Source organism: Podarcis raffonei, chromosome 1 (assembly GCF_027172205.1).
Source record: "Podarcis raffonei isolate rPodRaf1 chromosome 1, rPodRaf1.pri, whole genome shotgun sequence".
NCBI classification, from domain to species: domain Eukaryota; kingdom Metazoa; phylum Chordata; class Lepidosauria; order Squamata; family Lacertidae; genus Podarcis; species Podarcis raffonei.
In genome coordinates, this window is record NC_070602.1 from 120378090 (window position 1) to 120449113 (window position 71024).

The 71024-nt window shown below is 45.8% G+C and overlaps 2 protein-coding genes across 5 annotated transcripts; one reads left to right on the forward strand and one right to left on the reverse strand.

The window, feature by feature from the left end:
* The first annotated feature begins 555 nt into the window (after positions 1-555).
* MFSD6 (major facilitator superfamily domain containing 6) lies at positions 556-41503 on the forward strand. Of its 3 annotated transcripts, XM_053360405.1 has the most exons (8): positions 556-674; positions 12715-14287; positions 23153-23250; positions 30994-31155; positions 32924-33022; positions 35096-35376; positions 38156-38177; positions 38410-38535. In XM_053360405.1, exons 2-8 carry the CDS (start codon positions 12771-12773, stop codon positions 38421-38423), a joined length of 2193 nt encoding a protein of 730 aa, XP_053216380.1. In that variant the 5' UTR covers positions 556-674; positions 12715-12770; the 3' UTR covers positions 38424-38535. The 3 variants fall into 3 exon arrangements, with proteins under 3 accessions (XP_053216380.1, XP_053216373.1, XP_053216365.1); XM_053360398.1 differs by lacking the exons at positions 38156-38177; positions 38410-38535 and adding an exon at positions 40397-41503; XM_053360390.1 differs by lacking the exon at positions 38156-38177 and having other exon boundaries at positions 560-674; positions 38410-41503.
* A 3573-nt stretch (positions 41504-45076) lies between these two features.
* On the reverse strand, positions 45077-66112 carry NEMP2 (nuclear envelope integral membrane protein 2). Of its 2 annotated transcripts, XM_053360430.1 has the most exons (9): positions 65767-66112; positions 62205-62320; positions 58822-59050; positions 58617-58689; positions 57074-57167; positions 53159-53273; positions 50214-50439; positions 48872-49048; positions 45077-45457 (listed from the first exon to the last, which is right to left on the reverse strand). In XM_053360430.1, the coding sequence occupies exons 1-9, from the start codon at positions 65888-65890 to the stop codon at positions 45241-45243; spliced, it is 1371 nt and encodes a 456-aa protein (XP_053216405.1). In that variant the 5' UTR covers positions 65891-66112; the 3' UTR covers positions 45077-45240. The 2 variants fall into 2 exon arrangements, with proteins under 2 accessions (XP_053216405.1, XP_053216397.1); XM_053360422.1 differs by lacking the exons at positions 62205-62320; positions 65767-66112 and adding an exon at positions 60799-60874.
* Between the last annotated feature and the right edge of the window lie 4912 nt (positions 66113-71024).

A 71024-nucleotide genomic window follows, 5' to 3' on the forward strand; every position in this document is an offset into this window, starting at 1 on the left:
GTGCGGCCGGCCCCCCCTGCACCCCCCATGCTACGCCACTGCTTAACAAAGTTAATAACTGTAATTTTCAATAAGGCTATGATTTATGTTTGTTTGTTTATAATATTGTGAAAACTAATAAAAAAAATTTGGGGAAAAAGAAGGCCTTGTGCATGAAATTGGATGGATGAAAAATATTATAAACACCCGGAAAAGGCGAAGAAGAAGAAGGAGCCGCTAGACTCTAGACTAGAGGAAGGTAAGGAAGAGCGGCAGGAGGAGGAAAAACTGCGCAAGGAAGAGGCGCGGCGCGGCGAAGGCGGAGCGCTGCTGGGCTGCACCTGGCGCGCCTGGGTCCTGCCTTTTCCTCCCCGGCGGGTCCCCCGAGAGACGGGCGGACGAGGCGGTGCTCCGGCAGCCGGCGAAGCCTCCTCCTCCTCCAGCATCAGCGTGCAGCAGCCCGGGGAGGCGGGCCCTGCAGGGCGCCGGTGTTCTGGGGCGCGACCGGGGTCAGCCAGCCAGCCAGACGCGCCGAGGCGAGCAGGAGATGGTGCGCCACGCTCGCCATCCGCCGCCGCCGTCCAGCAACAGCAGCACTCGAGGCACCGACGCCACGGCTGCCAGGGCCGTCGCCGCCGCCCCAACCCCCAGCTGCAGTCGCCGAGCGAGCCTAGCGCCCCCCTCGCGGAGCCGAGGTGAGTCTCTGCCTCCGCGCGCCCCTCCCCGCCTCTCCGCCTCCTCTTCCCCGGCGCCTTGCGGAGAAGGAACAAAAGGCTGAGGGAAGGGCTGGCGGGTGGAGCTGCTCCCCAGCTGCCGCTGCTGCTGCTATTATTATTATTATTATTATTATTATTATTATTATTATTATTATTATTATTATTGGAATGGCAGAGGCGTGGCGTGGAGGAACCCGAATGTGTGTGTGTCTCTCTCCGTGTGAAAGAGAAATAGTAATATGGGGAGGCCATACCTTCCAATAAGGGACCCCTGGCAAACTCTAGGACGGGCTCCTTTTTGTTTTGCTTTGATATTTTGACAAAGTAATAACAATATAAAAATAAAAATGTACACCCCCACCCCTAAGAGACCATTCCATTGGAGCTATCCAACCTCCCAAAATTTCAACACCTTTTGATGGTTTGACCCCTTTCCCTTTTAACAGTACAAAATTCTACAAACACCTTCCATATCTCCTCAAAATTGTTACTCCTGAATAGTAAGGGTGGGCTCCTTCTGTGGATTTGGAACATAGGTGCCACCCCATGCTGAAGATTGTGGATGCCTGCAACTTTTCCCATTGTCTTTTTTTTTGGGGGGGGGGTCCCATTCCCCACAAATATATTATTGTGGTGAAGCACCCACAGCCCCCTGGAGTTTGCTCCTGTGGTTTGAAAGGAAGATGGGTGCATAGGAGCCAGCCCCTAAGCCTGAGAGGTCTTTGTCCCCCCCCTAAAATATTTGAGGGGGCCAGCCTCCCCAAAGTTAATGGGCATTCCCGTTCAAATAGGGTGTGCGCGCCGTGTCATGTGATTATGTGGGGCATGGCTTACCTGGCCACCCCCAATATTTCATTAAAGTTGGCACCCCTGGTGTGTCTGTGATGGGTGTTTGTGACATTATTTAAGTTCCTTAGAAAATAATTTGACATGCGTTGAAAGCCTCACTATATGTCCTGGAAACGCAGCACAGGGCAGAGTGGTTGAATTCACACGCACAGACGTACACGGGAGTTAATAAGCTCCTGTCAATGGATCAAGCCTGCCCACTGTCTCTTCAGAAGGAAAACTCATTTGAGTGCTGTGGGACTTGCCTCCAGGTCAAGTGTGTACAGTCCTGGCGTTACGCTCTACGTACAATTTGTGTTCTCGTTTTGTCTTTTTCCGTTGTGAACCGCTCAATGATCTTTGGATGAAGGACGATATGCAAATATAATAAATAATAATAATAATGACAATGCAAGCTCTATGTGCCTGAATTCTGGCTTATTGCTCCTGCTGCTGTTATCCTTGGCCCTCTGCTTCTGTGTTAAGTGCTTAAGTTTTAAGTGCAGAGGGAGAATTGAAAAAACAAAACATTCAATGAGTACCAAAATTAAATTATTTAAGAAGAAGAGGATCAGACGGGCATCATTTTCCACTGCTCCACCAGGTCCTCTGGATGTTTGAGGGACAGCGGGGCTGTTAATAAACCCGACTCCTGTTTGTTTTTGTGATGTGCCAGGGAGCCGGCGTTTTCCTGCCGGGGACTTCCGCAAGTGTAATTGCCAGTGCAAAGAGAAAACGTTGCAAAAGCAACTGGGCGGTTGTTAACATGGGAAGAGAGTGCTAATTAGAGAAAGGCAGCCAATCGTGCGCTTGCGTTTACTAAAAGGAAACAACATCTCTCTGTGTGTCATCCTTGCTGCTACCGGTGTCATTTGCAAAAGTGGTGCTGTTGCTTGTAAAAGCAGCTAAAATATCGGAGGGCTTTTGTGCACAAAGGTAAAACACTTTCATGGGACTTTGCCTGCATTCTCACTATCGCACTCACCCACCTTAGTTTTATTTTAGCTGCATAATAGCCACTGTAGCGTTTTTTATTGCCGCAACGTTCAAATAGGTCGGCCCTAATGAGTTTTATTTTTAACAAGCTGAATGGCTTCCTCCGTGCCCCTCAGCAGGGCATCAGAAGTCAAGAGGTTAGAGTCATTTGTGTTTTGAAAACAAGCACATGAGGCTGAAAGGAGGTTGTATCTCTTTTAATTAACATAATATTTTTTTAAAAAATGATTAGGAAGACTGACCAAACTGGCCGTGTTAGTTCCCATTTGTGAGTGTTGTGGTTCCAACTTCACTGAATTAGCATTACAGTCCGGATGTTTGCCGAATGGTGTTTTTTCTTGAAGGAGAGAGGCTGGAGACTGAGAATCTCTTTGTCATTACCTGTTGTATTGCAATTATGCGTTTGGGGTAGAGGACCAAGCAAGCGCCGGGAACAGACAACACTAGGAAATTGGAATCCTAGCTATACCTAGAGAGTCACAGGTCCCCCACTTGTAGCGTAAAGTTTTGAAGAGGAACGATGGACAGTTTTTCCGCCAAATATTATTCCTGAAGTAGCTACCACTCATCCTAGATTGCTGAAGGCTAAGGCCACATCTGCACCCAGTGTTCGAAACTCCCATTGTTCTGGGTGCATTTTGCAACAGGGTATTTCATTAGTGCGAGCAGTTTCTGAGCTCTGGGCGCAGTGCTGCGCCTAAGATTTCAGATTAAAACTTCAGTGTGGAAGGAAAAGAGGACCTTTTCCTGCCTCCCCACTTCTAGCTACTCTCTGCTGACTGGAGAAGAGACCCTCTTAAGAATATGGGGGCAGGGGAAGGACTAGACCATTTGAAAAATGAACATAATATTTTAGCTGCAGTTCATTCATTTTCAGCTTTGTATTTTTGTTATTTAAAAAAGCACGCCTAGGCATTCTGCTGTTGCCCCTGTAAAATAGGTTTATGCTGGGATTATGCTCTGGGATTATGTTCTATGTTGTTGTTTAGGGTGGAAAATTTCCCTCAAGCTTTCTCTTCAACCCTTGGCAGTTTTGCATGCATAATTGTTCCATCCAGTCATGCTAGAGGCAGCGCCATTGGCTGTGTTGTAACGTCTAGGTATTTCCTAATGTGCAGGGAAGATCTTTTCTTATCTTGATTTAGCTCGAAGCATTTCCTTAGGATGAAAACTGGTGGTTAAGAAAATAACCTAGTCCCACCTGCGAGTTCCCAGAAGTTTCTCACTTTAATTTCACACCAATGCTGTAAAATGCCGTGCGAAGCCTAGGTGGGCTGCGAAAACAATCTAGCAGCAATATCGTAAAATATATCCAACCTGGTGTGACATATGTTGCATTTGTCACCAGGGATATTTCCTATATTCCAGTTCCTGTCTGGTTAAAATATTATTTTGTGCCACTTATAAACCCTTGTTTCCCCCCCTTTTGAATAAAACAGAGAACCTTTTTTTAGAGAGAGATGCTTTTCCGAAATCTAGTTAGTAAAGCTGCAACATTTATTCAGGCTGCAATCCTATGCCCAGTTACCTGAAAGTAGACATGTTAATTGGAGACTGATATTTAATTTTAATTTTTTTTTTTTAAAGTCATGACGTGAGTGCTGCTGATCATCTCATTTGTGGTTCATGTAGTTGGAGGTCAAGCTTGCCTAAGGGACTGTTGACTTCATACCCTTGCCTTCAACCTGACAAGTCACCAGTACCCACTGACCAGAGGCAAATGGGGGAATGAGATGGTGGGCTGTGAGGTAATAATAGATGTCACAGTACTGGCCGATGGGCAAATCACTAAATTTCAGACACTGGTGGCTTGAAGAAGTCAAAGCCAAGGTAGGCTTTCATGAATCACTTAACTTGTGGATTTGTATGTGTTGCTAGAGAGACCCACATGGTTGCGCTAATGAATAGCAGTGCTTTTATAACGCAGACCGTTCGTAATGGCAGTTCAGAGGGGAAATTAATTTTCTGGAAGGCTGAAAGCCGAACGGCCCATAAACCTGTCTTTTAAATTCTTTTTTATTTGTTAGGAATTAAGCCCCAGAGTGGAGGTCGGGTTCTTTAAGAATGATAATTTGTGCTGATGTGATCGTGCTGACTTTCAGCGAGGCTACACTACCATTGTAAGCGGCAAGGGTATAATTATTTCCATTGAGCGAGGCTTCAGTCTGAAGCACGTATATTAGGAAGAAAAACCCCACAGAGCTCGAAGGGACTTCCTTTTGAGTCAACGAGGTTGTGCTTCCAAGTCCCTTGAAGGATCGTCTAAAACTGACATGTGAATAATAGGTTCTGCTGTTAAGTGTCAGTGGTGCTCAGTCACAGATTTATGTATAAGCTAAACAAGCTATAGCTTAGGGCCACACTCTCTTGGGGGCCCCCCAAAAATTTAAAGGAAAAAAACCAATGATGTACATTTCCGAAATATAAGATAAAAACAAACAAACCTACATACAGCAACAGTGTTTTGTGTTGTGTTGTGTGTTGTGTAGGCTCCTATGATGCAAGTAATGGGCCCCGCCTGCTAGCCTGCTCCCTAAAATATCACTGGTTTGCTCATTTCTATATATAGGGTGCCTACATTCTGCATGGACTGGTTGCCTGGCAACATGTGCAAATGGCTTTAGGTACCTATTGCAGTAATACAGCTGTACCTCGGGTTACATACGCTTCAGGTTACATACGCTTCAGGTTACAGACTCCGCTAACCCAGAAATAGTACCTTGGGTTAAGAACTTTGCTTCAGGATGAGAACAGAAATCGTGTTCTGGTGGCGCAGCGGCTTCAGGTTAAGAACAGTTTCAGGTTAAGAACGGACCTCCAGAACGAATTAAGTACTTAACCTGAGGTACCACTGTACCTCCGCAAACGTCCTCCTCATCTAGCGTCCATTCTGGCGAACGTCCACAGCAAACCTGGAAGTACCAGAATGGGTTACTTCCGGGTTTGCCACTCGCGTATGTGCAGAAGTGCAAACCACTCTGCGCACGTGCGCAAACGCGGCGCTTTGCCCTTCATCCTTTTCAGCTAGCGGCTGAAACGGATCCCGGTCGCAAAACAAGGTACGACTGTAGGACCATAAATTACCATATAGCATATATTCAACACACACAAGAACAGCGACAATTTGTTGTTGACAAAGGACAGCTGGACATATAAAGGGCCCCATTACCTTCAGTAGCTTAAAAAGTAAAGGTAAAGGTACCCCTGCCCGTACAGGCCAGTCTTGACAGACTCTGGGGTTGTGCGCCATCTCACTCAAGAGGCCGGGGGCCAGCACTGTCCGCAGACACTTCCGGGTCACGTGGCCAGCGTGACATCGCTGCTCTGGCGAGCCAGAGCCGCACACGGAAACGCCGTTTACCTTCCCGCTGGTAAGCGGTCCCTATTTATCTACTTGCACCCGGGGGTGCTTTCGAACTGCTAGGTTGGCAGGCGCTGGGACCGAGCAGCGGGAGCGTACCCTGCCGTGGGGATTTGAACCGCCGACCTTTCGATCGACAAGCCCTAGGCGCTGAGGCTTTTACCCACAGCGCCACCCGCGTCCCAGTAGCTTAGGGCCTCTTCAAACCTAAATCCGGCCCTGGTGGTGCTGGTCCCAATTTTTGCTCCTTCAATACGGATATTTACACATACTGCAACACGTGCTCCCTTTTATTAAGTAGATGTCAGTGCCCGGTTGACATTTAGTAATGCACACTGGTTTCATTTGCTCGGCATAGTTCTTCCTTCACTGCTTACTCTTGCAGAAGAATTTGCGGGTGAGCTTATGGCCAGGTGTGCTGGCTAAACAGCACCATTTCTGGGGGTTTTCCCCATAGTTGCTGTTCACCAGGCTTCCTCGGTTTCTGTGACCTCAGCAGCTCTGAAAGGTGCAAGGGACAGTTTCGCATGTTGTGTGTGTGGGGGGGTAAGTTCTCTGTTGGAGCTCATCTGCATGCAACCAGTAAGCCTGAAAGGCACCTGGAAATCGATAAGTTCAAAAGGCAAATTTTACTTTTGTTGACTGTGTATTTTAAGTTGCTGGGTTCAACCTGACCTAAACTTCAGGGCGATCGGGGTAGATAAGAGATATTGCTGCTTTAGTATCTTGAGCATGGGTAGGCAAATTAAGGCCTGGGGGCCGGATCCGGCCCAATTGCCTTCTAAATCCGGCCCTAGGAATCAGTGTGTTTTTACATGACTAGAATGAGTCCTTCTATTTAAAATGCATTTCTGGGTTATTTATGGGACCTGCCTGTTGTTTTTACATGAGTAGAATGTGTCCTTTTATTTAAAATGCATCTCTGGGTTATTTGTAGGGCATAGGAATTCATTCATTCCCCCCCCCCCAAAAAAAATATAGTCCGGCCCCCCACAAGGTCTGAGGGACAGTGGACCGGCCCCCTGCTGAAAAAGTTTGCTGGCCCCTGATCTAGAGGATGAAGATCAGTGATGGTGGGCATTCCCGGCCCCCACCCATTGCCTGTGGTGAAAATGACTGCAAGGTTTGGTTTTACCTAGAATGTAAGAAAAAGCACCTTATGGTAAAGTGCAATAAAATAAATAAATAAATACAACTATATATAATCAGAAACTTCAGTATCACCGTATTTGCAGTTAATAAGATTGTTCCTGCGATTAAACTTGCCTCATCCTTACAAATCCTGAATTTGCATTAAAAAACAACAACAAAACCCACACAGTTATGCAAATGCATGCATTGCAAAGAGAAGCTTGCACCGCAAGTATTAAGACAACTTAGGCAGCCTAACTCTGTATCTGACATTCATCTTAGGTTTAGGGAAGTTTTTTATGTTTGATGTTTGATCGTGTTTTTAATATTCTGTTGGGAGCCACCCAGAGTGGCTGGGGAAACCCAGCCAGATGGGCAGGGTATAAATAAATTATTATTATTATTATTATTATTATTATTATTATTATTATTAAACTAGTGACTTAGGTTTAGCAGGAAGAGGTCATTCACAAATGTATAATGGCTTTAAAATAAGGCAGGGGTCTCTACTCAAGGCTTCTAATGGTTTTTCGATCATCCAGTACCAGCAGTACAGTCATACCTCGGCTTGCGAACGCTGCGGGTTGCGCGTTTTCGGGTTGCGGACCATGCCAAACCCGGAAGTACCAGAACGGGTTACTTCCGGGTTTTGGCGCATGCGCAGAAGTGCCGAATCGCGTCACATGCGCAGACACGGCACTGCGGGTTGCGAACGCTGCGGGTTGGGAACGTGCCTCCCACACGGATCACGTTTGCAATCCGAGGTATGACTGTATTCCCCTAATTTTTTCAGTTCCTTTGCAGAAACTTCTGAGAAATCGTAATTTTCTTCAGAGGTTTAGGGAGTTGTATTTCAGCGCATGTAGAAAACCACACTGTCATCAGTAACCGGGTAGATGTTACGAAATAGAAACCGTATGGTTTCCTGAAAGAGTTGAGCAAAACTCTCAGTAGTTCTAGCTTTCTAAGAGAATCTATAGAAGGAATTTCATTTGGTCAATTGACCAGTCAAATATTGGCGGTTGACCAGTTAGTTAACTACTTAATATTTGATTGCAGTCAACACTTCGCAAATATTCTACAAAGCCAAGAATACCGTGCTGTAGCTTTTTTCAGCTTCCTTTAAAATGGTTGCTGTATTTTGCATTATTTCTGTTCTTTTTTAATTTCATTTTTTAAAACAACAACAACATGCAATTATAGGCCAGGCTTCTGTGCAACATGCAATTATAGGCCAGAGTGCAACCTGGCACACTGAAGTTTTTCTGTACTTAACAACTCTGATCAGTCCAAACATGACATGGCTGTGCAAAAATGGATTTAAAGGGAATTGTAGTCTCTGGAGAGCACGAGGTTGGGAAACGATAGATTGACCTGGTGTTCCTGTATAAAATAAAAATGTTCGGTAAATGGTTAGCATTTATAGAAATCTTCCTAGCACTGTTGAAAGTAAAAAGAATTCATTATAATATTTAATTTTATTTAATCGAAACATATCATTCTGTAACACATAACATTAACTTATAGCATATACGAAATAAGGAAACAAAGCAGAAAACATACAATGGAATTAAAATTAAACATACCCAAACAATACAAATTGGGGTTGTTGCATTTACAGTCCCTGGGGAGAAGGATAATTATTGCTATTGGAGGGTAGTAGTATGCCCTTTCTAAAAATAAAAATAAAATGTTTTATTTGTAATATCAGGATATTGTCCTCAGAGTTTTATGATATTCTCACTTGAAGCTGAAGTGTTATTAAGAATTCCAAATAGTGCTATTTTTCCCTAGAGGCATTTAAACATTGTTGTCATAAAATAATTTTTTTGCCTAGTTTTTGAAAATGAATATTATATATTTTTTTCTACTCTACTATATCTTAATTTTTGAGTTAATTTGTCATCAGTAGCCATGGGCCAGATTTTACCATCCTTATTTAGCTCTTCTAAATATGTCTTGCGAAAAACATCCAGGCAGCTAGCAAAAAATAATAGAATCAATACTTTATCCAATCCGCCTTCATTTTACCCATCCCATAATAATACTCATTGGTTCTTGTTTTGTTATTAAACTAATTTATACATCTCCAGAAAGCTTGCCAGTTGGATGACATTCCCACATTATGATGTTATAAAAGCTAATTTGATTGTTTCAAATTACTATTAAGGAGTTGGCAGAAATACCAAGGCCCTTGAAGACTTAAGCACTAATTCTTTTTTGTTGTTGCTGTTCTAATAAAGTTAATGCTTTTTTTAAAAAAAAAACCTGACTCAGTATTTGAGTCCTATTTGACTGATCTGTTAGCCTAATCTTTATTGACTAATCTTGTGAAGAACTGAGGCTCTAGTGCCTAAAACACATAGATCTAATCTAAAAGGAAGCGGTATAGGCTTCATGGTTTTGCCACGGATTTTGGATAGTACAGCAAAATCTATTCGGATTTTGGATCTGGACTTCTTAATAATGTGTCATTCATCTCATCATGGTACCAAGTCCTGCATCATAATTGCAACTGATTTTAACCTGCCCATGTTCATAAGGGGCTTTGGGATACTGTGGGTTCTGGCCCTGAAAACTTATTCTGAATTTTTTATTTTTATGGAGTTTGTGGAAGGCTGTAGGATTCCTTTCATGGGATTGTGGTTGTGAGGAGGGCAAAGTCAGGCTTTGAAGGAAATAAACCACCATCTGACTTTTAGAAGACATCTGAAGGCAGCCCTGTTTAGGGGAGGTTTTTAATGTCAGATGTTTCGTCGTGTTCTTAAATATTCTGTTGGGAGCTGCCCAGGGTGCCTGGGGAAACCCAGCCAGATGGGCAGGGTATAAATAAATTATTATTATTATTATTATTATTATTATTATTATTATTATTATTATTATTTGAGTGTGATGTAACAGGAAGTTTGTCCCTATGGGCAGACTCCCCTATTTTTGCAATGGTTCCTCAGAAAATAAATGCGACAACAACAAAAGAGTGGCATTTGAACCCAGACCATCTCCCATTTGGATTTTTCTGATGTGCCCAAAAGTCTAAAAAGTACGGATCCAGTCATTTTGTATAGGAATGTGGAAAGGACTGAAAAAGCTCACGAAAGCTGCATGCTTAATGACTTGGGCTCTTTTGCTCCCTTCTCCTGAGGTGAAAAGCTCTCCCAGGTTTCTAGGAACCAGGGTGGATTTGATTTAAATCAAATTGATTTAAATCACAATTTAAATCATTTGTCAGTAAGACTTGATTTAAATCTCTCTCTTTTTTTTAACAAAAAGACCATTCCTGCTGGTATTATCTTAATATTTACAACCAGATGAAGGTTTCATTTCTGGAATAATAACTTTTCAGAGTTATTTTTTACATTTGTATATCAAAAATTACTGATTTGGTTATCCTATTAGAAATACTTATTTAATTATTGTGAGGTTTAACAAGTTAGTTGTTTATATTTGGACAACTTTTCCTCCGTGCTTTATTGGAAGGAGAAAAATAATCATTTCCTTAATAACAATTTAAACAATTTATTTAACTAAAACAAAAACATTACAGCATATGTATCCATGTTTGTTAACTGATGTGGTTTAACCCTTTTAAAAAACCCTAAAAAACTTAGAGTGAGTTTCAGCACACAGGAAAAACTCAAAACAAATCCTTATTTCCTGATGAATAGCCTTTGGACTATAATGTAACTTAAGTAGAAAACTGTCTTTAGAAAGATTTTTTTCCCTCCAAAAGCATTTAATTTTAAAAATCTAATTTAAATTTAAAAAATTGATTTAAATAAAAAAAATCCATTTAAATAAAAAAATCCATTTTTAAAAAAAAAATCATTGATTTTTATCCACCCTGCTAGGAACTGTTCCCTCACTTTTTAGCACGATTCATTTCTTCCCTTTATAGTATGAATTCTGTGACCTGTTCCCATTCCCTCCCACCCCCTCAGATACTGAACACCTGTGGGTTTTGTAGAAGCAGAGCCAACACTGTTAACTGTCACTAAAAATAAATAAATCAGGCCCCAACCTGAGACTCACTGATATTATTAAAGGCCTTACTTCTGTGGTATCAACCAGAACAACCTTCAATGTGGCACAAAAGGTTGTAGCCAGAAGAGGTACCGTATTTTTCACCCTATAGGACGCACTTTTTCCCCTCCAAAAATGAAGGGGAAATGTGTGTGCGTCCTATGGGGCGAATGCAGGCTTTCGCTGAAGCCTGGAGAGCGAGAGGGGTCAATGTGCACCGACCCCTCTTGCTCTCCAGGCTTCAGGAGAGCCCCAGTGCCAGCCCCACAAGGTCGGGGGACAGAGGGAGGCGGAACGCCGCCATCCCGCTGTCTCCCGAAGTGGTTTGGAGGCTGACGGCGGGGAGACCCCGCTGCCTGCCCCACAAGCTCCGGGGACAGCTGGGAGGCGCAGCGCGTCTTCCCGCTGTCCCCGGCCCTGGTCTGAAGGCGGGCGGCGGGGAGAAGAGCGCTTCTCCCCACTGCCTGCCCCACAAGCTCCGGGGACAGCTGGGAGGCGCAGCGCGTCTTCCCGCTGTCCCCGGACCTGGTCTGAAGGCGGGCTGTGGGGAGAAGAGCGCTTCTCGCCGCTCCCGGCCCCACAAGCGCCTGGGGGGGAAATAATTTTTTCCCCCTTTATTTTCCCCAAAAAAAACTTGGTGCGTCCTATGGGCCGGTGCGTCCTATGGGGCGAAAAATACGGTAATGCCATCCCTCCAAAAGAATTAGAGCAAGTTTTCTTTGCAGTCGATCCATAATATTCTTCCTGACTGATAATACCTGAAAGATCATATCATCCCTTCATTGTACTCTGCACAGTATGGCTTCCTGTGAATAACAACTTAACAGTAGGTCTATTCTGCAAAATGTAAGAACAGGGCCTTTAGAGTGGTAGCACCTACCCTGTTGTTGATTATTATTATTATTATTATTTGAATTTATATAGTAGACTGGTGCCATCTCTGTTGTCTTTTTGTCACCTGCTGAAAACCTTTCTCTTTCAACAAGCCTTCTAGGCTGAGATGTTTCCCAGACTGCATCTGTATTGAAATTGTTTAAAAGACATTTTTTTATGGTGATTTTAATGTTTTATCCCTTGTTGGTTGCTGTGCTGGGCTCCTTTGAAAGGAAGGTGGGCAAACAGAAATTTAATAAGTAATTAATGATACATAAATAAACTTTGGCATTAATTTCTCATAGCGACACTTCAGGTACCTATCTTTAATAATCCTTTGTCCTTATTGGAGTACCTCTCATTCATATAATAAGAACTGGAGATTTTTTGACAATTGCATGCAGACGTTTATTAGTTCTGTATTTACAGATGTTGCAAGGGTCTTATGTTACTGTAGGAAGGATCAAAGTTGTTAGTAAAAAATCGAGTTATTCATTGCTGCCGTATCTCTGTAAATAAGGGCTAATACTCCTAAAGTCCTGTTTAGATCCTGAACTGTAGCCATAAATGATAAAAGACATATTTTATTCCATAGGAAATGAGTATATCACAATGGGGAGCCTGTGCCCCCCTGGAAATTATTGGACTACATTTCCCAAAATCCATGACTGTTGGCCATTTTGGCTGGGACTGATGGGAGTTGTAGTCCAGCAACGTCTGGCCGTGACCAAGTTCTCCACCCCTGGTCTATATTTTAGCCTATATTTAAGCATGGTGTTTTAACGTGGTAATTATTGTGTGTTTCCATAGGCTACTTGAATTAAAGTTTGGAGATCTGGGCACGTAGCTCATGCTGACAGTAAGCCATGGCAGCCGACGACAAAGTAGCCATTTTAACCGACGACGAAGAGGAGCAAAAGAGGAAGTATGTGCTCGCTGACCCTTTCAACGGGCTTTCGAAGGAGCCAGACCCCCAAACCCAAAGCGATACACCTTCGACAGAGACCACCACCACCATTCCGGACGAGGAACTGGATTGGCTCGAAAAGCACTGTGTCAAAGTGAACAACGATCTCCTGATCTCCAAAGTCTTTTATTTTTTCTTTTACGCTGCTTACGGTTCGCTCTACCCGCTGCTTCCCGTGTATTACAAGCAACTGGGCATGACACCAAGCCAGAGCGGGCTGCTGGTGGGCATCAGGTACTTCATTGAGTTCTGCAGCGCTCCGTTCTGGGGCGTGGTGGCGGACCGCTTCAAAAAAGGGAAAGTCGTCCTCCTCTTCTCCCTTCTGTGTTGGGTGCTGTTCAATTTGGGAATCGGGTTCGTCAAACCGGCTACCTTGAGGTGCGTACCAAAGTTCCCGCCGCCAGTCTCTCCCACCAACGCCAGCCACCTCTCGACGGCAACCACGCAAAATATCTCCCTTCCATCGGCGATTCCTACCGCCCGGGCTGCGTCGCCGGAGGGCCGGAGGAAAAGAGACGTTTCTCCTTATAGCTTGGCGGCGGTGAGCTCAACTCCTCCTGAAACCACATTCCCTCTGACCACGCGGAACGTGTTGAGGGCCGAAGAGAGCGTGGTTCCTCCCAGTACTCCGAAAGGCATCGTTACTGCCGGGTCGTTGGGGAATTTGACCCGTCCGACGGTGCCTCCCGCTGCCACCACCGGGGCTGCCACTCTCGTCTACGACCACCAGGAAGTGGAGGCCATCTTCCTGCTCATCCTGATGGTTGTTATCATAGGGGAGTTTTTCAGCGCGTCGTCGGTCACGATTGTGGACACGGTGACCCTGCAGTACCTTGGCAAGCACCGAGATCGCTACGGGCTCCAGCGCATGTGGGGCTCTCTGGGCTGGGGCCTGGCCATGCTCTCCGTAGGAATCGGCATCGACGCCACCCGCATCAATGTGCTCATCGAAGGGCAAGGCTGCAAAGCCCCGGAGTACAAGAACTACAGGATTGTTTTCATCGTCTTTGGCGTGCTGATGACGCTCTCCTTGATCGTGGCCACCCAGTTCCGGTTCCACTACAACCACTACAAACAAGAGGAGAACCAAAGCAAAGAAGGGGACGTCTCCCAGGCGGACAGGAACTCCTCCCACGACTCCTCCCACGAGACCCCGAGTGACACGAGCCAGTCGCCCTCCTTTAGTTTCTGGGACTTGATAAAGCTGCTCTGCAGTATCCAATATGGCTCCGTGCTCTTTGTAGCTTGGTTCATGGGCTTTGGGTACGGATTTGTCTTCACCTTCCTTTACTGGCACTTGGAGGACCTGAACGGCACCACCACTCTCTTCGGGGTCTGCTCCGTCCTGAGTCACGTGTCCGAACTGACCGCTTATTTCTTCAGCCACAAGTTGATCGAGCTAATTGGACACATCAGGTAAGCAAACGGTACGGTGGTGGTTGACTAGCTGTAGTCAGTGTTGCGCCAAGCATAGATATACATGTTAGTTTCTGTTCTTATCACTGAGCAGCTGCTGGGAGTGACAGGACTCTGTTTACATTCCAGAGACCTTCAAGTCTCACGGGAAGGGAGACGGGATGTGACATTAGTGGTTTCCTGTTTTCTTTGGTACTTTGTTCTGTTGCTCTCTGCTCTCACAGGGAGAGGATGTATATTTCTTTGCTCTCTGCGTAGCTAGAAAATAAAGCATAGCAATGTAGCTCATACTATCTCATCCTTCTGTGCTGCTTTGAAGTTCTGCTGGGACAACGTGCCTGAGGCCTTATCAAAGGATCAGGTCGTCAATTAATCGTCGGGAGGCGATTCCAAAGATGAGCCTTATCAGCTTGGTCGAACGGAGTTCCGACAATACAGTCTTACCTTGGAAGTCAAATGGAATCCGTTTGACTTCCAAAACGTTTGGAAACCAAAGCGTGGCTTCTGATTGGCTGCAGGAAGCTCCTGCAGCCAGTCGGAAGCCCCGTTGGATGTTTGGGTTCCAAAGAACGTTCGCAAACCAGAACACTTGCTTCCGGGTTTGTGGTGTTCGGGAGCCAAAACGTTTGACTTGCAAGGCATTCGGCATCCAAGGTACGAATGTAATAGTGCAAGGAAACCTTGGCCCTCCATATGTTGCTGGATTAGAGCTCCCGTCAATCCTGATTCCTGTCCATGCTGCCTGGGGCTGCTGGGAGTTGAATCATTTGGAGAGCCAAAGATTTGCCGCCGCATCTGAAGGTGCAAAAGAATTGTGATGGCAAAACGGTGCAGTCCTAAGCATATCTACAAAGAACCAAGTTATATTAAAGTGAGTGGGACTTACTCCCGAGTAAGTGGGTTTAAGATTGCAGCCCAGGGGACTGAAGCTGCATATACATTTAAAGCACCTCTGTCCCTCCCTCCCTCTAGGAAGAATAATGGGAACTATAGTTTAAGTGTGTTGGGAATTGCAGCTCTTTTGGGGGATACTACAGTTCCAAAAATTATTGGTGGGTGTGCACGCGCTTTAAAATGTACCGTGTGTACATAGCTTAAGGTGTGAATCGGGATAGTCCCTCATTCAAATTTCACATGTGGCAAAACCGCACTAGGTGGTCTTAAGCAAGCCACTCTTTCTAAGCCTCATTCTTCTGATGTGCAATTTGAAGCATAATAATTACTTGGCTTAAAGAGCTCTTGTAAGGGTTATACTTGAAAATACATTCTTTGAATGGTTAAAAGAACTATGTAAATGTTCAGTATTATTATATCTGATCTATTAGATACGTCAGTATTTGAGGAGCTATTTTCTGGATTTTCCCAGTATTTGCTAGACTGATTGATTGATTTTTTAAAAAAACATTTTAACCTGTTGATGGTTTCATTTCTCCCACATAACATGGTACCAACCACTGTTAGGATTACAGATTAATAAATTGCTCTGCATAACAACTGTCAGCCTGAAGCCAGTTCAAGAAACTGCATGAGAAAGGCTTGTTTTTGGGTGACAGCCGTTATTTGGCATAAAACCAGACACTGGAGATGTTTTGAACAGGGTAGGGTAGATGATTAGGGCTTTCAAATGCATTAATATGTAGTAACCACACAAGAAATACATGCATGCAAACCGGCTGTTAAGGAAGGCCGTGAGTGGACCAGCTGGAATTGCCTGAGTCATATTTGGTGTGATTTCAGTGGGCCCCACCCTGAGTGTAATTCACTTGGATATAGCCACCTGTACCTTAACAGTGCAAGCCTGTATGTGAGTACTCAGAAGTGAGCCCTTTTGCAATCTCCCCCTTGAGTTTAACAAAGCCTATTCAAAGGAAAGTGGGTATAGGATTATAGCCTCAGGCTTAGATTTTACTGGCGCAAACGCATTGTTCTCCATAACATGGATAATAACCGTTGGTGGGGTCAAATAGAGTTCCCAGTGCCTAACCTTGAAAGATGATCTTTCAAAAGCTGCCACAGGGGAAATATTTGGCAGCTGGGACTTTGCCCCGGACAGCACTGTAATGCCGGGTGACATCACATAGACTCCATATCTCTCTGCCATGCTGCCATAAATGAAATAAGAGTACCTTTCAAGGGAAAGTCCTGGCAAAACTAATGACCGAACTGTCATTTTTTGCAAGTTTTGCTTGAAAAAACACAAGTATTCCTTTAAAGCAATGCCACCGTTAAGAAAACCCAGTTTGGGGAGGTTGCTTTAAAAGAACTTTGGTTTCTGATGTAGTAGAAATGTTTGGTCCACAAAATTCATCTGCTCCTCTTCAAATTTCCAACATAACACTCCTCCCCCCCCACATCCCAGGAAAGATATTTATGACCTTTCATCTTTGAATTATTTTATGCATGCCATTTTGTTCTGCCAAATAAATGAGGAAGGTTTTCTGCCTTAGGTAACAAAATATTCTGGGGCACAGAGGTAGGTCACTTGCTGCTTATTTATCTTATTTTTTTGGTAGCAACATAATATACGATAATCTTCCAGTCTGGGTAACTCTAGCAGCTGAGAAAGTGCATGACTGTCGAATCGGAGGTACCATACTATGAGAAGTTTGCCCCGCTGCAAGAATTCCATTTTTTCTTCATTTAAATACAGTTTCACTTTAGAGTTGTTATAGAGATACGTGTACTGTGTATTGTTTATTTATATTTTTCATTTATTGAGTTTATATAGCGCCCTGTACCCAAAGGTCTCAGGGCGGTTCACAGAAAAGATCACAACATATATAATCAGAATAAAAACAACAACCCAATAGCACCCCCCCCCCAGAAAAGAGCCACATTTTAAAAGGGTATAGGACGTCAAATAGAGCAATCAAAGGCCTGGTTAAAAAGTGACGCTTTTTCCTGGTGCCTGAAGGTGTATAATGAAGGCGCCAGGAGAACTTCCCTGGGGAGAGCATTTCACAGACAGGGAGCCACTGGGGAGAAGGCCCATTCTCGTGTTGCCACCCTCTGAACCTCTGGAGGAGGAGGCACACAAAGAAGTCCTCAGAAGATGATCTCAGGGTCCGGGTAGGTTCATATGGGAAGAGATGGTCCTTGAGGTATTGTGGTCCTGAGCTGTTTAAGGCTTTATAGGTTAAAGCCAGCACTTTGAATCGGGCCCGGAAACTAATTGGTAGCCAAGGCAGTCGGACCAGGATCGGTCTAATATCCTCAAACCGTCTTGCTCCTGTGAGCAACCTTTTCAAAGTTTGCTGTTCATAGCAATCTTCATTAGGAGGCTACCCTGTTGGCAGTTAACCAAGCAAATAGCAAGATTGCACCAATCCACGCCATAGTTGAAATGGATTTCTGTAGCTCAGCCGTAGAGTTATGTGCTTGAATGGAAAAAAATCCCAGGTTCAATCCCTCCAAATAGGGCTGCGAATATCCCCTTTTCTGAAACCCTTCAGAGTCGCTGTCACTCAGCGCAGTGAACTAGATGTACCAATGGCCTTGACTTGATGAAAAACATCTTATGTTCCTACGTGGCGAGCTGCATTCTTTTTTCACTTAAGACTATCACATATATCTGCATTGGGCTTCCTGTTTCTGCTTTACCCGTTCATGATCTGAAAAGGGAAATGCATGAGGTAACTGATCTTGGTTATGGTTTGATGGCACACATGTCTAGGCCTTGCTAGTGCCTGGATAGCAGACCACCTCAGAGCCATAGAATCTTAGAATTGTATAGCTGGAAGGTATTTTGACCCTTGACCCAACCCCCTGCAAAGCAGAAATATTTTGCCCAACATTGGCTTTGAACCCATGAGATTAAGGTTGTCTCATGCCCTGAGCCAATTATTATTATTATTAATAATAATATTTTATTATTTATACCCTGCCCATCTGGGCTGCTCCCAGCAGAATTTTAATAATAATGATAAAAAAGTGATAAAACATCTCGCATGAAAAACTTCCCCAAAAAGGGATGGCTTCAGATGGCTTCTAAAAGTCAGATAGTTGTTTATTTCCTTGACATCTGATGGGAGGGCGTTTCACAATGCGGGCGCCACTACCGAGAAGGCCCTCTGCCTGGTTGTCTGTAACCTCACTTCTTTCACTGAGGGAACCGCCAGAAGACCCTTGGAGCTGGACCTCAGTGTCCAGGCTGAACGCTGGGCGTGGAGATGCTCCTTCAGGTATACTGGGCCGAGGCCGTTTAGGACTTTAAAGGTCAGCACCAACACTTTAAATTGTGCTCGGAGCCAATGTAGGTCTTTCAGGACCGGTGTTATATGGTCTTGGCGGCCACACAGTCGCCAGTCTAGCTGCCGCATTCTGGATTAGTTGTAGTTTTCGGGTCACCTTCAAAGGTAGCCCCACGTAGAGCGCATGGGCAGAAAGCTGCTAAGGTTTCAAAGCATATTGAAGTTGCAAAAAAAAGGATAGCGACTGCCCTCTTCTCATTCAGTTCCACATGTTCCACCATGGAAGGTGGGAAACGTATGCTAGAAAACAAATACATATTGGAATGTTCTCATGATAACAATATTTCAAAATCTTTAGCTCTAATGCAGGTCTGGAGACATTTCAGAAAATGGCGCAGCATTGGGACAATGGTTATTGGAGTGAGAAGCTAAGCGCAACATGTTGAAAAACAAAACCACATTTATTTATTGCTGGCACGAAAAAATCATTTTTTTGGAAATGGGATAGATGCAGCATATGTCATTATGCCCTCTTAGAAATCATGTCACACTTGGTGTTTGCATACACTTTAGCTATCCTAATACAAAAGAAATGTAGAAGAACCAGAAAAGGTGGAACGGAAAAGTAACAGAAATACGAGTTGTGCAGGTATAATAATGCCCTTGACACACAAAGACCACTCAATATATTTTGCCTGAAATCTAAAAAAAAAAAGGATGCACACTTGTGTAAGACTTGACAGTATTGGTGGGGGTAGTGTTATTTATGACATAGGAGAGAACCACGCACCAAGAACGTAGCCATGCGATACGGCTAATGAATTGAGTCTGCAGGAAACTGAATGTGAATCTGTAGTTCAGCAGATTCACAAAGAGGCAAGGGACAACAATGAATAGCCACTTCTTTGGGAATACAGTGGTACCTCGGGTTAAGTACTTAATTCGTTACAGAGGTTCGTACTTAACCTGAAACTGTTCTTAACCTGAAGCACCACTTTAGCTTAATGGGGCCTCCTGCTGCCGCCGCGCTGCCGGAGCACGATTTCTGTTCTCATCCTGAAGCAAAGTTCTTAACCTGAAGCACTATTTCTGGGTTAGCGGAGTCTATAACCTGAAGCCTATGTAACCTGAAGCGTATGTAACCCGAGGTACCACTGTACAGAGGGAATACAGAGGGCTTTTTTTTCCAGCAGGAACTCAGTTCTGGCACCTCTCAGGTGGGCACCATTGCCGTTACAGTGGTACCTCGGGTTACATATGCTTCAGGTTACAGACTCCGCTAACCCAGAAGTAGTGCTTCAGGTTAAGAACTTTGCTTCAGGATAAGAACAGAAATTGTGCTCCAGTGGTGCGGTGGCAGCAGGAGGCCCCATTAGCTAAAGTGATGCTTCAGGTTAAGAACAGTTTCAGGTTAAGAACGGACCTCTGGAACGAATTAAGTACTTAACCTTGGTTCTCGAACTTAATCCGTTCCAGGAGTCCGTTTGACTCCCGAAACCGTTCAAAAACCAAGGCGCGGCTTCCAGTTGGCTGCAGGAGCTTCCTTCACTTAAGCAGAAGCCACGTCGGATGTTCGGCTTCCGAAAACCATTTGCAAACCACTTGCTTCTGGGTTTGCGGCGTTTGGGAGCCGATTTATTCGACAACTAAGCCATTCGGGAACCAGGGTACCGCTGTATAAGAGAACAAGGGAGGCGTGAGTTCCGGCACTCCTTTTTCTAGAAAAATAGCACTGCATAGAGTAATATTTGACCGATTGCTTTTTTCTCTTTTGTGTGTATAAATTATATCTTCCGATGGACTTGCTTTGGAATTCTGCAGATAGAAAAGAGCTGAGTAAACAAGGGCATTATGGGATGCACATAAATCAGAAATGACCGGGGGGGGGGGAGTGAATAATTCATCCTCCGTTTCTCACAATAGTTGAACTACATATCACCAGAGAAAATTTTGTTCTTTTAAAAAAGAATTGAAAGCTCTCCTGCACACAGTGGGTCAATGTATACAAAAAGGAGGCAGTCTTGGCAAGCATATATCTAAAAGTGACTTGACACATCATCATCATCATCATCATCATTATTATTATTATTTATATACCACCCTATACCTGAAGGTCTCAGCGCGGTTATTCATAGTCATTATGATTATCAGTGGCTGCTGTCTGAGTATTCTAGAATATTCCAGTATTAACTTCAGAAGTATTTATTTTTTTAATGAAGAGACGTTTGCTACAAATGAAATGTTTGAAAATAATTAATTTCAGTTGATGAAACTGATTACGTATTTTATCTACCTTGTTTAGCCAGGAATTTTGCTAAGTGTTTTATCGTCTTCTTCGGAGGGCTTCGTTAGCAATGAGTACAAGCAAATAAAGAGTCCATTCTTGGGTAACTAGTTGGATATGCTTCCTAGTCTGTTGTTTATACTAGACACTTGAGATGCTATAAACTTAGAGACTACCAGAGCTGGATCAATCTCAGTTTGAGAAATGTGTAAATAGCATGTGAATGCCATAAACTGTGTCTCTAAAGACTGGAAACAGTTTTAAAATATTTCATTCTGCCACCTCCCAAATACATTTTATGAAACGTTTTTAAACAAAACATTTTTTAAAAAACCCTGCATAACTAGTTATGCTTAATTGTACTTTTTCACTGGCTGATTTGTGTCCTCCTCATACAGTCATACCTCGGGTTACGAACGCTGCGGGTTGCGAGTTTTTGGGTTGCGGACTGTGCCAAACCCGGAAGTACCAAAACGGGTTATTTCCGGGTTTTGGCACATGTGCAGAAGCGCCGAATCGCATCATGCGCATGTGCAGACACGGCGCTTCAGGATGTGACCACTGCAGGTTGTGAACGTGCCTTCCGCATGGATCACGTTCGCAACCCGAGGTATGACTGTATAATACAATTCCTCCATGCCAACCAGCTGTCAGCACGTAATGGCTAAAAGTTGTGTTTTTAAAATTTTTATTAAAGATTTTCACATTTGCAGCTGTTTTTCTTCTGTCTCAGGTGATCCAGGTATTCGCAAATCCCCTTTCAGTGACAGTACTTGCTTTCTAACTTCTTATTTATTATATATTTTACATTCACACCCCACCTTTCCTCAGAGGAGGTCAAGGTGGTAGTGTACATGCCTCTCCCCAATCCTCATTTTATCTTCACAACAACCTACCTGTGAGGTAGGTTAGGCTGGCAGACAGTGACTGGCCAAGGATCACGAAGTGAGCTTCATGGGGGAGTGAGAATTTGAACCCTGGTCTCCCAGGTCCCAGTTTCCCCCCTAGAACATTATACCACACTGGGCTCTCAATACTTTTTGAAAGTTATATTCTTCATGTTAGTTTGCGGGAGGAACCTTTCAGGGCGCAAGGAACTCTTTAGAAACAAAAGGTGGCAAGTCTAGGAAAGGTACCTTCCTAGGCAACAGTTCCTGACCATTTCATTCATGCTTCATCTTACTTTATTTCAGTCTGAAATATACTCAGAGTCGCAAAGTGATTTCATGCTCTTTATTCAGCTCATAGTGGTGAGGAGGAATGAATGAATGTCCCCTCAAAGTACCTGCTTTATATACATTATTTACACAATGGGCTGCACATGATTGGCTAATTCTGGAATTCTACTGTAAGCCAATCAGGTTGTGGATTCACTTCTATCTGGAGCATGATTGGGTAGTTCCTGCCAACCAATCATACTGCTGCATTGTTCTAGGACCAATCAGACTGCTGCATTCTGAATCCTATTGTTCTAGGACCAATCAGACTGCTGCCATTTGGATCCTATTGTTCTAGGACCAATCAGACTTTTGGATCCTATTCAACTCAGTACATAACACAGTCCTTTGCAGACTGCACACGCACCCCCTCCCCACTATAGAACTACACATCTCCCCTTGCATAATGGTTAAGTTGATCCCTCTGCAGAGACCTGGTTTCCCTTCCTCCAGTTCGGTACATGAAACACAGCAGCCTCTTTTTTTGTAAGAGTCTTGGAGGTGGGGGCAGGAGACAGTACTAACATTGAAGCTTGCCTGCCCCCCCCCTTTTTAAAATCACTTGAGAGAGAGCGGTCATTCCTAACTTGAAAATGGCCGGGTCCATATTAATGCAAGAAAGCACAATGAACCAATATCTCAGAAAAGGAGCTATATGGGAAGAACTGTTATAGAGCAGTAGCTGGGTCTAAACCACTGAGCCTAGGGCTTGCTGATCGGAAGGTCGGCGGTTTGAATCCCCGTGACGGGGTGCGCTCCCGTTGCTCTGTCCCTGCTCCTGCCAACCTAGCAGTTCGAAAGCATGTCAAAGTGCAAGTAGATAAATAGGTACCACTGCGGCGGGAAGCGTTTCCGTGCGCTGCTCTGGTTTCGCCAGAAGCGGCTCAGTCATGCTGGCCACATGACCCGGAAAAACTGTCTGCGGAGAAATGTTGGCTCCCTCGGCCAGTAAAGCAAGATGAGCGCCACAACCCCAGAGTCGTTCGTGACTGGACTTGACTGTCAGGGGTCCTTTACCTTTTTTACATTCATTTATTTAAACTTCTACCTTGTATAAAACTGCCAGAAAATTGCTCTAAGCCAGCCTAGTAACTGTTTGTTTGTTTGTTACTATGTGCAAGACTTGGCAAACATTAAACTAGCCCATGTCGTTTTCTTTCTTTCCTACCTTTAGAGTCCTGTATATCGGCCTTGCTTGTAACACAGCTCGTTACATTTACATCTCCTACCTGGAAAATGCTTGGACAGTTTTGCCGATGGAAGTTCTTCAAGGTAAGGAGGTGGTGTACTTCTGATCCTGGGTTGCATCATTACCAGGTACATAAATTCTTCATCTGGGCCATGATGAACTAAAAGTCCATCTATGTTCTTGTACCTATCAGTAAATAACCCAAGGGATCCTTTTTTTTTAAAGCTCTGTGCAAGTTTAATATCTGGAGCTGGTTTCTTCAGTTGACCTCAAATTCTGTGGCTTTTCACCTAAGCAAACAGTGAAATGGCAGAACACACCTTGATCCCTAAACAAAGGGGACAGGAGCTCAAACGGAAGCTTGTGCCTTCTGCAAATAAGCCTTTGTTGCCGGCAGACTTCAGCCTATTCCTGTCTAGAAGGCATTCATATCCCTGAAATTTTCTGATTTTCTCACATTCTGCAACAGAAGGGCGTCCATTGTTTTTTAGCATTGGATCTTAAAACAAAAACACCCAGGTAAATGTTTAGGAATAACCGGTTCTCTTCAGTGTTCCCCAGTTATCAGTGACGTTTTGTGAATCATGATGAAGGTCAATGAAGTCTGGAAAGAAATGACTGGTGTGGAAAATAATTGGACAGATTGCATGCAACGAGAAGCAAAAAGACTTGTGCTTTCAAGATATTTTGCCAGCGCTTCCTCATCCTAGAATGCCCTTTCAAATGTTGTCAGACTCCAAACTCCCACCAGCCCCAGAGAGCATGGTCAGTGACGATGTGGAGTCCTAGCCCCAAAACATCTAGAGGACACCAGGTTGGGGAAGACTTTTCTAATGGTGCTTTTCACACAAGAGTTGCAGTTTGACGTTTTATAAACATAATCTTGTTAGATTTGCACTCACGTGCTGCGAATCCCAAAACACGTTGCGATTCCCAAAAATTGCACTCACACGTTCAATCCCAAAACTCAGTGCTCAGAATAATCAGTCCTCATTTGTACAAATTCCTTTAATCTGTCTGTTCGTTTGAATTGCAACTGTGTCATAATGAACACTGAAACCAACCTAGACAAGAAATACAGTGGTACCTTGGTTCTCAAACGCCCTGGTACTCAAACAGCTTGGAACCCAAACACTGCAAACCTGGAAGTGTTCCGGTTTGCGAACTTTTTTCGGAAGCCAAACATGCCTCGTTTTGAGTATTACACTTCCAATTTGAGTGCCACACTTCTGTTTTGAGTGTTAAGCTGAGGTCTGTCTGTTTTTGCTATTGATTTTGCGTTTTCGTTTTTGCGGCTCTTTTTTTTTTGTGTGACTGTGTGGAACCCAGTTCAACTACTGATTGATTGATTGTGTGACGGCAGTACATTGTTCATTGCTTTCATTTTATGGATCAATGATCTCGTTAGATAGCAATAATCATGTTAAATTGCTGTTTTAGGGGTTGTTTTTAAACGTCTGGAACGGATTAATCCGTTTTGCATTACTTTCTATGGGAAAGTGTGCCTTGGTTTTGGAACGCTTTGGTTTTGGAACGGACTTCCGGAATGGATTAAGTTTGAGAACCAAGGTACCACTGTAGTTAAGGCAGCAAGGGCCAGAACGGAAGAGTGTTTGACTCAAGAAGAAAAATGTGGGGTAGCTTGCAGGAACTTGGCCTTGGGTGTGTGCATGTACACAAACACACACCTTTTTGGCTACAGGAACCCTTTATTTGACTCCTGCTGCTGCTCCCCCCATCCTGCCACTTTCGATTCTGAGTTTCTAGACGGTACTGTACTTTCCAGGTCTCCTCTCCAACCATGAAATCTTGGCTTGCGCTTAGACCAGTGATGGCCAAACTTGGCCCTCCAGCTGTTTTGGGACTACAGTTCCCATCATCCCTGACCACTGGCCCTGTTAGCTAGGGATGATGGGAGTTGTAGTCTCAAAACAGCTGGAGGGCCAAGTTTGGCCATCACTGACTTAGACAAACAAAACGCTGAGATGTCTCTCTTTGCGCAAGCGCTGCCAATTTCACGCGCATTGAATATGCCCGGCTGCACATGTTAACGACCCTGCAAACTGGATGACAGCTTTTAATTGGCTCAGGAAGAATTCAGCGCATGGGAGTTGCTGGAGGTGGGTGGGTGGAACCTACACTTGCCTCCACACCCAGATTAAATCGAATCAGCTGCGGAGAAAGTTATTTTGATGACTGTTTTCATCTTGTGTAGGCAGAAAACACTCAGGGAAGAGACGGAAGGCAGAAGCCAGGGGAAAGGAAGTAGGCATGGGGATTGCTGGTACAGTTGATGAGATTTTCTAGCCCTTCAATCTGCAATCTGAATGGTGGTGCAGTCATGGGCTGCAACTGAATCCCAGCCAGGTGGACACCCAATTGAGGTGCGGTTCCCAGGTCTGAGAACTGAATTGTGTACCTATACCGGACAGAGTTGCCCTCCCTCTCAAGGAGCAGGGGCAATTTTTTTTTTGAAGGGGTGTTCTCCTAGATCAGCGTTTCCCAAACTTGGATCTCCAGCTGTTTTCGGACTACAGTTCCCATCATCCCTGACCACTGGTCCTGCTGACTAGGGGTGATGGGAGTTGTAGTCCAAAAAATCCCACAGCTGGAGACCCAAGGTTGGGAAAAACTGCCCAAATCAATGTCGCTGTTTTCTTTATTTCAATATTTATTATCTACTGTGCATTCAGAGAACACTGGAGTGTACAAAACCAGAATAGAAGTGAATCTCAGTGGCTCAGGGTCCCCATTTTCCAACTTCCATCTGTGTGAAAACCTGCTGGGCACGTCACCCCTGTACAGAGCAAGCGGATCATTAGGATCTTCTGGGGAGACCCTCTGGAGCAGGCGCCAGGCATTGTCTTCCCCTCCTTCCCTCCATCTCCTGGCATCTTTTTGACATGGTACTTGGTGGTAGATGGCCCAGTTGGCAGTGGGAGGAGAGAGGGGAAGAGGACCTTATTGCAGGGGCAGGTGCCTCGGATTGTCTTATTCCCCCACTCCCCTTCCCCTGGAATCCCAGTTTATTTTTCTCCCTCTCCCACTGGAATCCCAGTTTATTTTCCTCCCTCTTCCCCTGGAATCCCAGCTTATTTTCCTCCCTCTTCCCCTGGAATCTCAGCTTATTTTCGTCCCTTTTCCCCTAGAATCCCAGCTTATTTTCTTCCCTCTTCCCCTGGAATCCCAGCTTATTTTCCTCCCTCTTCCCTTGGACTCCCAGGGCAGTTGGTGTTACATGACATGCCTTACTTCCGTTTGGGAGGAGTAGCAGGTTTGTTGATTGAGAGCACTAAATCAGCTTTAATTCTACAACCTGAATTTGCCAGGATATGATAGAACCTCACCTGAAAATGGCCCTTAATATGTGCCCTGATTTTTCAATGCCGGCGTCTGTCGCCCCCACCCCATAACATGGGGGTTATGTTCTGGGGGCCCACACACATATTTTCCCTTGTAACGTGCCCTTCCTTCTTAAATCCCTTGTGGCAGAAGCTGTCTTTGTCTTACACACACGCTGAGAGCCTTCAAGCTAAGGATGTTGGCCTTGTAAATAGAAATAATTATTTTCTCCTGAACTTGATACGAACATTTCCCTTGGATACGAGACGACTTCTTTTCAAGTGGGAGCGATAAAAGTATCCAGGAGATTGCATATGGCTCCAGATCCGTTTTTACAGCTCCTAAGCCATTCTCCTTTGAGTTGCTGCCCTTTATTTATGCCCATAGAGCGTGCCGTTTGGGCTCCTTATGAAATCAGTGGGAGTTTTCCTCGTCCGTGGAATGAGATCAGTTGCTGTCTGAGAGTCAGCCGCTTCCCTTCATTGCTGCCTCCCTTTCATTTCTAGGTACATTCTGTTCAGGCAGAAGCGATCAGATAATGAAATGTAATTTAATACACGCAAGATCCAAACGATGCCATCTCTGTGATTTCCAGATGCCCTTGAGAAGCAGCTATGAGGACTGGAGCATTTTATGCAAGGCCTTTTCAAATGATCTCAGGGGAGGGAGGAGTCTTGCCGCTCAGTGGCATTGAGGTCCAGTCCCTGCTATCGGCGCTTTTCAAGGATTCGGGGGAAAACATTTGCCGGGGACCCAGAAGAAATGTTGCCGGTCAAAGCAGACCGCAATAGGCTAGGCTGGGGGGAACGGACGTAGTTTTCTGTGTATTAGACGAGGTTTTTTTTTACTCCAAAATAATGTTTAAAAACGGGGCTAGTCTTATACATGGGCAGTGCATTGGGGGACCGGGTGATTGGTTGCAGCTGTGAGCTGCAGCTTGTAAGCGGCGATTTGGTGAGTGATTGGTTGCTGCGTCAAGGGCTGCGTTGGATTGGCTGCTCCTGCGTTAATTGGGCGGGTGATTGGTCACTGCGTCAAGGGCTGCTTTGGATTGGCTGCTCCTGCGTTAATTGGGCGGGTGATTGGTCACTGCGTCAAGGGCTGCTTTGGATTGGCTGCTCCTGCGTTAATTGGGCGGGTGATTGGTCACTGCGTCAAGGGCTGCTTTGGATTGGCTGCTCCTGCGTTAATTGGGCGGGTGATTGGTCACTGCGTCAAGGGCTGCTTTGGATTGGCTGCTCCTGCGTTAATTGGGCGGGTGATTGGTCACTGCGTCAAGGGCTGCTTTGGATTGGCTGCTCCTGCGTTAATTGGGTGGGTGATTGGTCGCTGCGTCAAGGGCTGCTTTGGATTGGCTGCTCCTGCGTTAATTGGGCAGGTGATTGGTCGCTGCATCAAGGGCTGCCTTGGATTGGCTGACACTGCGGCAATTGGGTGTTTGGTTTCCAGCTTGTGTTTGCGAATGGGCAGACACTTGTCAGCTTCTGCAATGCAAGCAATTCTGAGCTCCTGTCTTTAGGGTTAGTGATTTTCTGCATCTCCCCCCCCCCCCACAAAAAGCTCAAGAACCTTAGGCAACCCCCCCCAAAAAAAGCCCAACAACTCTGCACAATCTTTTCCAAAAACAACCCTCCCCAAACAACTCTGGCAATATAGCCATCTCCCCCATTTTATTAAATTTCAGTCCCCCAAAATAGGGAGCATCTTATACATGGGGTCGTCTTATAGACGGAAAAGTACAGTAGCTTCCTGTCTAGCCTTTGGCTTGCTACTCCTATGCTCTAGCTTACTCTTTGCGCCTCTGCAAATTACTTGGTATGTTTCTGAACATGCCTAGTTGCCATCCTCTCTACTTTGCATAGTCCTTTTGCACTGTTCAGTTACGCTCACGACCCATCCTGTTTCCACAGAGACTTCACGGTGCTAGTCTGCCGTATTCCCTCCAATTGGCATTGACATTTTTGAAGGCTGCAGTTCATGCGAGCTCCATTTGTTGGGGCCTGTTTGCAGGCTGTGTTTGGAATGCTTGTGTATCTGGCTGGGTGTGTATTTGTGGGGTGGGCTTGTGCCTTTGGGGCTAGTACTTGGCACGAGTCTTGGGCTTTCCGTTCACATCCCCCTTGTCCCACGTCTACCAAACTGAAATCTCTGCAAGGAGACCGCCTCCGTTCCTTGCAACAGACACGGCTTCTCAATGCACCAGTTACCAAGGATGTACTAAGCCCCTTTGCCCCTGAGCACAGACTTTTGAGTCCATGTTAATATATGGGCTGTAGCTAGCAATGTTTATGAGAGATGTTGTCAGACTGTGGCTCCCAATATTCCTGACCGTTGGCCATACTGACTGAGTCTTGCAGGAGATGAGGTCCTGCAACATCTCAAGCACCACCAGCTCCCCATTCCTGGTTTATATGATCAAAACTATGTGGGCTCATTGGATACACATGGCTTCTAGCCAAACTAGCTTCGCTGTGTCTCAGCTCATGAAATCTCTTATGCTTATCATCCAACTTGCGGGAAAATTGGCTAATGAGGCTTCTGATCTAATTCTGTAGCAGTAATATATGGTGCTGTGGGTAAAAGCCTCAGCGCCTAGGGCTTGCCGATCGAAAGGTCGGCGGTTCGAATCCCCGCGGTGGGGTGCGCTTCCGCTGCTCGGTCCCAGCGCCTGCCAACCTAGCAGTTTGAAAGCACCCCCGGGTGAAAGTAGATAAATAGGGACCGCTTACTAGCGGGAAGGTAAACGGCGTTCCGTGTGCTGCGCTGGCTTGCCAGATGCAGCTTGTCACGCTGGCCACGTGACCCGGAAGTGTCTCCGGACAGCGCTGGCCCCCGGCCTATAGCGTGAGATGGGCGCACAACCCCAGAGTCTGTCAAGACTGGCCCGTACGGGCAGGGGTACCTTTACCTTTTTAATATAATAATAATTATAATTTATTATTTCTACCCTGCCCACCTGGCTGGGTTTCCCCAGCCACTCTGGGTGGCTCCCAACCAAATATTAAAAACACGATAAAACATCAAACATTAAAAACGTTCTTAAACAGGGCTGCCTTCAGATGTCTTTTAAAAGTATGATAGTTGTTTATTTCCTTGACATCTGATGGGAGGGCGTTCCACAGGGCGGGTACCACTACCAAGAAGGCCCTCTGCCTGATTCCCTGTAACTTCACTTCTCACAGTGAGGGAACTGCCAGAAGGCCCTCGGAGCTGGACCTCAGTGTCCGGGCAGAATGATGGGGGTGGAGACGCTTCTTCAGGTATACTGGGCCGAGGCCGTTTAGGGCTTTAAAAGTCAGCACCAGCACTTTGACTTGTGCTCGGAAATGTACTGGGAGCCAATGCAGGCCTCTCAGGATCTGTGACACAGAAGTATTTTAATTTTGTTATTAAATTTGTCTCTCGCTTGATCTTGCCCGGGGCAATCCAGAGCGACATAACAACCATACAAATGGACAGTAACCCCATTAAAACCGAGAGGAAAGAGAAATACATTAAATGCATCCCACTTGCTTCTAAAAGGCCACAGATAGTTAACGGCCAAAGTAGATATTTACCTGGGACTTTTGCCAGCGCCAAGGGTGGAGAAGGCGGTGTCACCTGACAGTTAAGTAAAGACAGCTTGTAAAGACATGATTAGTCGAAACAGGTTTTCGCCCAGCGAATGGCGTTCCTTATATATATCTGGCTCAAGGCAGTAGCAGCAAAGCGTCCCTGTGCTTTGTCATCGTGACATTTTGACATATTTGACATTTTGTTAAGTGAAGGTTGGAATGCTGTAGAGAAACAACAGGTGCTCGATAAACTAAAGTTGCGTCAAAGCAGCCTATGCCACGTTAAGCCTGATGTATAAACTTAAAAGCACAGGTGATGCAAAACAAGGCAGTAAACTTTAATGGGAGAGCTGTAACTGCAGATTTGTGCTATCTCTCTCTCTCTGTGTACAGTTTTAAATAGTAGAGTTGAGATCAAAGGCATGTCACCTTGCAGGCAACAGCAGAAATGCCTTGGCAGCCTTTGACCTGACTCTCGGAATCAATGAATTAGAAACCCGGATAACTCTAGTTTGCATCTAATGCATTTCAGAATGTAATACTAGCTGGGTCTCCCCTTCTAGCAACAAGAATCGCAGGCAGCTGAAGCTTAGCAGTGCTGATTTGAAATTAGTGTACACACCAATTACATGTGAATCTTTTACAATATTGATGAGATTGGAACCGAATTGTGGGTTGTTGTTGCTGTTGCTGTTTTGGCCTTTCTGACCCTGCAGTTTCAAAAATAGGAAATAGTTCCTTTTCCAAAATTGGTTTTAAAAAAGAAGAAAACAATTACAGAAAGCTTTTGCTTGCAACAAGGAGCAAGCAGCCCCTCCCAAAAACACGCCGTTTGGAAATTTACATTATTTATTTATTTGCTGGATTTAATAACGAATGATTCAAACAATTAAAATAGTGTAGATTCTGAAACATCTTCCTTTTCTGCAGGTGTGACCCATGCAGCCATCTGGGCAGCTTGCATTTCCTACCTAAGTGCTGCTGTTCCTCCCGAATTAAGAACTTCCGCTCAGGGTATTCTGCAGGGCCTCCACCTTGGCCTGGGCAGAGGGTGCGGAGCAATGGTTGGAGGAGTGCTGGTCAACTATTTCGGTAAGAGAAACATGTTGGATAGTTCCATTAGCAATTTGCTCTCCTTTCATGCATTTTGGATGCTGCTTTATTAAATGTTTCCCAGCCATTCCCTTCCCTATACTTAAGTTATGTTAGCCAAATGCTGATATCATGCTTGTGTTTTCTTGGGGGGGGGGGTTGTGTTATGTATGAAATTGTGTGGATACTTGACACACCAAATTAGAAGGACCTGTATCTTTAAGACATTTCTTTTACCTGTCATCTTCAAAACACCTAATAATAATAATAATGATTTATTATTATTATTATTATCCCACCCATCTGGCTGGGTTTCCCCAGCCACTATGGGCAGCTCCCAACAGAATATTATTAATAATAAAGCGATCAAACATTAAAAACTTCCCTAAACAGGGCTGCCTTCAGATGTCTTCCAAAAGTCAGATACAGTGCTACCTCTGGTTGCACACAGGATCCGTTCCGGAGCTTCGGTCGGATCCTGAGGAATTTGCAACCGGAGGTGCCGCTTCTGCGCATGCATGCAGTTTAGCGCTTCTGCGCATGCGCACAGTGAAACCTGGAAAAATACTTCCAGGTTTGCTGCGTACGTATCCTGAAGGATACGTAACCGGAGGTGAACCTAAATAGAGGTACCACTGTAGTTGTTTATTTCCTTGACATCTGATGGGAGGGTGTTCCACAGGGCGGGCGCCACCACCAAGAAGGCCTTAACAGTTGTATTCAAATGAAGAACAGAACGGGAGATGATCCCATACTTTTGAAATATTTGCAAGTCCCGATACACACAGGTGTGGTGTACCCAATTTGAGCATGCATCAAAGGTTCTAAACATCAACCCCCAACTCGCCATATCTGTCCCTTGCTGAGTACTCTCTTAATTTCATGCAGGAATTTAGAGACTTTAATAATGCATGCATCGTCAGAGGAGTAAGCCTGCCCACCATTTGTTAGCATAAATTCAATGCTTTGAGCATCGTGAGCAAATTTTATTCACGAAAGGACCCCTGGATGGTTTAGTCTAGTCAAAATCGACTATGGGGTGCGGCTCTCATCCGCTTTCAGGCCTTTATCCGCAGACAGCTTTTCTGGGTCATGTGGCCAGCATGACTAAACCGCTTCTGGCGCAACAGAAGCCAGAGCACACAGAAACGCTGTTTACCTTCCTGCCACAGTGGTACCTACTTATCTCCCTGCACTGGTATGCTTTTGATCTGCTAGGTTGGCAGGAGTTGGGACAGAGCAACGGGAACTCACCCCGTCGCGGGGATTCGAACCGCCGACCTTCTGATCGGCAAGCCCAAGAGGCTCAGTGGTTTAGACCACAGCGCCACCCGCGTCCTTAGACACGCCGTAGTTCGACTCCAAATCCAAGCCATGGTGTTTTAAATGCTTCTACAACTTCTCTCCTAATGTTTTCATCCAAAGGGTGTGATCTAACTGGCTTAAAGTAGACCACATTAAAAGTGCAATCCTGTGTATGTCTATTCAGAGGTGCATCAGAAGATAATTATATATATATATATATATATATATATATATATATACACATACACACACACACACACACACACATATACATATACATATACATATACATATACATATACATATACATATACATATACATATATACACATACCTATAAAGATGCGAATCTGCCTTACTATTGAGCCAGACCTTTGGTCCATCTAGTTCATTAGAAGTCAGGCTAGAAATGGCTCTTTGCATGATTGAATTGGGTCTCACTCTTCCTTGCTTCTCTCCACAGGAGCTGCTTCGACATTCAGAGGGATAGGAATGGCCTGTCTTGTGATCCTATTGCTTTTTGCTTTGATCCAGTGGGTGGCAGTTCCTGATGAGAAAGAAGGTAGGTAGATTATTCCCATGTGTTCAGAGGCACCCAACCTAACAGCAGTTTCCTCTGCCTCTTGGGGTGATCTCCCCATCTGCTTTGAACTCTTTTCCTCTCGTGCCCATTTAGTCTCATTGATCATTTGACTCGAGTCATAACCTTAATGCTATAGGGCCGGCCTTACTTTTAAATGACCTCGTGTTTTCTTCTGTTTAAAGCAGAACTTTCCACGCTGGGCACACAGGGGCTTTTTCAATAGAAGCCATCCTTAATAAGCAAAAATGTCAGGTCCCCTGTCTACAAGACAAACTGATCCAGAGACAAGGGAAAGACAGCAGCATTTGGACATTATTATTATTATTATTATTATTATTATTATTATTGGATGTCTCTGGGAATGGGGGTCTAAGAGCGAAAGAGCTTGCTAAGGATAAGCACTGCCCCATAGTTGAATTTGTCTTGCTACCTTACGTATAATTCATTTTAAAGCATGAGCAGATTCTTGATAAACTGAGCTGCAGTAAGAAAATAGCGCTCTATCTGAGTCAGGGGTAGGCAACCTAAGGCCCGTGGGCCAGATGCAGCCCAATCGCCTTCTCAATCCGGCCCACAGACAGTCTGGGAATCAGCGTGTTTTTACATGAGTAGAATGTGTGCTTTTATATAAAATGCATCTCGGGGTTATTTGTAGGGCATAGGAATTTGTTCACCCCCCTCCCCAAATAGTCCGGCCCACCACATGGTCTGAGGGACGGTGGACCGGCCCACGGCTGAAAAAGGTTGCTGACCCCTGATCTGAGTTATTCTTAGCAGCAAGTGGGCCCAGGGAAGCCATTGTGGTGTTTTTGACTACACTGTGTCCGTCAGCTGGTTACCCCCGGGGCTTCCTCTTCTCCCATTATTTCCCAACTTTCCCCCTCATCTGCCTCTGAGCTGTGACCTTCCTCAAACCCCTGTTGTAAATCTAAACTGTCTTCCTCTTCCTCCTCCCTGGAAGGGTCAGGATGGGGAGGCAGTCTCCACCATTCCTCTTCTGCCCAGTCCCTGACAATTACAGGGGGCTGCACTAAGTGTGTCCCTCTCCATGAAAGAATCATCGAACAGTGGATTCTATTATTCTTTCCATACAGAGCTTAAGGGTTTGGGGGTTCTGAAAAGTGCCCTTGCTTGCTCAGAAGTAAATTTTATAGGGCAACAGGGTGGATTTGGTTTAAATCACGATTTAAATTCACTAGTCAGTAAGACTTGATTTAAATCGTTTTTTATTATTATTTTACAGAAAGACTCATTCTTGCTAGTGTAAGCTTAATATTTACAATCAGATGGTTTCATTTTTGGAATAATAAATTTTCAGAGTCGTTTTTACAGTTCTATCAGAAATTACTGATTTGGTTATACTATTAGAAATACATAGACCGATCATTATGAAATTATTGTGAGGTTTAATAAGGCAACTGTTTATATTTGGACAACCTTTCTTCTGTACTTTATTGGAAGGAGAAAAATAATAATTTGCTTAATAACAATTTAAACAATTTATTTAACTAAAACAATAACGTTGTAGCATATGTATCCATGTTTGTTTACTGATGCGGTTAAACAATTTGATTTTTAAAAAAAACCCTTAAGACTGGGTTTTAGCACACATGAAAAACTTAACTTATTTCCTGATGAATAGCCCTTGGACTGTAATGTAACTTAAATAGAAAACTTATCTATAGAAATATTTTTCCTCCAAAAGCAGTGTATTTTAAAAATCCGTTTTACATTTTTTTAAAAATCTGATTTTTTATATTTTTTAATTGATTTGTATCCACCCTGTACGGCAGGGGTCGGCAGCCTAAGGCCCATAGGCCATAAGCGGACCCTGGGGGTCGTTTAACCATCCCACGAGCTGCCCCTGAACCGAGCCGCCCCCTCGGCCAGTACCCGCGCGCTGCACATGTGCAGACGCCGGAAATCGCGCACGCGATCAGGCCCACGGAGGAATCTCCGCTGGAGTGAACCGGCCCAGGTGAGGTAAACCTTGCCGACCCCTGCTGCATGGCAACGAATACTGACCTTTCAAACGGTTATTTCGAACTTCAGAAAAAACCATGCTGGCCGAAAGGATCCCAGTGCCTTCTAGCCCTGTGCCCATAGCCACCATTGACCTGGTACAGCAGCAGACGGAAGATATCATGCCTCGGCCAGAGCCCAAGCTTCCTACCAAGAAAACAAAGCACCAGGAAGAGCAGGAAGATGTCAACAAGCCTGCCTGGAGTGTCAGCTCTTCCCCCTGGGTCACTCTCGCCTATGCTCTCTATCAGATCAAGGAAATGGTCCAGCTCTCCAAAAGCAACCAGGTGCTCGAGAACCAGCCTTTGCAGGTAACTCACGCTTTGCTGCCTAAAAGGTGTTTTTAGGAGGAGAAATGGGATATGTGGTTTTTAGGGTTCCAAGGAAACGTTCTTGGGGTGGATGTGATCATTGGTACCTGCCATCCCTTTCTTAATTCGGACAGCAGAGAAACGGGCAACCCCATCCAATAAGTGGGAAATGGCTCAACTCATTTCCTAGCTTATTCTTCTGTTTTGACAGGTGTGCTTACCTGACAGGTCTCTTGCAAGCCTCCCTGAATTCCTAGCTGTTAAGCTTTGCATTCCAAAAGAAATAGCAATGGGGGTATCTCAACCACGCAGATCTGTCCGTTGGGGTGTTTAGGGCAGTCTGGGAGTGGTGTACACAGGGCGTTCTGGAGAAGAATTATGGGACTTGCAGTGCTTTTCTCTTCTTTGAGGTAAACAATACAAGCCCCAGAAGGTTGTATTTGGGGGCTTGAGCCCATAAACTCCGCGGGTTGTCTCCATACACAACATGGAAGCTCCTCCGATTGTGGTTATTCAACAAAACTTATTAGCTGTTGCTTGAATACTGACTAGAGAGAGTTCTGCTTTGTGCAACCACAGATTTAATCTACGGAACGCTTTACCACAAGAGGAGATAATGTGTATATCTTACAAGGGTGGGTTTTTTGGTGTTTTTCTTTTTTCTTGGAAAGGGCAGATAATCAGTAGAAATTAGCCACAACAGCTATATGCAGCCTCCAAGCATCAAATATTTGCGGCAGGTTGATGCAGAGCAAGGCTGGAAACAAAGCCAGTCTTAAAAGTACCTGGATTTTGGGAAGAAGGTTCTGTCTCTCTCTCTCTCACACACACATATATGGGGTTCCCTTTAAATATGGACTCTCACTAACTTGATCATATATATATATATATATATATATATATATATATATATATATATAGTTGGTTAATCAAATGATGTTTAATTCACTGAATCTTAAAATGCATAAATATGTGTTCAAGGAAAAAGAATCCGAAGAAAATCGCATTACAGTCGTACCTTGGTTCTCGAACAGAATTTGTTCCAGAAGTCCATCCGACTTCTGAAAACGTTCGAAAACCAAGGCGCGGCTTCCGATTGGCTGCAGGAGCTTCCTGCACTCAATCGGAAGCCGCCTCGGATATCCAGCTTCTAAAAAACATTTGCAAACCTAAACACTCACTTCCGGGTTTGTGGCATTCAGGAGCCAAAACAGATGAGTACCAAGGCGTTTGAGAACCAAGGTATGACTGTATTTGTTTTAATTGATGTGCACGGCCGTCACCACCCTAGAAAAGCCATGCTCCCTTCTCAACATTGGAGAGGATGCTTCTTATAAGATAGCACCTATCACTTTTTTAAAACTTACTTTTTTAAAAAGAACCCCCCCCCCAAACTAATGAGAATCTCCTGGTTAATCAGGTACATATTTGTGATCAAGTAATTGGATTGTTGGCAGTGTCCATTGCCCCACTTTGGACCGAGGTGTACCCAGCCTCCTATGTCAGGCTTCCTCAACCTCGGCCCTCCAGATGTTTTGAGATTACAATTCCCATCATCCCTGACCACTGGTCCTGCTAGCTAGGAATCATGGGCGTTGTAGGCCAAAAAACATCTGGCAGACCGAGGTTGAGGAAGCCTGTCCTATGTGATTTGCAGCGATGATGCACAGGGGCCAAAATTTGGAGCAAAAGTCCTGGGGGGCCCCCAAACACAACATGGCTGGCCATTGCGTTTTGAAATAAGTGAATAGACATTGCCATCTATAGAGCTCCCCTCACTCTGCAAGGCCAGAGTCTAAAATTACCAAATTCCACTAGTAATTTGCAGGCGGGCTTCAGCAACAAAAGAAGGAAAACATTCACATTGTTGTAAGGCAGTGGGGGAGTCTATTAACACTGCTGTTGAATCCAAAGTTTTGAAAAACCTGGTGTGTGTTTGCCTGAAAGTACGCTGTACTAACTACTTCTTTAATGTGCTGTTACATTCAAGCAACATTGGCCTTTAATTCCACCAAGATCTTCACAAGCAGCTTAACCGGCTAATGACAAAATTATTAGTTTTGTCATCAGGAGGAGTCTCTGCCTCATAAAGCAGCTGTCTTAAAAATGAGATTAAATGTGTCCCTTCAGAGGTTGGCACTAATGATAGCTCATTGATACTTTTGCCCAAGAATCTGTTCCACTACTATCTAAAGCACCCAGGGAGAAGCATCTCAGCCCTTGAATGATAGATGTCACCCACATTAGAGTCAGGAAAGAATATGGCCCATTTGCAGCCATTGGGACCCAAGCTAGCAGGGAGATCTGAATACACAAGCCTGCTGCCATGTTCCAATTGGGCCGCAATGGTCTGTGGGATTTGTTTAGTGTTTGGATTTGGGGGGGGGGTGTCATGTTAACTTTCAGCTTTAGCTTCATGTTTGCATATTGTAGAAACGGAACTCGTTAAAAATACCTGAGAAAATGTTACATTCTCCCCTCCCCCCCCCCACTTTTTTCCATGAGTAGGAAAATGGCCTGCTGCTTAGTAAGTCTCCTGAAATATTCATAGCTCAGCTCCAGAAATAGCAAACTCTAACTCGCTGTGGCGCTAATGCAAAGGATTACACGGAAAATATGTCAAGCAAAGTATGTGCACAGGAGCGCCAAAATGTGTTAACGAGCCGTAGGGATGTGCTGCGTTATTGCCTATGTAACATTTCGAGAGAACGTTTTTTGCCTTAAAATACCCTTAAAATACAACAAGTTTTTTTCATGCATGCTTCTTGGGGAAGAGCAGTTAGGAAAAGATAATAAGCAAGGTAAGTTTTTTGACATCTTCCTGTCCAACGTTTTTACCTGGATATGATCGCGCTTCCCCCTAATTGCTTTTAATGCTTATGTGCTGTGCAGTGTATGATTTTTTTCGTTGCTGCTGCTGTTGTTCTGACAAGGCTGCCTGGCTTACCTGCAGTAGAAGAATACGTGCGCTTTCCTGAGCAGTGGGAAAACCGCAAGTATGCATTTTTACATGGGATCCTTTCTCTTTCCTAGAAAGCCAACAATAGTCATGACTCTGCACCAAGCGTCCCTCAGAATCAAAGCAGTGATGCGTCTGCAGAGACATCTGTACCTACGGCAGCTCCTGAAACCCATCTCAGCCCAGGCTGCCCTGATCCAGACCCAGCTCCCGCAGATTGCAGCGCTCAGCCTCCCGAGGCAGGGCAGGAATAGGCCTTTGCTGCCTGTCTTCATCTTGCTGCACTGGATCCTGCTCTTTGGGGGGAGCTGAGAGGAATGCTGAAACGAAAAGCTTGAAACTGCAGCTCCCTTCATCTCCGCGATGGTAACCTGACACAGCACGCATTTTTAAATATTTAAGGCCTTTTTCTGTGTCAAAGCCCAATAGGCCTGTGGCAGGAAGGACTAAAAACCTAGGAAGGCTAGGCCAGAAGAGGCCGGTGTCAAAATAACTAACTAGAGTTAAAGTATTCCACACAAAACGCTTTTCAACCTTTGCGGGAACGAGGTTTGGGGTCGATTTGTGCGTAAACAAAACGGAAATCTAACTTGGTAGTAGATTTAATTTGTGAAAGTCTGCTTCGGTTCCGAAAGAGGAATGCTGCCTTGTATTCTCTCTTGCTCAAGACAATGAATTATTATTATTTTTAAAATCAGTTCTTAGGGAAGGGGAAAAGAGAATTCATAGGTATTTCTCTCCACCCACCCACCCTAAATCTATGTTAATTTATTGGGAGGCATATTAGTTTCCCAAGGAGAGATGCATAAACTACTGAAACTCTATAGAGAGACTACGCTAGTTAAATACCTAAATGAAGGAGCTGCTTAGAATTCTGTCTTTTGTAAAGACTTTTCAGGAACTTTGAATAGCTTTGGGCCAGTTGAGTTCTGTGTTAAAAATGAGCCTCGGAACCTTTTGAACTGGCCAGGTTGCTGTTCACTGCTCTCTGGCCAGGCCGCAGGGAATTGGTAAGGGCATTTAGACTGAATCCAAACTATTTGGCTGCCTACAACCCTTCGTTTACGAGGCTGTGGGTTAGGGCTTGTGTTTGTGTTGTGTAGGTTCGGCGTTATGCATAAAACCCCCCCACTTGACTGCAATTGTTCCGTTTGTGAGAATATGGGACCCTGTTGACCCAACCCAACGCGGGGAGAAACAGTCTGTGGAGGTGAATCTTTCCTTTCCAACCCTGTTGTAGTCAGCTATGGGGTATTTGCGTTCATGCTCAGAGGCAGGAGCCACATATGCACATCTGGGACCGATGGCTGTTCTCCTAGCTCACATAGGATGTCAGAATCCTTTTTTTGACTTGGGGGACACCCAGGTCTTGCCAGGGAAAACCCATAACAGGATTCACGTGTGGTTCGTGCTGACAGCACCTTTTGTTTGGTGCAAGAGAGGGGATCCTTGTGAGCTCGGCCGCTTTACTTCTTGATCAGGGCCAATATGTTTTATCTCACGATAGTGTAAAATTTATTTTATTGGGGGGTGTGGTTATATTTATTTATAGCAGGGGTGAGGAGCCTGCGGTTCGCTAGATGTTGCTAGGACTACACATACCATGATTCCTGACCATGGGCGGTGGCTGATGGGAGCTGGAGTCCAGCAACATGGGTTTTTTTGGGTGGGGAGGACAGACTGCCAGTTCCCCACTCGATGTGTGGGGTACATTTAAAGTGCCTGTGGGCTGCCAAAAGGGGTGGGACACAACTCCTAATGGTTCTTGGTTAGGAAAAGGTGAAATCATTAATATAAACACAGCTGAAATGACAGGCGAGCCATCCTACGTAAATGAAAAATGGGCACAGTACGTTTTGAGCTGTCGCGACAACACTTTGTGTTGCTTGTCAAATACACTGGCAGATTCAGGTTTCTTTTTCTTTTCATGTTTCCCAATTGTTAGTCGAACCCGATTTTGCCGATTATAGCTGAGAAAAGAAATGTTATGGTGGCTGGGACAACCCAGCCAGACAGGTGGCGTATAGGTAATACAATTATTAACATTATTATTTATTCCAGGCCGAAGCCTTGCGGCTCAAGAGGGTTGCTAAAAGCTTTCTCTCCTGAGGAACAGCTGCTTAAAAAGGGCAGGGTTGCCCTCATACTGAAAGGCAGCACAGAACCAAACCACTGTTGTCTTCTGGCAGCCAAGCGACGTGGCAAATGGCTGTGTTTGCCCCCTACTACACCCCTGGGCAGACCAGCCTGTATACTAAGATTCATTTCCTGAACTGGCTTTTGGTTGGCGACGGGGAGAGACATTCCATTCCATGTAATCGAGACAAGCGATGGCTGCAGGCGATCAATCCTTTTAAAAGGTGGACGGAAATGTACAGCCTGGTGTCCACCACCCAGGTGTTTTGGACTACATCTCCCATCAGCCCCAAACACAACAGTGTGACCCTGAGACTTCTGGGAGTTGTAGTCCCAAAAGGCTGGAGTGGCGCTCCAGGCTTGGCGAAAGCTGCTTGCAAGGAAGCATGTCAGATTTTTAGATCTGTTCTAGGCAAAGCTGCGTGGGGGTCATACTTGGCTCGAATGCAGACCATGTAACGGAATACCTCAAGCTAGGTTGTGAGGAAGGCAAAAGAGCCCCTCAGATTTCCGCAAGGAATACTATGGGGTCTTCCCAATGCATAAGCCTTACAGAATCTAGACGTGGACACCTGGGACCAAACAACAGAGAGTAGTTGATAAGTGTTTTGGGTTTTTTTGCACTTCCACTTAAATGTACTGTAAATTTCTCATGACTTGTTTAAGTGTCCTTTAAAAGAGAGAGAGAGAATCAGAATTGTATTTATTATGTTACAGCTGGGGTACGTGTGTGTGGTTAGGAAACAACCAAGCAGACGACAGGCTAAAAACAGTTTAAAAATAAAATATTAAACCCTCTCTTAAGCTAATTCGTAGAGATTCACATGGCTAACGTTGCCAAGAACACCTTAATGTGCAGCAGCTGCGTTGTAACGCTTTGAGCTTACGCGTTAACGTTTACACGTCTGAATTGTCTGTTGAACCTGTTCCTTCGTTACACGCGGGCGATGAGACCGTACACGGGTTTTCGTATTTGTGAAATTGTTAAGATGTAGTGAGAGAAATAAAATTTCACTGTATATGTAAAACAGATCTCTGGCAATGCTCAATTATTATTACGCCCAGGCTCATGCAACTGCATGGAGTTTTAGCACAGGTAACTATATTTTTGTGGACAGTGGGACTGTAAACTTTTAAAATTGTGGACAGTGGGATTGTGTGCTTTTTAAAAAATGGAAAAACCATGAAGGGACACAGCTGCTTTTTTATTTTTTGCATAGCCTCATTAGGGGAGCCAAGCTGGGCCCCAGGTTATGGGTGCCCATGACGTCATGATGTCACACTGCGACATCATGATGTCACACTGCGACATCATGATGTCACACTGCGACATGATGTCACACTGCAATGTGATGTCATGACATCGCACGCACCCCCTGGCCTTGGAACCTGACTTCCAGTGCCACCAGAAGTCAGGTTCCGAGGTCTTGTGAGGCCTCGGACGTGACTTCCGGTGTTTCCCAAGGCACCGGACATTATGATGCGGCTGCTGAGCACCCACAACGAAAATTTTGTGGGAGCTTGGATACCCAGAGCCCCCTATAGTTGGCACCCCTTTGCCTCATTCACTAGAAATTCATTAATTGCCAAAAACGACTCATAGAGGCACCTTTGTGCAACAAACAATCTTGTTGACTTATTGGGGAGTCATTTTGCTCATCCTTGATATTTAATAGCACAAAATGGTATGTCTGCTGCTCTCCAAACCCACCATTTACCCATCCCAACTCTAGCCCTACAGGGAGCAGGCAGAATATCACCTTCGCTTCCTTACCCATTCAAAATCTCACTGCTCTGCATCCTCGGCTGTTGCATACAGATGCGCTTTGCAAGGCTCCACTCCTGGCGACAGCGTTGGGAGTCTTCTGGCTCATGCTTCTGCTTCCTCTACTTTTAAGAGAATGTTGTGCCTGAGCAGCCCCTGCCTTTCGAAGTCCCCTTGGGCGGTAGAGCTCAGCTTTAAAAGCTGTCTTGCGTGAGCAGCGTAGCCATTCGTACTGATTTGAATCTTGGCTGTGATATCTCTCTCCTCTCCCCCTCCCCAGGCTCCCGAGATTTCAGGATGTACTTAACTATATCTTTCCCTTCGTTTTTTTAGCTTTGCAAATAATCCTTGTGAGGTAGAAAGATAAAGACTTTGAACTGGGTTATCCACCCGAGAAAGGGAAAATAAAGGGATCGGCTCAGCATGCAGTATATTGAATACACACCATCAAAAGCTCTCAAGATCGCACACCCCACCCCTACAAGAATCTCTCCTAACCCGTATCAAATGCTCCTTTAGTTTCATACAATCACATAATAATTATAATAATATAATAATAATTTATTATTATTTTTATCCCACCTATCTGGCTGGGTTTCCCCAGCCACTGGGCAGCTTCCATCAAAAGATTAAAAGTACCGTATTTTTCGCACTATAGGACGCACTTTTTCCCCTCCAAAAATGAAGGAGAAATGTGTGTGCGTCCTATGGTGCGAATGCAGGCTTTCGCTGAAGCCTGGAGAGCCCCACCGCCAGCCCCACAAGCTCGGGGGACAGTGGGGAGGCGGAATGCCGCCATCCCGCTGTCCCCCGACTTGGTTAGAAGGCTGGCGGGGGGAGAAGCCTGCTCCTCCCCGTCGCCAGCCCCGCAAACTCGGAGGACAGCGGGAGAGGCGCAGCGCGCCTTTCCCGCTGTCCCCTGACTTGGTTACTAGGCTGGCGGGGGGGAGAAGCCTGCTTCTCCCCGTCGCCAGCCCCACAAACTCGGGGGACAGCGGGAGAGGCGCAGCGCGCCTTTCCCGCTGTCCCCCGACTTGGTTAGAAGGCTGGCGGGGGGGAGAAGCCTGCTCCTCCCCATCGCCAGCCCCGCAAACTCGGGGGACAGCGGGAGAGGCGCAGCGCGCCATCCCGCTGTCTCCCGACATGGTTTGGAGGCTGGCCGAGGGCTTCCTCCTCCCCCAGCCCCGCAAGCTCCCAGAGCGATGCCAAAGCTGCACGCACTTCGGCATGGCTCTGGGTCCCGTTCTGGGGGAGGGGGAAGCTCGGGCTTCCCCCGCCCCAGCCCCGCGCCTGGGGGGGGGAAATAAAATTTTCCCCCTCCCCCCCCCCAAATCTAGGTGCGTCCTATGGACCGGTGCGTCCTATAGTGCGAAAAATACGGTACACTAAGAGAATTTAAAACACATCCTGCATGTGATATAATGACAGGCTTGTTTTATTTAAAATAAAACATTCAACACCACTTATGATAAACCAGAGACCAAGCTGTGCACTTCTACGCCACAGTGTATGTTTTTTCTATAAATTGTTTTTATTTGCTTTTTACAATACAAAATTACCAAAAAAATTTAAAAATCAATTACAGATCCATATATAGAGATTCCTCTGAATCTCAGAACTTCACCCCTTCCCTGGAGTCCCCTTTTAATCGTTTAAAACTGCATCTTCTCCAGACTCTTTAACTATCACATCATTCCATATTTTCCATGACAATTGTTACACTACAAGTGAAACCAAAACCCTGCCAATGTTTCCATCTGCTTACCGTGGTCTCTTAAATAAGTTGTGAATTTCCCCCATTCTTTATTATAAAGTTCTTGTCCTCTTGGTTCCTGAGTTTTCCGGTCAACTTTGCCATTTCAGCATAGAATCATAGAGTTGGAAGAGACCACAAGGGCCATCGAGTCCAACCCCCTGCCAAGCAGGAAACACCATCAGAGCACTCCTGACATATGGTTGTCAAGCCTCTGCTTAAAGACCTCCAAAGAAGGAGACTCCACCACACTCCTTGGCAGCAAATTCCACTGTCAAACAGCTCTTACTGTCAGGAAGTTCTTCCTAATGTTTAGGTGGAATCTTCTTTCTTGTAGTTTGGAACCATTGCTCCGTGTCCGCTTCTCTGGAGCAGCAGAAAACAGCCATGTTCAAATATATAAAAGGATGTCACATAGAGGAGTGAGAAAGGTTATCATATCACCCCTTAACCTCCGTCCGTCGGCTTGGTTTGCCATTCTTCTCTGGTAGGGACTGTGTCCCTAAGAGTCCCCACGGTGTATGTTTGGAAGGAAGAACAAGACCCCACTTGCTGGCCTGCCCAGAGCTGCCCTAGACATCCAGATATTCAGTAGAAAGTTGGGGAGGCAAGCCTTGTACCCACAGTTGAATGGATGTGGGGCCCGTAAGATGCTGTGGACTTCCACACACACCATGTGGTAGTGGCAATTCTGCCCTCCCTCTACCACAGGATACATACTTATTCCAAACCAGGATATGTAAATAGGGAAGAGGATAATTGCAGCAGAGCTACAACTCCCTCTTAAACATCAGCACCATGTTAAAACCAAAGACTGACAACTTTGGTTCACCATTGCCTTTCGAAAATAATAAAAAATAGTTTTTTATTAGGCTTTAAACTCTTGCTCGTTTTCTGAGCTCAGCACCCCAGAAGTTGAGTCTTTTGACAATCGGGCAAACAAACCATATAAAAGTGGTCCTCTTTTTTTTATAATCAGCAGGGAAGAGATTTCCCTGCAAGCCTCTGATTCGGAATAAAAAACAAAAGCCTTGTCGAACTTCTGGTTAAACCCAGTACCTTTGGGGAGCACGCGTGTTCTCCTTAAAAGGTTGCAAAAAGAGACCTGAAGCGGCAGAAAAGACTCCTTCGGAAAATCTTGGCTGCCCCCTGCAGTGCAGTTCAGAAAGCAGAACCTTTCAAGGTCCGTTCTGGGAATTCTCACTCACTTGCAAAACTGTGGTGCGTTCCGCTACCTCCAGACAGTGTGACTCAGAGAACATCTTTACTGAAAAAGTTTTGCTTTTGTTCCTCTTCCTTGGGATCTTCCTCCACCTCGCAGGGCTCATTTTGGCGGTCTGGCTCCGCCTCGGCCTCTGGATTAAAAAGTTGCTCTTCTAAGGCTGCCCCTCCCAAGCCGTACTGCTCGTCGTGGGCGGCCACTTCCTCAGGCGACACGTGCGGAAGCCCCAGGACAAATTTTGCAAATCTAGGGGTGGGGCAGGAGAGATCATAAAGCATAGCTGTCAACTTACAGATTTGAAAATAAGGGACCAGCAGCCTCGAAAATAAGGGATTTTAGTCAACCAGCTAAAATAATAATAAATAATAATAATAATAATAATTTTTATATATACCCCGCCCTCCCCAGCCAAGGCCGGGCTCAGAGCGGCTTACAAGCAATAATAAAAACAAGTTGAATGATTACAACTTAAAAACAAAAAATACAACATTAAAATATTGAAACATTAAAATATTAAAATGTAGCCTCATCGCAGGAGGAGAAGGAAAGGAAAAAAGAAAGAGAGGGAGGGAATCAAACTGGCTCCAAGCCAAAGGCCAGGCGGAACAACTCTGTCTTACAGGCCCTGCGGAAAGAAATCAGATCCTGCAGGGCCCTGGTCTCATGAGGCAGAGCGTTCCACGAGGCCTGAGCCAGAGTTGAAAAGGCCCTGGCTCTGGTTGAAGCCAATCTAACTTCCTTAGGGCCCGGGACCACTAGGGTGTTGCTATTTATGGACCTTGAGGCTCTCCGTGGGGCATACCGGGAGAGGCGGTCCCATAGGTACGAGGGTCCTAGGCCGTGAAGTGCTTTAAAGGTCGAAAGCAGCACCTTAAATCTGACCCTGTACTCCACCGGGAGCCAGTGCAGCTGGAAAATATGCTCCCATGGCAGAGACCCCGTGAGGAGCCTCACTGCAGCATTCTGCACCCACTGCAGTTTCTGGGACAGCTTCAAGGGCAGCCCCGCGTAGAGCGAATTACAGTAGTCAAGCCTGGAGATGAAAGTTAAAGTTTAAAGGGACCAGATAATTTGGGAGAGCAGCGCCAGTTTTTAGCCCTTCGTTTCCAGAGGTTGCTGCTCAAGACACCATCTGATGAAACACTGCAATTAAATAACTACAAGCAGCAACCACTTTTCGCGCAAAACGAAGTCCAAGCTACAAAGATGCTGCTGCAGTTCTGTATCTTTTCTCTCGTGCTCCATCTGCAGCTCTCAGTTCCATCAGGCGGGGGGGGGGGGAATAGTTCCCGAAGTAAACCCACAGATCAGACCATCTATGCTAGTCTACCACTACAAATCTATGGGAGAAGCGCTTGCGGTCCTTCCTCCGCTTTCCCCTCTATGGTTAGCCCTTGGAACACCTGCCCGCGCCTCCTCCTCCTCTCTCTGAACTGCTTTCTTTATGGTTGCCCTCGCTCTCCTCTCAAGGCTCCTCAGTCCCGGCGGGGAGGGGCTCCTGGGGGCCGAGGCTGGTGAGAGGAGGCCGGAGGGGGGCAGGCCAGGCAGCCAAGCAACACAGTTGGAGCTTCCCTCCTCCCTGGCCAGCAGGGAGGGAGGGAGAGGAGCTGCTTCCTTTGAAACCTGGGAAATTTAAGGGACATCATCAATAAGGGACAGCAGCGGGACACGGCGCTGGGATAAGGGACTTTCCCGCCAAATAAGGGACGGTTGACAGCTATGTCATAGAGCGCTATATATAAAAGTGCCGCTCGGAAACTCTTGTCCACCACACCCACTGCGTTCTTAGCACCGGCAATATCTCCCACATCTTTCAAGACACGTTTGTGTCTTTGCATTTCAAGTGGGGGGGAAATGGGCAAAGCAAGCATAAGCTAGCACTGGTCGCCAGTTATACATGATACCTGGACTATGATGAGGAATACTTGCTGGCATAACTAACGGATGGTAGGAAGTTGCTCTCAACCTTCTTTCCATCTCTTTCTGTTTTGTTACCATTCTTATTTTCTCCTCTTAAGTATTTTACTATTATTTCTCTTAATTATTTTATCTTACTGAATTTGGGTAAGAATTGCACGCGGGTGAAGGTGATGTTTGGTCTCTGTGTGAGAGGCAGCGAAGGGGAAGTCTCTCAGTAGTAGTAGTGATAATAATACAGTGGTACCTCTGGTTACGTACTTAATTCGTTCCGGAGGTCCATTCTTAACCTGAAACTGTTCTTAACTTGAAGCACCACTTTAGCTAATGGGGCCTCCTGCTGCCGCGGCGCGATTTCTGTTCTCATCCTGAGGCAAAGTTCTTAACTCAAGGTACTATTTCTGGGTTAGCGGAGTCTGTAACCTGAAGCGTATGTAACCTGAAGCGTACGTAACCCGAGGTACCACTGTAATAATAATACAATCATACCTCGGGTTATATGTGCTTCAGGTTGAGTGTTTTCAGGTTATGCTCCGCGGTGGCCCGGAAGTAACGGAGCGCGTTACTTCCGAGTTTCACCGCTTGCGCATGCGCAGATGCTCAAAATGACGTCATGCGTGGAAGGGGCCAATCGCGACCCGCGCAGTCGCGGGTTACGTTCACTTCAGGATGTGAACGGGGCTCCAGAACGGATCCCGTTTGCATCCATAGGTACCACTGTAATAACAACAATAACAATAATAAATTATACCCCGCCCATCTGGCTGGTTTCCCCAGCCATTCTGGGCAGCTCCCAACATAATATTAAAAACATGATAAAAAATCAAGCATTAAAAATTTCCCTAAACAGGGGTGAGAGGCTGAGAGATGAAAGGGACGCCCCCAGTTATGAGCTGAAAGCACGCACCCTTTTCTGTATGGGACAAAAGATATATCTGTGAGAGAGGATTATGTACTTACCTGTCTACTTACCTGTTTCTACTACCTTTTCTCTGTATTTTTATTCTTTTGCTTTTTTGTGTGTTACTAGTTTGTTTTTTATTGCAATGTGAAGAGTTAATAAAACTTTCTCCCAACCCCGCCCCCCCAAATAATAATAATAATCCTGTTGCAGAAGGGCAGTTTATAACTTGATTAAAACTCAACAACTCTGCTTAGTAAGCGGCTCCTAGATTCAGCCTACACCAGGGATGAGGAACCAGTGTCCTTGACCCCAGATGCTGTTAGACTCCACCTCCCATCAGCCCAGCCCTATGGCCAATAGGGATGATGGGAATTGTAGTCCAACAACATCCGAAGGCCCACAGCTTCCTTGCACCCCTGGCCTAAAGCAAATGAATGCTTCCTTACCGTCCTTCTCATACAGACTCGCTTTGGGGGAAAGCCACCCTTTTCCTTTAGAAAGCTACTTTGTGAATAAATTCTGCCTCAAGACTCTCACCAGCTGCAGGCCTGTGGCACTGCCATCAGCTAAGATCCACACTTACACTGCCCCTGCTGCTTTGATGAAGAGTTCTGTGGAACTCTGATGAAGAGTTCTGTGGAACTCAAAAGCTGGCATGCTATTCTGTGAAAGTTTCTACCTTTGTGGCGACTGCAGCTTCACCACTGCTACCCACGAGGGGAAATCAGGGTGACGGCAGAAGGTTCTGTGGAACTCTGATGAAGAGTTCTGTGGAACTCAAAAGCTGGCATGCTATTCTGTGAAATTTTGATTGGCCTAAAGAAGAAGAAAGTTCCTACCTTTGCGGCGACTGCAGCTTCACCACTGCTACCCACGAAGGGAAATCGGGGCGACGGCAGAAGGTTCGTAGGTCCTCTAAGGCTTTGAGGGTCTCCTGTTCACCCTGCTCCCGATACTCTTCTTCAGTCAGGTAACGAACCTCCAACTTTTCTGATGTGAAGAGCCGGCTGGCTTTTCTGAAAAGGAGAAAACAAAAGGCCACAGCTGGCGGATCGAAAGCTGCTCCGTGGATTTGAAATACAAAAAAAGTGTGTGACAATGGGGAATTAGAACTTGTTTGTAGCCGCACTGTAATGGATCCTAAACAAGACAGCGCTCTCCCCACCAGGCTGCAGACCATATATAGAACGCTAGGGAACAGGGAAGGAAGCAATGTTTTCAAATAACAAATGCTACAAGGCAAAAAACTCCCAAGCTTCCCCTTCTCCTTAGCCCTGCATTTGCAAATTAAAACACCGATTAACTTTTCAATTATATTTTAATCTAATCTAATTAAAATTAAAATACTGCTTGGGGAGGAATTCAACATGGTGCTACGTTGGCTGTTCCATCTGAATGGGGTAAGTCCTCTTCTTTAATGTTCTTTAATATTTTAATTGTTTTAATGTTGTATTTTAATCTTGTTTTTAAAGTTGTATTTCAATCAGCTTGTTTTTATTATTGGTTGTTAGCTGCCCTGAGCCCGGTCTTGGCTGGGGAGGGCGGGGTATAAATTATTATAAATTATTATTATTATTATTATTCCCCTCTCTGGAGCCAATTTGGGGAAGGCACAGGGGCCAGAGAGGTTGAGGAAAAGCCCCATTGTGGAAGCCAAGGTCCTTCTGTGAAGGGAGCTTATTCACTGGCTCATGCCCAATATTCCTATTTTTATATGTGTGCTAAAACAGCACCTGCCTTTAAACCACCCACAACATCCTTTGCTGGGCACCTTCTTTAAAAGGCAGAGTGGAAAACAAACAGCCCCTTCTTGCGAGTCGTGAAAGCAGCTGCACTTAACAGGGATGCCATCAAAGGGAAGATGTGCTGGAAAAGGTGCGCTTGTGCTTTATTTTAGAATGCACTGTTTGTGCAATCTTGTGTATTATCGACAAGAGAAGCGTACTGCCAAGGTATACATAGAATATAACAGATGTAGGCCCGTATTAGAGGATGGCCAACTCTCACCCAAGTCCCTTCCAACCCATGCTTTCTCCAGAACCAATAAAAAATATTTCTTAAGTAACATGATCCAAGCCAACAGATGTGGGCAGATCCTGCATTCCATACACGGTGGGAGGAAACATGTCCATTAAAGGGGGTTGTTCATCCAGTGGTTTAACAGCCCAAAAGGATACTAACCTGCCAATGTAGCCGAATAGTCTAAGAGGATAAAGCAGGATTTTTGAACACAGCATGGTGACAATGACTGCATAGGCAACCACTGGAATGGAAATGCCAACATAAATGAAAACCAAGCCTATAAATTGTAGTGTCCACATCAGAAGGTTCATACTCTGTTCACTCTTGAGCGGCCCATGCTTGTGACAAAAACCAAAACTGATGGATCCGACTATCAGGCAATACCCTGGAAAAGCAAACAACAAAACCATACAAAGATCAACAAGGAAGGAACTCTACTATCTTAGCTTATTTCAAGCTAGTAAATTGCCCCTTGCCCTATTATTTGTGGTAAGAATCAGTTCTAGGAGACCAGGCGAAATGACTTCAACTGGAAGGGAGCTTCCATGGTGCTGCAATGTCGCACATGACCGTACGAAAGGCAGGCAAGCTGATAAATTTACAGTGGTACCTCGGGTTAAGTACTTAATTCGTTCTGAGGGTCCGTTCTTAACCTGAAACTGTTCTCAACCTGAGGCACCACTTTAGCTAATGGGGCCTCCCGCTGCCGCCAGAGCACGATTTCTGTTCTCATCCTGAAGCAAAGTTCTTAACCTGAAGCACTATTTCTGGGTTAGCGGAGACTGTAACCTGAAGCGTATTGTCAGGCAGTGAGTTGTGAGTGTTTAATGAAGATAAAAGTCTGGGAATCCAACCATATTTACGAGATTTACTGCCTCTTTGAAGCTACCGTATTTTTCACTCTATAAGACGCACCAGACCACAAGACGCACCTAGTTTTTGGAGGAGGAAAACAAGGAAAAAAATATTCTGAATCTCAGAAGCCAGAACACCAAGAGGGATCGCTGCGCAGTGAAAGCAGCAATCCCCCTTCTGTTCTGGCTTCTGGGATAGCTGCGCAGCCTGCATTTGCTCCATAAGACGTACACACATTTCCCCTTACTTTTTAGGAGGGAAAAAGTGAGTCTTATAGAGCAAAAAATACGGTATATACAAGCAGTTCAAAAGTGCGACTTCATCATGGTCGGTTAGTTGTCCTGACTGGCTTCTTTCCGCTTTTGGGCCAGCATAACCAATGTCTAAGCCCAGCCCCCCTTCTTCCTCTCTGATGAGAGGTGCTTGGTCCAGGAAGTACCTCCTCCCTCTCAGAGTCACTCCCCTCTGACCCCCCTTCGTCTTCTCTCTCATCCGAAGACGAACAGCTGCTTATAAAAGGAACCTTCTCCCGGTAAGTTCCCATTGACTCCCCCTTCTCTGTCTCCAGTTCCCTGACACGTATGTAACCTGAAGCGTATGTAACTTGAGGTACCACTGTATTTGCAAAGTCTGCTTTCCACCTCGTGGAATAAAGAGACCCTTGTGGGCAAGTTCACACATTCGGTTTCTGGTGTAACCTCTTTATGTGGATAAAAAAGCTGAGGTGCACATTCATTTCAAAAACAAAACAAAACATAAGGGAACATTTTAGAATCTCATTTGGATAAAACTTTAAAAAGAAACTGAAGTGAGCTCAATTACGAAGCCCGATACCTTCCCTATTTACTGGAAGCAAGTCCCTACTGCCTTCAGCGGAGCTTACCCCCAATGTAAGTGTGCACAGGATTTCAGCCTAATTGCAAGGTCCCACAACAATGGCCATTGTTTATCAGGCACCCTGATCGTCACAGTAAACCGTGGGCAATGGTTTACTGTGACTCTATTGGTCTCGCCCCCTTTGCTCTTTCCTGCTGTTGCCAGGGAGAAACAAACCACGATCGATGGGTTAGGGTTACGTCCAAACAAACCACAATCAGTAAGACAAGTGCAAACCTTGGTTACAGGTCGTGGTTTGGGGTGAAACAAAACCATGACCCGCAGTTTAGATGTAGTGCTAAGCTAGAGGAGAGAACAGTGGTACCTCGGGTTAAGTACTTAATTCGTTCCGGAGGTCTGTTCTTAACCTGAAACTGTTCTTAACCTGAAGCACCACTTTAGCTAATGGGGCCTCCTGCTGCTGCCGCGCCGCCAGAACACGATTTCTGTTCTCATCCTGAAGCAAAGTTCTTAACCCGAGGTACTATTTCTGGGTTAGCGGAGTCTGTAACCTGAAGTGTATGTAACCCGAGGTACCACTGTACAGTTGTGCTCATGTCCTGCTTACAGCCTTCCCATAGATCTCTGTTTGGCCATTGTGAAAAGCTGATGCTGAACTTCTTGTTGTTGTTGCTATTATTATTATTAATAATAATATACCCAGAGGCCTCAGGGCGGTTCACAAAAAAGATCACAACGTATATAATCAGAATAAAAACAACAACCCAATAACACCCCACCCACCCAGAAAAGAGCCACATTTTAAAGGGTATAGGATGTCAAACAGATCATCCAAAGGCCTGGTTAAAAAGGAACATTTTTGCTTGGTGCCTAAAGGTGTATAATGAAGGCGCCAGGCGAACTTCCCTGGGGAGAGTATTCCACAGACAGGGAGCCACTGCAGAAAAGGCCCATTCTCGTGTTGCCACCCTCCAGACCTCTCGGGGAGGAGGCACACGAAGAAGGGCCTCAGAAGATGATCTTAGGGTCCGGGTAGGTTCATATGGGAAGAGATGGTCCTTGAGGTATTGTGGTCCTGAGCCGTTTAAGGCTTTATAGGTCCAAGACCAGCACTTTGAATCTGGCCCGGAAACTAATTGGTAGCCAGTACAGTCGGACCAGGATTGGTCTAATATGCTCAAACCGTCTTATTCCCATGAACAAACCTGGCTTGCGTCCAAGCCAGGAGAACTTCTCTTACGTTTCTTAGATATTGCGATATTCACTTGTGAACAAAGCCAGTGGCTGCAACTTTAAAACCTTAGAGGGGGAAGTGCTATTTTAGAAATCTTCTGTTTTATGAATGACAATGCCTTCTGTGTGACACAGCCTAATGTTCACTTTCAGTTTTCTGTTTCTATACATTCTCTTACCTAGTACATAGTGTGTGCAGTGATGCCACAGCCATTTCAAATCCTCTTTCCACGTGTAAAGAAAATAGAGGGAAGAGAACCAGCAGCCGCTCATTAAAATCCAGAAAGTGCTTACCTAACGATGGTGAGAGAAGATAAAAAGGGAGTCAGATGAACAAAAATGGCAATTTGTTTGTTTGTGCATACACTAGTGGCCAAAATTGTTGAAACCTTTTGGAGAAAGTGTACATCCGAGGTTTGATGGCTCATAACACCACTTTTTGGGGAGTAATACCACAAAATTATATATCAACAGAAAGATGTATAATTCTTCATTAAATTATCTTTCCATTGTTAAATAATTTTATGGTATTACTCCCCCCAAAAAGTAGTGTTATGAGCCATGATTGCCAAAACAAGATGGCACCTGATTGGCTCTCTAAACACGCCTTTTCATGGTTATTTGGCTATAACTTTTGATAGAATACAGATAATTGAACAAACCTTGTTGCATTACATTCTTCATTACTGTCAGGGGCTCAGGAGCAGAAGCACAGGGGAGAGAGGAAATGGAGAGCGAAGGGGAAGATTCCGAGGGCAGCGTAGGGGAGTATGACAGTGACCCGAGAGATTCCATGAGCTTCTCCAGCGAATCAGAAGATTCCCAGAAGGGGGCGCCGATGGTCAGAGCACGGGGGGTCCCAGGGGGGATGCACCAGAAACAAGGGGCCAGCGGGGACTCCCAAAGCAGCAGCTGGGGATCAGGACCAGCTTCCCCACCAGAGCGTAGTGGGGGGGAAGAGTCACATGTGTCAGGACCAGCGTCTCCTCCAGCGGGGAGAGAAGATGAATCAGGGCTGACCACGCCTCCATCGGAGAGTGGGGGAACGGAGGGGAGGTCAGTTACAGCTAGCCTCCCCGAAGGGGGAAACAGTGACAGCAGCAGTGAAAAGGTCAGGAGGAAGGTTACTGGCTGGGTGCGCACGCCAAGTTCAAATGTACAGGCGCGCGGGACAGCAGGAGACCCGGATTGGGAACTAGGTCCTAAAGCCCGCCGGAGGGAGGGGGAAGACTCAGGGGACTCAGCGTCAGAAGAGTCTAGGAAGGGCGAGACCCCGACAGACAGGCGGAACCAGAGGAGGAAAGAGCAAAGGAAGAGGTGGAGCAAGGCTAGAGTCTTAAACTGGTGTCTGGGGGGAGGAGATTCAGACGGAGCTTCAGGGGTCTAGTTTGAGACGTAGGGCTGCACGCTGCGGCTGTGAAAGTGAAACTGAACTTCAATAAAGACTTTCGTACTTAACAACGAAGCGGCGTTGGTCCTTTGTGAGCTGGGACCTCGGGCAGCTCTGACAATTACGTTAGCTTTCCACTGATATATACTTTTATGGTATTACTCCCCCCCCCCAAAAAAAAGTGGTGTTATGAGCCATCAAACCTCAGAAATACACTTCCACAATTTTGGCCACTAGTGTACATATAGGTTCATGCGCACAGAGCCCACTGTTTGCTAGATACAACAATCTCCCCTCCACCCAAAATAAAAACCTGACACAAAACGCAGGCCATTAGTCCGACAGTACGTTTCAAACAACTGTCTCATAAATCAGACGTCAAGTGAACAAGGACGTTTTATCACATTTCCTAAAGGCTGTGTGAATGTGCAACAGAGCTGTCACGATCATGTCAGCACCCATGTCAACACATTAACATAATCGGGGGGTAGGCGGGGGGGGGTCACATCAGTCTGGAATGTGGAGAAACCGGATGCAAAAGGCACAGCTTTGCCTAAAGCGGGTAAATAGGTTGCATTCTCAATCAGATAAAGACGCTGTCTCATGTACAGTCGTACCTGGGTTTTCGAACAGCTTAGTTCTCGAAAATTTTGGCTCCTGAAAGCCGCAAACCCAGAAGTGACTGTTCCGGTTTTTCAACATTCTTTTGGAAGCCAAACGTCCGCTGGGGCTTCCGCAATTTCTGATTGGCTGCAGGAGCTTCCTGCAGCCAATCAAAAGCCTGCTTTGGTTTCCAGATGTTTTGGAAGTCAAACGGACTTCCGGAACGGATTCTGTTCGACTTCCAAGGTACAACTGTAATTTTAATTCTTACTGGGGTGTTACCTACATCCAGGTACCAGGCTGAGCCTATAAAGTAGGTTAGAGAAGAGGACTCTTTTACAAACCCACTCAACACCCCTATAATTTCTCAACACTCCTCTAATGTCTCTCACGCAACGAGAACTTCCTGCTGCCGTTTCCCTTTTAAGTCACACGTGAAATATGCTGGCAGTTTGCTAATTGTTGTTGTTGTTTAGTCGTTTAGTCATGTCTGACTCTTCGTGACCCCATGGACCAGAGCACACCAGGCACTCCTGTCTTCCACTGCCTCCCGCAGTTTGGTCAAACTCATGCTGGTAGCTTTGAGAACACTGTCCAACCATCTCATCCTCTGTCGTCCCCTTCTCCTTGTGCCCTCCATCTTTCCCAACATCAGGGTCTTTTCCAGGGAGTCTTCTCTTCTCATGAGGTGGCCAAAGTATTGGAGCCTCAGCTTCACGATCTGTCCTTCCAGTGAGCACTCAGGGCTGATTTCCTTAAGAATGGATAGGTTTGATCTTCTTGCAGTCAATGGGACTCTCAAGAGTCTCCTCCAGCACCATAATTCAAAAGCATCCATTCTTCGGCGATCAGCCTTCTTTATGGTCCAGCTCTCACTTCCATACATCACTACTGGGGAAACCATAGCTTTAAGTATACGGGCCTTTGTTGGCAAGGTGATGTTTCTGCTTTTTAAGATGCTGTCTAGGTTTGTCAGTTTGCTAATATTATTCCCCAATCTAATGCCAGGATGATGCTACTGGACTGCAACTTCCCATCTTCTCTGCCCCATCGGCCATGCTGGTTGTGGGCTGCTGGGAGTTGTGTGAAGCGGGAGGTGAAGCTGCACACACAAAATCTGTTCTGAGCACCCACCCCGAGTGGGAAGCTTTGAAGGGGGATTGTAAGAGAACTTCCTGCTCCACACAGGAAGCTGAAGGATGGAGTAGACCAGGGGTCAGCAAACTTTCTCAGCAGGGGGCCGGTCCACTGTCCCTCAGACCTTGTGGGGGGCCAAACTATATTTTTGTTTGGGGGGGAGAAATGAATGAATTCCTATGCCCCACAAATAACCCAGAGATGCATTTTAAATAAAAGGACACATTCTACTCATGTGAAAACATGCTGATTCCCGGACTGTCCGTAGGCCGGATTGAGAAGGCCATTGGGCCAGATCCGGCCCCTGGGCCTTAGTTTGCCTACCCATGGAGTAGATGAAGCCAGGGATTTGGGGTTCAGGGGCAAAGCACACACTGGGATTCCAGGCTAGAGTGACCAGGCTATTGCTTGCAGAATCGTTTGTCCCATGATGAAAAACAAAACTATGTCAAGAATTATACAAAGGCTTCATTTACCACTTGCTCCTGCCTTAGACTCGCCCACTAAGCCAAGCCCTCCAATCATTGAAGGACCACAACTTCCATCATTCCTGATTGTTGATTAGCTCAGTTGGTTAGAGCATGGCGCTGATAATGCCAAGGTTGCAGGTTCAAGCCCTTCCAACTCTACAATTCTATGATCCTATGACTTGCTATCTTGGCAGGGCTGATGAGAGTTGAAGTCCGCCAACGTCTGCAGGGCTACCGGTTCCTCCAAGAAGAGGTTGGAACAAAGGAAAGAACCATTATTTCAGAGGAGCTTCTTGAAAGGACAGAATAATTAATTGCACAAATAATTTCAGAAATTCGGCTGCGACGTGTTGCTGTTTAAAGGAATCATACGTTGATAACATCATTTCTTTCGGAAGCCCGGGAATGGATGAAAAGCAAACTGACATTGAAAAGCAGAGTTTAGCATCGATATACTGATCTAGCCTGTTTCATGTTATCAGCGGTACACTCACCTTGGGAATAAATCTTTTAAGCATCAAAAGGAGAAAGACTAGAGTGGCAAGGACACCGAATGTGACTCCAGCAGAATAATAGAATGTGATACTCCTGTTTTGAGAGCAGAGGGGTGCTGTTAGAACTTTTGTGGATGGGCAGGTGGTTTCAGACACACAGAAATGCAAAAACACAATTTTACTAAAACTTTAGAGACCTATGGGCGAGGATACCTATACATACCACATTATTTGACCTTCCCCGAATATACCATAGGGAGCACCCTCAATCTCTCTCTCTCTCTCTCTCTCTCTCTCTCTCTCTCTCTCTCTCTGGGTCCCTGCATAGTCTCAGCTCACAACCCCCATTTTTTTCCTCCTAAGCTCTGCTTGGGAAATATCGTATTTTTCGCCCTATAGGACGCACTTTCCCCCCTCCAAAAATGAAGGGGAAATGTGTGTGCATCCTATGGGGCGAATGCAGGCTTTCGCTGAAGCCTGGAGAGCGAGAGGGGTCGGTGCACACTCTCGCTCTCCAGGCTTCAGGAAGCTCTCTGCAAGCCTTGGGAGCCCGGCGCGACTTCCCGCCGGGCTCCCAAGGGTTGTGGACATCAGCCTGCAGCCCAAAACCCGGGGAGCACAGCGGAGCGCGCCCCGGGCTTCGGGCAGATATCCGCAGGCCTGGGGAGACCGGTGGGAACTCCCGCCGGGCTCCCAAGGCTTGCGGATAGCAGCCTGTTCTGGGGGCTGGAGTTGGGGGAAGCTCGGGCTTCCCCCGCCCCAGCCCTGCGCCTGGAGGGGGGAATATTTTTTTTCTTTATTCCCCACCCCCCAAAAAAAACTAGGTGCGCCCTATGGGCCGGTGCACCCTATAGGGCGAAAAATAAGGTATTAACATGAGTTAGAGGCGTGGGGTGACTGGCTGCCTCTGACTCCAATCCACCAGTCCCACCCTCTCCATTTCCAACCATCCCATGCAAGGATCCCAATCGTATGGAGCCTTCTCATTGTGTTCAAGCAAACAGGTATAACGCTCCCCCTTCAGACTTTCCCTGCTCAACATGGGAAGGCCGGAAAGCCAAAGAGCGAGGCTAGCTATATTTTTGTCTCTCATCTCTCTCTTCCTCAATGGATAAGCTGTCTATAGCTGTCTCTCCCCACCAGGTGCACTGTTTGCAAAAAGGTTTCAAAAACTGCCACGGCTACGATATGTTTCTTAGATCAAATTGTGTGCGACGGAAGGGGGAAGCTCTGTGCAAACAGATTTCCTGCAACTCTGGCTCAAACTCTGTGCAATAGAAGCCAACATATTTAAGGCACAGGTCTCCCCCGATCATATATATACAGGGAGAGATGAGTGGTTGGTTTTTCAGAGCAAAAGTGGTGCATGGGAGAGAAGACCTCAACCTTTCTCTGTGCCCACTAACAAGGGTTTATGTCTCCAAAGCCTCTTCCCCACCGCAACCCAAGTGCTTTTCTTCCAGCCAACGGATCACCACTTTTTTCGTGAACGGCAAGTTAAAGTCATAAGGGATACACCCAGTGAAACAAAGCTGAATCTCACCTGCTCAGATTATGCGCAAAATGAAAGAGAAGGATGCCAGTGAGAAACAGCAGAAAGAGTGTCCGATCCAACACTAAAACAGAACAGAATGGAAAAAATGGAGGAAAGTCCACATTGCTTCATTTTTAAGCTAGTCACTTCCTTGTTGTGCATCCTTCCAATAACACAAGCGCACTTTACGAACAGATTAAATAAAGTGACTCACTGTTTAGTTTTGTGTGTACAGTGAAGAGTGCTTTGTTCATAGGCTGCACCCAGAAACAGGTTTTCTCTCCATACAGGCTCGCTGATATTGTGGTTTCATTAGACACGCCTGAATGCCAAATATTGTTAAACAGGCACTTGAAAAAGGCAAGCAGATTTTCAGAGCTTTGGCAATTTCGTTCCTCTGGGATGGACATCACCTCAAATGTTTCGGTGCTGCTTATCTTCACCTATAAAGAAGATACCTGAATTATTCATCTCGGCTTAGGACAGGAGGAAATAACAGAGCAGGGATGAGCAACAATCACATAACTCAGGGTTTCCCAAACTTGGGTCGCCATCTGTTTTTTGGACTACAACTCCCAACGCCCCTAGCTGGCAGGACCAGTGGTCAGGGATTATGGGAGTTGTAGTCCAAAAAAAGAGATGGAGACCCAAGTTTGGGAAACTCTGAGATAACTTTTCCAATTTGATTTTGCCTATAGCAGGGACGGTGAACTTGCGGCCTTCCAGATGTTGTTGGTACTCCAACTCCCATCATTCCCTGCCAGGGCAGCAAATGACAAGGGATGATGGGAGTTGTAGATAGATAGATAGATAGATAGATAGATAGATAGATAGATAGATGATAGATAGATAGATATAGGTAAAGGTAAAGGGACCCCTGACCATTAGGTCCAGTCGTGGCCGACTCTGGGGTTGTGGTGCTCATCTCGCTTTATTGGCCGAGGGGCTTACGGGTCATGTGGCCAGCGTGACTAAGCTGCTTCTAGCGAACCAGAGCAGCACATGGAAACGCCGTTTACCTTCCCGCCGGAGTGGTACCTATTTATCTACTTGCACTTTGATGTGCTTTCAAACTGCTAGGTTGGCAGGAGAAGGGACCGAGCAATGGGAGCTCACCCCGTCACGTGGATTCGAACCACCGACCTTCTGATTGGCAAGTCCTGGGCTCTGTGGTTTAACCCACAGCACCACTCGCAATAGATATAGATAGATAATCATAGATCTGACTGCATAGGAGCAGAGTGAATGGGGATGAATGTCCTACACCCCATTTCCCCCTGTGCTGCTGTCTCCATCGCCCTCCATGAGCTGGAGGGTGCAAAATAAGAGAGAAGCAGAACATAAAAGAGAAACAAGAGCCCTGCTGAATCTCACCAGTGGACTGTTGAGAACAGTGTTCTGTTCTCACAGCGGCCAACCACATGACTGAACTTAAAAATGAAAAGCATAATGCTGGTGGTCAACAAAAGAGGTTTAAAGACTCTCTCAAGGCAAATCTTTTAAAATGTCGTATAAACGCCGACAACTGGGAAACTCTGGCCTGCGAGCGCTCCAATTGGAGAACAGCCTTTACCAAAGGTGTCATGTGGGCTTTGAAGAAGCTCAAACTCGGGACGAAAGGGAGAAAGGTGCTAAGAGGAAGGCACACTTGGCAAATCCACACCATGATCAACTTCCGCTTGGAAACCAATGTCCCCACTGTGGAAGGACATGTGGGTCCAGAACTGGCCTTCACAGTCTCTTACGGTCTCACTGTTAAAACCGTGTTCATGGAAGACAATCTTACTCAGTTACGAGTGATCACCAAAGAAGAAAGAAGAAACCTCTGGGAAGCCCCACAACCACAAGGCAGACCTGAGCACAACAGCACTCTGCCCTGCCACTGTTTCCAGCAACCTCCTGGGGTTGGAGGGGAAAATCTGAAGCATGGAGTCTCTGCTCCACAAGTCGTGGAGATTCCTACTTCAGCTTCCAAGTTGTGGAGCAGGAGGAGAATAGAAATATAGAGGGAGCAACTTAAGGTGCTTCTTTCTCCTTGCTCACGTGTAGGAGCTACGTACAAGCGGCATGCCCCAATAAGGCTTCTGCGAGAGTCCAGGATAAGCTGGTTTGATTTCCAAGCCTTCTTTTTCGTCCGTTCTCTCTTAACGCAAATAGCAGAGCTGAAGAAGAGAACCTTGGATCAAAATACCTTGGGGGTGGAGAGCTATCGCCTTTTGCAGCAGGGATAGATAGGCTGCGACCCTTCGCTTGTTGCTAGTCTATGGTTCCCATCATGCCTGATCGCTGGCCATCTTGCCAGAGGCTCATGGGAGTCCAACAATATCTGGAGAGCCACATCGCTATATTACCCAGAAGTGGGAGATGCTTATTCCATGTTCCCGCTCTTTTCAGAAAGTCTATGTATTGAAGGCACTCTGATTGAGCCCAGAGGGACAGATCTATCCAACAAACTGATTTATCAGTTATTCTGTCTCTCCAGAGGAGCTTGGGAACTTTAGATCTGCGGCACGGGGCAGATCTCCCACACCAAAACTAAAATTCCCAAGATTCTGAGTACAAAATCAACCTAGGCTTGCGGTGGAGATATCTACATGCCGTGCAGTCCTGTACATATCTAGTCTGAGGTAAGTCCTATTGAGTGCAATGGGACTCCCAGGAAAGAATTTGGGATTTCAACCTTAAGACGCGTACCAGAACATACATACTGGGAAGTTAAGTCCCATTAAACACAACGCCCTAAATCCCATTGTCCAAAATTTCTGCTCGCTGACCTGCAAGAAAGACTCCCAAAAGCAGATTTAGCTGTACATCTGCATTTCCTCTTCTTTTTATTGCTTTATTAGTTTTTTTTTAAAGAAAAAACTAACGAAAAACCAAAAGGTAATACAAATTCCAAAAAGTAAGTGGATTTCTTACAACACAACTTCTATTATGACTTCCAGTCACACCATTGAGGGTCCTGGGTTACTTTTATGTAACACTTCGTTATCACTCCAGTCTTATCCCGTATCATTAATTCTATACGATTTTCTATGCTTCTACAGGGGTCCTTCTAAGCCTGCCAGAGAATTCACATTTTTACAATGCTCTTTAAGATATTTTCTGTGAATATCCCACTATCTAATAAACGTTTGGTCTCTAATTCTTCCCTTTATCTTTGCTAATTCTGTAAATTCTAGTAATTTTGTCTGCCAGACCACTTTGGTTGGGATAGAAAACTAAGATTCTTGCTGCCGCCTTTCCTCTCAATATATTGTTTTGCTGTTAGAGAGAGACACTCGCTGCTGAGAAATATTTATGATACCATATGCCGCAGCTGATTTTTACATTTGTTCCTGCGCTTGTCTTGCAAAGAGGCCCACTCAAAAGAAAGGTGTTGATATGTCACAAAAGTTCCCTACCCACAATAGAAAGGAAAGCACGTCACACCTCCCATATTCTCCTACACAACACCCCTTCTGGCATTTCCAAACGCCAACATGTGGCAGTTGTCTTCCAATACATTAGTCTTCCATCGTGAGAACTGTATTCTTTAGGGAGAAGAACAGTCACCACGTTCCCTTGGGATGAATGAGTCATGGACAGGGGCTGTACCTGAATAGTTGACCAAATATTTTTCAGCTGTATCTTTCCATGCGGAATGTAGCAGTAGCAAGCCGGGTCTAAACTATGGCTGACGTCCATCGTCTCCAAGTGCCTACAGTTATTCTCTAGACAGAGAAAGAAGAAGGCGTCACAAAGTTTGGAGATGCATGCAAGTCGCTCGAACATTTTTCTGTTGCAGTATGTAATATGCAGTATACACCGATTTTCCCAGTTGCAAACCTTGATTGGCAGCGTATTTTTAATAGGTGTGATATGCTGGCACTGCAAAATCCACTGCTAAACCCCCAAATTCTTACCGCTGAGACTGTTCCAACAGAGAAGCTGTTGTGACTCTTCCTGTCCAATCCTCAACAGGTGGCCAGAAAAATATGATTCCAGTTTCTCTCCCCCCTTACCCCTCCCAGCAAAAAATAGACGAATGTGCTTTACTGTGTTAGGCTGCAGGCATGCAGCCCATGAAAAATTGCATTGGTGCAACTGCCTGGCCTGCAGCCCCACTATAAGGCTGGAAGTAAACCTGGAATTGGCTTTTCATGTCGTAACTTGAAATCATGCTACACTATTCAGGCTACAATCCTAAGGTCCCAGGGGCCATAAGATCTGTGTGTGGAGAGTGTTTCTGAAGATGAGAAGATGCATTGCTCTTGCTACTGTGGAATAACATTCAGCTTCTGCATACAGTGGTACCTCGGGTTACAGACGCTTCAGGTTACAGACTCTGCTAACCCAGAAATAGTACCTCAGGTTAAGAACTTTGCTTCAGGATGAGAACAGAAATCGCGGCACGTCAGCAGCGGGAGGTCCCATTAGCTAAAGTGGTGCTTCAGGTTAAGAACAGTTTCAGGTTAAGAACGGACCTCCAGAACGAATTAAGTACTTAACCCGAGGTACCACTGTATCTGGGCTTAAGAGAAAGTACTGCAACATGACTGGAAACAGCAGTTGAACAGATTAAAATATCTGGATCTCATCTTACTGATTTCGTTAGCGAAGGGGTTGTTACTTTTTAAATTGCTCTCCTTGGCTGATAAGTATCCCTAAATGCAGCACCCACCGCACAAACTAAAGTGTAAATGACTCTGGAAGTACTGTAAATATTTCGACAAATTCCACATTAATAGGGCCATTACATTTTTATTTTTTTTGCTTTGGTGCCACACATGCTGCTTGAAAACAGGCAAGCTTGCAGTTAAAATGCATGAACCCAGCAACTGCCAAAGACCTAAGGCATGGGTAGGCAAACTAAGGGCCGGGGGCTGGATCCGGCCCAACTGCCTTCTCAATCCAGGAGAATCCAGGTCCGGGAATCAGCGTGTTTTTAAATGAGTAGAATGTGTCCTTTTATTTGAAATACATCTCTGGGTTATTTGTGGGGCCTGCCTGGTGTTTTTACATGAGTAGAATGTGTGCCTTTATTTGAAATGCATCTCTGGGTTATTTGTGGGGCATAGGAATTTGTTCTTTCGTTTCTTTTTCTTTTTCAAAATATAGTCCTGCCCCCCACAAGGTCTGAGGGACAGTGGAGCTGCTGAAAAAGTTTGCTGACCCCTGACCTAAGGTCTAACTTCAAATGACAATAAATGGATGCATATTAGGTAAATTTGGATTTGTGGGTCACCATACCAAACAGTTTGGGAACCACTGCTCTAAGTCTTCCGTAACATCAGCCAGCCCTTCTCGGGTACAAGTTCATATTGTCATGGGATTCTACCCAATATTGATCCAGAGTAGATTCCAATGTATAGTTAGCAAAGGAAAACTTAAACACGTTGCAGGATTAATCCCAAGATAGACCAGAGGCAATTGTATCTCATCCAGCAGAGCTTTACTGCTAGTGAAGGCAAATGAGCATAGTGGTCACAATCCAATACATTCAGGATTGGCACTGTCCATAAGAAATCCAGTTGCAGCAGACTTAAGCTTAAAATAACTTATAATAAGTCTAAACTTTAACACTAAGCATACTATGCACAGAACCCCACACCAGAAGGAAGAGAGATAGAAAGTGAAACCCAGGCTCCTTCTGGCCCTACTTTTATAGTCAGCATGACCTTGACAGAAAAGGTAAGAAGAGAACCAGTTTAAACCAGCTGTACTCAAACATCATGAAACTTCTGCTTGCTTCTTTCACACAGAGAAGCCTCTTGAATTAATTACAATAGGAAAGATCTCTACACATCAGATCAATACTTTCTGTACTAAGAAATGCAAGCTGACACATATATCTTAGATCAAGATCATTGTGCCCCGAGAATTGTTTTGAAGCATCTGATGATGCAGAACTGAATCTCAAAGTTACAAACCAGCACAAAACTTTGGGAGAGACTTTGAGGGGATACCAGCCATTTAGGTTTGCAGTTAACAGAGCTTCTGATCAGTAGTGTGGATGGGAGATTACAGGGTGCCTCACACAAACATGTACATAAAGGTAAAGGGACCCCTGACCATTAGGCCCAGTCGCGGACAACTCTGGGGTTGCGGCACACATCTCGCTTTACTGGCCGAGGGAGCCGGCATACAGCTTCCGGGTCATGTGGCCAGCATGACTAAGCCGCTTCTGGCGAACCAGAGCAGCGCACGGAAATGCCGTTTACCTCCCCGCCGGAGCGGTACCTATTTATCTACTTGCACTTTGACGTGCTTTCAAACTGCTAGGTTGGCAGGAGCAGGGACCGAGCAACGGGAGCTCACCCCGTGGTGGGGATTCAAATCACCGACCTTCTGATTGGCAAGCCCTAGGCTCTGTGGTTTAGACCACAGCACCACCATGAAGCTATTTAGTCTCCCATATTCTGGTTACCGGATCACAGGCCAAGGGTTGATTGGCATTTGCACACAACTGGAATATTTATGGGCAGCAAAGTACTGCCAAGACAAAGTACTGAACGCACAACCAGAGAGAAAAAGTAAACACACGAGCCTATCCCATGTTTACACAAATTACATAAATTCCTACTGAATGGCAGTAGCAGGTATGGGGAACCTGTGGACCTTCAGAACCAAAGAATCATAGTGTTGGAAGGTATCCCAGGGGTCATCTAGTCCAACCCCCATTAGTCCAACAACGTCTGGAAGCACTACAGCTTCTCCTGTCCTCAACGTCAAAGGCAGGAGTGGCAATTTGGATACAAGATTGGAGGGGGGGGCCAAGTCCAGATAAGCCCTGCTCTACTTGAACATGACGCAGCACAAGCACACCATTTGACCATTTGAATGGCAAGGCCCATCTACTTTCGGGGGGCCCCGGTCCCCCCACAAATATTTGGGGGGCAAAGGGACCTCAGCCCCCTCAGAGTTGGCTCCTATGGTCCTAGGACTGCAGCCTAGCCCTGAATCGGATGCATGTTTACTCAGAGGTAAATCCGACCACCTTTCTCAACCTTGGGTCCCCAAGAGGTTTGGTTGGACTACAACTCCCATCATCCCTGGCTAGCAGGACCAGTGGCGAGGGACGATGGGAGCTGTAGTCCATCAACCTCTAGGGACCCAAAGCTGAGAAAGGCAGTTCAGGATCGCTGCCCAACAGCGCGTTAGCCTCCAGCCGCTTTACCTGCGAGCAATGCCGGCGCGCCACCGGACCGGACCGGCCGAACCGCCGCTAGGGCGCACAGCAGCGGCAGGAGCACCAAATACGGCGGCAGCCGCTGCCGGGTCGCGCCGGATCCCAGCTGCATTGCCCGCCGCTGTTTGAACAAAGCGATGCCTCGGGAAGCGCCGAGAGCCGCGGCGGCCGAGGCCTGGATGCAGAGAACCGACTTGCCCAGCGCTTCTGTTGTGCGCGCAATTGCGCATTGGTAGCGCCCCGGCGATGGGGGATCGGCTAGCCGGGGCTGGAGGGGGCGGAGGAGATCAAGGCGCTCCTCCCTACCGCGGGGGAAGGAAGTCGCCTCCTCGAGGGCGGTTAGGAGGAGATCTCACACCGCAGTGGGAGTTTGGGAGAAGCAGTTCAAGGCTATGAAATTAAACGCGCCCCGAGGCGGTGGAGAGGGAGGCAGGAAAACGGGGAGGAAAGTGCCTCCCCGGGACTGCCCTGGGGGAATCCCCTCTGACAGCTCACTGGGTGACCTTTGGCCAGTCTCATCATAGAATATGAAGAGTTGGAAGGGATCCCCAAGGATCATCTAGTCCAACCCCCTTGCAATGCAGGGAACTTTTTTGCATTATTATTATTATTATTATTACCCCAGCTCCCAACAGAATATTAAAAACACAATAAAACATCAAACATCAAAAACAGGGCTGCCTTCAGATGTCTCCTAAAAGACCTCTGCCTGGTTGCCTGTAACCTCACTTCTCGCAGTGAGGGAACTGCTAGAAGGCCCTCGGAGCTGGACCTTTGTGTCCGGAATGAATGATGGGGGTGGAGACGCTCCTTCAGGTATACTGGGAGGAGGCCGTTTAGGCTTTAAAGGTCAGCACCAACACTTTGAATTGTGCTGGGAAACGTACTGGGAGCGAATGTAGGTCTTTCAGGACCGGTTTTATATAGTCTCAGTGGCTGCCCCCAGTCACCAGTCTAGCTGCTGCATTCTGGATTAGTTTATGGGTCACCCTCAAAGGTAGCTCCACGTAGAGTGCATTGCAGTAGTCCAAGCGGGAGATAACTAGAGCATGCACCACTCTGATGAGACAGTCCACAGACAGGTAGGGGGTCAGCCAGCTTACCAGATGGAGCTGGTAGACAGCGGCCCTGGACACAATTGACCTGTGCCTCCATGGACAGCTGTGAGTCCAAAATGACTCCCGGGCTGCACACCTGGTCCTTCAGGGGCACAGTTACCCCATTCAGGACCAAGGAGTCCTCCACACCCACCCGCCTCCTGTCCCCCCAAAACAGTACTTCTGTCTTGTCAGGATTCAACCTCAATCTGTTAGCCACCATCCCTCCTCCAACCATCTCTAGACACTCACACAGGATATTCACAGCTTTCACTAGCTCTGATTTAAAAGACAGGTAGAGTTGGGTATCATCCACATACTCATGAACACCCAGCCCCAACCCCCTGATGATCTCTTCCTGTGGCTTCATATAGATGTTAAAAAGCATGGGGGAGAGGACGGAGCCCTGAGGCACCCCACAAGTGAGAGCCCAGGGGTCTGAAAACTCATCCTCCAACACCACTTTCTGGACATGGCCCAAGAGGAAGGAGCAGAACCAGTGTATAACAGTGATCCCAGCTCCTCCAGACGGTCCAGAAGGATGTAATGATCACTGGTGTCAAAGGCTGCTGAGATATCCAGCAGAACTAGGAAACAGCTTTCACCTTTGTCCCTAGTCCACCAGAGAACATCAACCAGCACAACCAAGGCAGTTTCAGTCCCATGATGAGGCCTGAATCCCGATTGGAAGGAATCCAAGTGGTCTGCATCCTCCACGCATCCCTGGAGTTGTTCAGCAACCACCCGCTCAATCACCTTTCCCAAGAATGGAAGATGTGAGACTGGACGATAGTTGGCCATATTGGCCGCATCTAAAGATGTTTTTTTGAGATGCGGTTTGATACCCGCCTCTTTCAGTGGGTCTGGGAAGGCTCCCTCACAGAGGGAAGCATTCACCACCCCGCGGAGCCCATCGCCTAGCCCTTCCCGGCTTGCTTTTATGAGCCAGGATGGGCAAGAATCAAGGAGACCGGTGATCGGTTTCACTCGTCCAAGCAGCCTGTCCACATCCTTGGAGATAACACACAACTTGACTAGACAGGACCCTAGCAATCTCCTGGCCCGGCCCTGCTCCCATGGTGGAGTTTACCTCTTTCCAAATCTGAGTGACTTCATCTGCAAAAAATTTGCAAAATTATTGTAGGAGATTTTTTTTATTATTATTCATTTTTCTTTTTCATTCATTACACACATCTCATATTCATAACATTTACTATGCATCCCTTCCTCCCTCCCCACCTGGGCTTCCCCCAACTTCCGCTTCTGGTTTGTTTCTCCTTTCACCCACTTTGCTGCCTCCTAAAAAAGGCTACTAATAACATATTTATACAATAACATTAAACCTAAAAACATAAAAATAACAATGAGTACACCACATTATTTCTCTATCTTCTACACATTTTCTAATACAGTGGTACCTCGGGTTACATATGCTTCAGGTTACATACGCTTCAGGTTACAGACTCCGCTAACCCAGAAATATTACCTTGGGTTAAGAACTTTGCTTCAGGATGAGAACAGAAATCGTGCTCCGGCGGCGCAGCGGCAGTGGGAGGCTCCATTAGCTAAAATGGTGCTTCAGGTTAAGAACAGTTTCAGGTTAAGAAAGGACCTCCGGAACGAATTAAGTACTTAACCCGAGGTACCACTGTACTAACAATGTGAATGTTTATTTAAATCCTGCACTGCAGAGCCCGTTTTGTTTTGTGTTACAAAGATGTCTGCAAACGACGGGGTGGCAATCTCTTGCATACAGCTGCAGTGCCCTGGAAACAGACAGGGGCATGCATTCATAGCAGTGACCCGAGAAGAAACGGCCTCTGAGAGGAGCACAGAGGGAAGAAACACCATAGTGGAATCTTCATCTGCAGCAGCACAACCAGACTCCTTCATCTGCCCCAGCTGCAACAAAATATGTCTCTCCTGAATCAGTTTCTGCTGCCACAGCAGGCACTACCTCTCCAACCGCTTGACTTCACCCCCAATGGCACACTCCTTCATTGTCTCCGAAGATAAACAGATGCCAACAAGTGTGACCACCGCACCCTGTTGTTTGTTTTCACTGCAACAGATCAATACAGCTACTTTTGGGGGATGAAAGGGGCGGGAGCCCTGCCCTCCTCCCCATTGATTCATCTTCATTTCACTTGCTGTTGCCCTCACCACAAATGGCTGCTTCTCTACCCCCCCCCCCGGCAGCAAGCCTACATTCACTTATCTGGGAATACGTATCATTGCGCCCAGTGGGACCTGCTTCTGAGTAAATAAGCGTAGGATTGTGCTGTTACTCTTGCAGGATAAACACTTGAAAAGCTAGAAGGCAGATCTCCAGGGACCGTTAGTGCAGAGGTTGTTTCTCCTCTTTAATTTGCCTACAATTAATATGTGACACATGGATGATGCAATTAATAAAGTGCTTTCAGCATTAGGTATGTTGTGTTTGTGACCGCAGGCAGGATCAGTCCGTGTTTATACATAGAACTGAGCGTCAAGAGGCCAAATTTTGCCCTTTGGGGAATACATGGAGCTGAACTGATTGAAACTGCAGGGTCCAGCCGCACACATGAATCTGGGCTGGTTTACAGTGGAGTTAAGGCTCTGAGAGCTCATATTTGCAGGTGTTTGGAACCGTTTTCAAGTGAATCGGATGATGTCGGAATTTAGGTGAAATTGTGACCTCGCACATTAGGGCACTGAGGGCTCATTTTATGTCCTACAATGGGACTCAGGCCTGGCCAGGATGCAGGTCTTCCTGTTATATCCTCTGGGCTTTACGAGGCATCTGACCCTCACCTGAGCCTTCTCCCGCTGAGGCATCACACACCTGCTTCCCAAGCTACCAAGCCCCACCTGGGATATTTCACCATTGAGGTCAACTTTACAAGGTTTCATATCCATTCCTCTCACCAAACCTTTTCTTCTTTTTCTTTTTTCTTCTTTTCTTCTTTTTTATAATTTATAGCCAGCTAAAATGTTATCTCACCCTGGGCCAGCAGGGGGATACTGTAGATAGTTATGCAAATAAGGGATCGAAAGTGACATTCAGTGATTGGATAGTTTTAGAAAATTGTTACAGTTACGTCGTACTGGAGCTCTATATAAGCAGGCTGACTCAACCCTTCAGTTCAGTTCTGTTCTGGCCTGTGAATAAACAAGAGCTGTTTGAAGAATCGCTGTGTCATCTGATATGTTCACCCACAACTTAACATAAAACACACCACCCATAAACTCCTAGAAATATAAGTGATTGAGGACAAGTAGTTCATCCACTTAGATCCCCACACCCCTGCCTGCAAGAATATTATATGCCCCACTTTTTTGCAGGTCTGCTATAATCCTGATTCCGGAGCAAAGCACACAAGCCGCCCCCCAACAGATCCATTGTTTTCAAAATTTTGTCCATACAAAACACCATCTTTGGCAACTGCACGTTTGTTGTGATTCAAATTTGCATTAAAACCACGTTTGGTCAGGGTTGTCGCACTCAGCAAACTGTTAATTCGGGCAAGTAAACTCCATCTCTCACTTCTCTTACAGTTTTTCTACTTGCACACACTTGAGCAAACCTGCTCCTTTTCCTTGCACAGATATTTTGTTGCCATTTGCAACTGTAACTGTCTCTGATGAGTTTTCACTTAACTCTGACATCATTCGATTCTCTCCAAAGTGGCTGCAAATGTTGGCACGAGTCCCACTGCAACGCTTAGCGGTTAAAACAACACGTTTCACAGCGCCCTACAAAATGATCCCCGCGGCGCCCTAATCCATGGCATCAAGATTTAAAACCCAACATCGTCCGATTCACACGAAAGTGGATCTAAACACTGGAACAAGCTCCCTCCAAGGTTTGTTGGGCAAAACGTTTGGTTGGTCAAACCATGATCCATGGGTCAGGGTGCTGAGGGCTCATTTTTTGGCGTGCCTGAAACACGATGTTTGCACCACCAAGTGTTACAGGGTGTTTGGCACCATTTGCAGGTGTTTGGCACCATTTTCGAGTGAATCGGATGACGTCGAGATTTTGGCGAAACCGTGATTCCGGAGGTTCTGAACTTAAACTCTGAAGTTAACAATCTGATATTTAGTTGATTAATTGTATAACTTTGAAATACAAGGTTTTATTTTTAAATAGCTTTTTCTATGCTGCTT

What these genes read in the sequence shown, in the direction of transcription:
- MFSD6 (XM_053360390.1), top strand. Translation starts at nt 12,771, where the DNA reads ATGGCAGCCGACGACAAAGTAGCCATTTTAACCGACGACGAAGAGGAG. An exon ending in GCCGATGGAAGTTCTTCAAG is followed by an intron (nt 23,251 to 30,993) that starts GTAAGGAGGTGG and finishes CCTTTTCTGCAG; the next exon opens with GTGTGACCCATGCAGCCATC. An exon ending in TCGAGAACCAGCCTTTGCAG is followed by an intron (nt 35,377 to 38,409) that starts GTAACTCACGCT and finishes TCTCTTTCCTAG; the next exon opens with AAAGCCAACAATAGTCATGA.
- NEMP2 (XM_053360430.1), bottom strand. Translation starts at nt 65,890, where the DNA reads ATGCAGCTGGGATCCGGCGCGACCCGGCAGCGGCTGCCGCCGTATTTG. An exon ending in TGTACACACAAAACTAAACA is followed by an intron (nt 58,690 to 58,821) that starts GTGAGTCACTTT and finishes GTTCTGTTTTAG; the next exon opens with TGTTGGATCGGACACTCTTT. An exon ending in CTGCACACACTATGTACTAG is followed by an intron (nt 50,440 to 53,158) that starts GTAAGAGAATGT and finishes TTGCTTTTCCAG; the next exon opens with GGTATTGCCTGATAGTCGGA.